A 68,639-nucleotide genomic window follows, 5' to 3' on the forward strand; every position below is an offset into this window, starting at 1 on the left:
ACTATTGTAACAGTTTCCGTCAATTTCTTCAAAATGGGATAATGTTCATTTTGTTATACCGATGGTCATATTATATGGTCCTTCATTTATCAAAGAAATAAATAGTTTCACATTATAATGTTTGCTTTTGAACACTCTTATAAGATTTATATTTTATGATGTTCTTATAACATAGATCGGATTGATTGCCATTTTTACTATCTAGTAAAATTGTAATTATTGGTAATGTCAGGTCAAAAACTAGGTTATTAGGTAAAATTAAGGAGATATATTGTGAACTAGATTGAATGTCTAATTTTCAAGAGATCATCGAGCCAAAAAACACTGTCTTTATAAAATGAATGCAATTGTCTAATATGAAGGTCTCCAGATGACTAAAAACAAGGCTAAATGTTTCAGGGAAACGAGATGTAAGGCCTGTTTGTATTATGGGTAAAACGAAAATGCGTTATTATTGAATTAGTTCGACTAACTGTTATATTGATAGCTTAGGATATCCTCTGACTAAGCTTCATTTTTCTGACTGAATTTAGTGCCGAACTTGACCTACCGAAATATTTATGGTGCTCAATTATCCAGATTTACTTAAAATCTACGTACCTAGGATACATTGTGAAGCTTTTTGTGAACACAAAAGAACTAAAATATTGATCGTCTACTTAAAATAGAGCCAAAATAAAATATGACCCATGCCGGGTTGAAAAATGAGAGCTTTTGCTCAAATCATAGCAAACTTTTGTAAACTTAAAGAAGAAGGCTTAATTTCATCATAGAAGACATTATTTCATCAATAGACATATTTGAAATAGTATTGCTTTTATAAAATCAACATCAAGTTCGGGCATGGGTCATATTCGGTCAAAATAGGTCAAAGCAAAGACATAACATGTTCAAAATAATAACCTTCATGTAATCTAGGTCAATATCAAATATTATTAATATTGGGAAAGACTAGGTCAACTAGACAATATATAGAATATTCTTTTGAACTTTTCTAGTCTTCCACATCTCATCTAGTCTTGAACATTTTTCTCTACTTTACCAATAAGGCAGACCTGTATAATAATGCAGATGACAATACTCTGTTTATGTATGATACAGTTTCAGAAGTAAGACCATTATTAAAAATAAAATAAGTTAAGCAACTGAATATCCTTCAAAAATAATGCAAATGTCTGACAATCAATATTAAGCTTAATATCTCTAAAAAACATCAGATCGAATTTCAACTACTCTCCTTTTGTTTGGCATTTCCGTCTCAAAACTAACATAGAACAATTAGAAAAAGATTCAATACAGAGCTTTAAAATGCTTATAAATGATAGCAGAGTGAGATGTATTGTAATTGAAATTGACAAATGACTTTCAGATATCTTACCAGAATATTTTTCAATTCTTGTAGCTTTAAAGACATGTAATTTTAATCTCAGATATTAAAACTGTGTAGGTGTTTAATTAATTAGAACAACGTAATATGGGAATAACTATTTCCATTCGAGGCCAATCAGGTGCAGAAAAGCCTCTCATAGAAATAAGTTGCTCTTAAAATTTCTTAGAATTTAGAAGGCTTATCTGCACCTGGACAGGTATCTCTTATTAATGCTCTATATGCAAAAAAATATATAATTATAAGGTGTCTCACTGAATTGATTTTATCCTTTGTCTGAAAGAACACGTGTTGTTTTCAGAGGGATCGTTTGCACCCACTGGACAAGATGTGACATTAAAAACATATAAGATTTCAGCGGGCATTTTGTATATTAATTATCAAACTCAAATGTCAAGGCTAATGATGGTTTGTGTTTATTTCATTTTTTATATCATAAACATCTACCAAACACATCCACCTACTTGTATTTTTGTTTCTTTTCCAAGTGTAATGATTTGGTGTATTCAATTAACATGTTTACCCAGTGGTAGGTGATAATATTGTCAGAACAGTGGCCAGGAAGAGACTTGGATGGTTGCTTGAAACGGGAAAATGATCCTCTCTTGTACATAACCGTATCAGATTTCAGCATAATGTATTGAAACTGTATTACATGATAAATGGAGTACCTCCTCTAAGCAATAATTTCTAAATATGTTTTCTAAGAAGCTATAGAAAAATAATGATTGCTTTTTTACAAACTACACATTCAAAAAGCATGCTGTTGTTTCTCATGTAAATTAGGCTACAAACAACCTTGCTGTTTAAAAGGAAATACAATTATTTTCCTTAACTTATCTTTTTACAACAACATATGCAACTTTCTTATTATTCTTATGAAATTTTATATACATTCAACCAAGTATAATAAAAGAACACTATCCTTTGATGCATACTTGACGTATTTGAGATTAAGGATTAAAATAGAAGAACAAATTGCGTTGAACAATGACAAACTTGAAACCCACAACAAAAAATGGGAAGTACTTAAACATACAATATAATTTAACAATAAAAAGACACAATTAGCCATACAAAGAACTCTTAGACTTAAAAATAAAAACATTAATGGAATATAATACAGGGGACACCGATCGTATACACATCATACGATCGGGTGTGTATGAAATGTCTATGTTTGCGTGCGTGTGTGCGCGTGTGGGAGCGAGTGTTTGTGCGTGTGCATGTGTGAGAGCATTATTGTTTCTGAATATATGTATTTCCTATCAACATACATAGATATGTTGTATATGTTGAGAATTTAAAACTGTACTGATATATGTATCTATGTGAAAAATAAATGAGAAAAAAAAAAACTTATCTTTTTAAGAACAAACCATTTTACAGTGGTACATGTATATCAACTAGGAGTACCATGCGTGTGTTGACTGACCGTACAGCCAGGGAAACAAGTTGATGTTACCATTTGATACAGTCCTCTATTCTATCTTACTTTTTGTAATTGCCTGCATGAATGTGTAAACTTTTTAAACTACTTGATACTAGTCGCTTTTACAACCAAGGTCGCCAATGCATTATTGTGTATTGTTTTGTTATGTACCTTGTTATTCATGTCGGGCAATAGCTCATTAAGCTAATGTTAGTATTATCATATACCGGACTTTAAATAATGATTTTTGTATCTTGTAAAAGAAATGTAATATCAAAATGATTGTCTTTATCAAACAAAGGTTAAGTTTTAAAACAATCGTGTAAAAAGGCAGTAAACCAGTTCAAACCATAAAAATAAATTAACGTAATAGAAAATGTATGGCCTTAGAAGCATATACTAGATGTGCGTTCTAAGACCCCTTGGTTAGATATGGGACAATTTAAGAATGTAAATGAATGTCATTTCATCTTACTATTGAAGCACATACAAAACGTATAGCCTAGGTAAAATATGCGTTCCTTTCACGTGCCTCCGTATTCAAACTCGTAAAACTATCAAGTCAATGTATTTTAATATTCTGCAAATTAAAGCAAAATGCCTTACTTTACTAACGAACTCTTTAGAAAGTATCTAAAACGTCGAAATACTTACAAAAATGACCATTCTTACATGATAATATATCTTGTGATTTTATGCTTATAATTGTTAGTACATTTTGCAGATTTCATCACAGATGTCTGGTTCTTGCTCAACGCTGGAAGTGTTTGAGCCAATGTCAAATACCTGCGTTATCAAAGGTGGTCAATTAATATTATGAATGTTTCAGCATATGTAACAATAAGTTGTCAATATTGAACTTATTAGAAGTTGTCATTTTTCAAATAAATATTTACTAAAACGATCAATCTAATTGAAACAAAATTAGTTATATTAAATAATGAATTGATTAAAGAACAAGTGATTTATAAAACGTTACATTTTATCTTGCAAGTTCAAGTTTTGTTAATGCAAGTACAGTGTATAATGTCTGTTTGTCTGTTTTATGTTTTTAGAGTGCTTTGCTCCCGATAGAGTCTACGATGCTTATATCTATGGAAACATGATGAGCATTGGTGATACCCTATTGATCTCGTGTGTCGATGGATTGCATATTGATGGTTATGACGTCACATCCGTTCAGTCCAATTGTAAGGCAGACGGTACTTTTGCCCTTGCAGACGCGGTATGTGTTTTGCCCACAACGACAACTACAACGACTACTACTTCTACTACAACAACAACTACAACAACAAGTATAGTTTCCGTTTAAAAAAAAAATAAAGCAAATAAAATGATTTTTTTTTTAAATCATGAACGATAAAATCATCCAAATCCAACCTTACGTTTCATAAAACCGTTATTCCTTAATGTATGCACAATATATAACTTGTACGCTTTGATATAAAATAATGCAATTGGGTTGTTATATATTGTTTTATTGCATTTGATGTATGTTTAATACATCTGATCATATCAACTCGTGTCAATTTGATTTCAGCTACTACAACTACATCCCCTATTTGCGACTTCAGCGGGGTTTACCCTCGGACATATTTTCAGAGTTTCGGTTTAGCGTAAGTCCTTGTCACATCGTCATAATACGTCATAGCACGAGGATGTTTACGTCATCAATCTCATGTGTAAATATGGAAAATTGACTGCACAGTATTAAATTACACAACAAATGTTAACAACGTAAATCCAAAAATCAGTTATGTAAATCATCTTTTACATATATAAGTACCAAAGACAATTTTCGTGAACCTGGACAAAGAACATCTAGGTATATTTGATATTTCATAATATCAAATACAATACAATTTACCCTTTAATGTTGAATGTTCAAAAACTGCAACAATCGGAATTGTCTTGAATGAATACTAGAATTGTTATGAGTTTGAACATAAAGAAAAACGCTTTACAACAACAGCACTGCTGAATTGAGTGAACTGGCATTTGAGGTGTATAATACTTTTTAAGCCAATGAAACAACTGCCTCAACGATGTTATTGGAATATTTTGTATACAGAATAATATCCGAAAGAGTGAATCAAGCCTCAGCCAAGCAATACTGCAGCTTGCTATGCAACGGAAGACTGCTTCAAGTAACCGACAATCAAAAACTACTGGACGTGAACACTGCATTGAATGGCTGTAAGATATAGTCCAGTGTGTGTATAGCACGTGATAAATTACGTCATTAATGGTTCGTCGGAAGGCAATATTTTGCTTCAAATGAAGACTTTAAACAAAGATAACTTTACTATTTTTCATCATTTTAAATGAACCATGGTGCAGTCTACGTCGCTTACATAGTCCTGCCTTCGGTCTTTTACAAGAGTTTGATCGAGAGTTTAATTTCTTAAAACCCTTTAACAAAACCGCCGCCTGATGTAGCACTGTCTAAACATTATTTTGGAAAGAGTTGTCTGTTTTAGGAAAGTAATCACCATATCAAACTCCGGTAATACAACAAATGCGGGGCTATTAATGGGACATAGACTGCCCTTTGTTTCATTTAAAATGGTGAAGTAAAAGAAAAGATATTGTTTTAAGTTTTCATTCGAAGCAAAATGTTGCCTTTTGACGTAGCATTTGTGACGTAATTTATAACGTGCTATACACAAACGGTAGTCTGACCTTCTCATTTATACATGCGAATAACATCAGGTAGGCATATAACAAACTATTATTTAACATATTAACAGTGCTTATCGCGCTTTCAAATTCTGTCCAAATTATGAAAAGTTTAATTCCTTTTACTCATCTGTTCGATTTCGGAGGAATACATACATATCTATACTTATCTCCTATAAGACGTTCTAAACTACTGGATATAGTAGTTTAGACCTGTATAAATGCGCAACGATCAATGCTAAACAACGTCTTGTAGCGGATAAGTTAAACGACAAAAAACATATGCTGTTGTATTGCATAAGTTATTCAAATTATATGTAAAAACACAAGAATTAGAAACGTATTACCTTGTGAACGGATATGACCGTTTCTTAAGTTATTTATGTTATGTTTGTAATAGTTAAAACTGGAAAAACGTTCTTGAATGTTTAAAAGTACATATGTTATATATGATGAGTTCATTAATAAGTATGCTATTTCAGAGAGTCCACAGAATCACACAACATCTTGGTATATCAAACGAATGCTACTCAGTCCTAGCAGTCTCTGACATCATTAAAATAGTTCTCTGTTTGAAGGCAATACCAAGCCCTTAATTGGTTATGCAACAGTTTTGAAATGTATACTTCACATGTTTAAATGTCATTATTATATTTGTTTCTGTTACTTTGAATGTTTGTAATCAGAACGTCTCAAAACAATATCGATCATGCCTCATTAGAACCCAATCATGCAATAAAATATTTTACAGATACAGGTGACTTATGGCTGGACGGGAAACTGGTCAACGGGAACTGGGAAACCTCATCTGGCATGGACATCCCGGTTACCTCTACACTCTGGTCATCCTACATCCCTGGACTCCCAACCAGCTCGGATAAGTGCACCCGCCTCATGAGCGACAATGGAAAATATAAAATGAATGCAAAAGGCTGTTCCTCTCTATATGAGTTTGTATGTGAACATAACTGATTTACTACAATAACCTGTGTACGAGTTGGCTGTAATTATGTGATGTGTAAAGCCAATATAATATTCTGACTTGTTGTGGATTTGAAGTGCTACATAATTATTATGAATATTCGATGAGTAAATTTCCCGTTTAAGGCGATATTCATGGCGTGCAGGTGGGTGTGTTATATCATAAATAAAGGCGCAAAATATAACTGTATCTTGCATTTTGTCATGTTCGTGGCGCCTGAGTGACAATTTGAAGGGTTATGTTGAAATAACAACATACTCGTTTAAAAAGGTCGAATTGTCGCCCTTATTTTGACGCTCTTTCTTTCAGCTGCAAGATCATTTGACATCTCAGTTACAATTCAATCCGGTATATCCAAGCACATGTCAAAAATGTTTCTACAAGCCCGTCCTCGGGACACATTTCTCAAAATGCACATCTTTTTTAATTGTACCATCACTGCCAACCGCTACCATTGAGAGTGACTATGATAAAGCGCTGTTTAACCCGTCTTTGATGAAAACATGAACACCGTTCACTTTTTAAAATGGCGAAGTTTTCATTCGTTTTCAGATATATATATCATTCATAAAGTGTACATTTATGTGTAGTGCATTGTTATCATTTTGTCTAGTAATAACACTGTTGTTTATTAATAAGTGGAATTAAATTTTTAACGAAATTTGATTGTTTTGACCCACAGAAAACATGAAGGTATAAATCGTATAAAAAGACACTTTTGTTGGTCGCTTTATTTGTGGGGTTATTTTTGTTTTTTCGTTGATTACTTTAAGTAAATTAAATCGATAACATACTCGAAGTACGGATTCAATCGATATTGATTTTCCACAAGATCTCAAGTGATACAACCCTACTGGCCCTATTTTCTCGAAACTTCTTAAGTCCCTTTTAACAGGATTAAGCTAATCCAACTATTTGTGTTGTTCTATAAAATCATTAAAATGTGTTATATTTACTTCTTCAAGAATTTTTAGAAATTGTGTAGGAACAATCTGTATGATTATCAGAATAAACCATTTTCAGTATGTAGTTTGGCAAATTGAAATAAGCGACTTAAGCCTCTTAAGCTTAAGAAGTTTCGAGAAATTGGGACCTGGTCTTTAGACTTATTCATTACATTTCATTCACTTCTCATATTCGAAACGCCATCGCCATGTCAGCCATTTTATAAACAAAGGTAGAAGCAAAATCAAGTGTGTTTTGCCTAGGTTTCAGAAACAGGGTAAAGGCAATGTATAGTGGTAACAATTATCAAAACATTAGCAAGATATTGTTGCTTCTGATTGGAAACATGCCGTTTCTAGCGTTTCACTTCTAAGACAACCATACATTTCCTTAAACGTCGGCCATTACCCAAATTAATTAAACAATAAAAATGTATTCTTCGGTGTTCTTATGTAATAGCACTCACTTTAAAGTTTAGCACCGTTAATTTTTGAAGGAATCCGTGTGCATAAGGCCGAAAGACAGCCAACTTCTGGTCCATCAAAAAGTACTTAATCTCTGAGGTATTTGTGGTTTCTTTATCTCTGATCTCTTGATCTTATATAGAGAGAGGACATCATGGACCACTTTCTGTACTTAACATTTAGTTATAACGTATTTTAAGTATTAACAAGGCTGGTTTGCCACTCTAACACTCCCCCATCCCCTGCGTCTATAGTGTACGACCATATGAAATAGAAATATTACAAGCAAAGGTTTGGAAAAAGCTGATTTCCCGGCTGTCCGATTTGATAAAGTTATTGCTTGTTCTTTCCTTTCAATAAAACATAGCGCAGTCTACGCCGCATACGGAGCCCCACCTTCGGTCTTTCACCAAAATTTGATTGAGAGTTTAGTTTCTTAAAACACTTCGACAAACCTTTTTACAATACGGCCGTCTGACGGAGCACTGTCAAAACATTATTTTAGAGACAGGTTTGTCGAAGTGTATGATGAAACTAATGACCTCATCAAATTTTGGTAATAAAACAAATGCGGGGCTCTTTCAGCTACATAGACTGCCCTTTGTTTCGTTTAAAATGGTGTTGTAAATAAAAAGTTATCTTTAATTAAAGTCTTCAATTTAAACGATTTTTTGCCTTCTGGCGTAGCATATATGACGTAATTTATCACGTGGTATACACACACTGAAGCAAGACAGATAAGTAGTTCCCGATTAATCGTGTAAAGTTGGTATTGGTTCAATGTACATATATCTAAAACATGCTACATCAGCATTTAAGCATGCATGTGTGTATGTTTTTATATTTTTACTCAAAATAATATTAACATTGTTCACATAACAATTTTATGAAAGTAGTTGTTCGACATGTATAGGTACTATGCCGTTTTTAGTAGAGATATAACAAAGTGTTTTCTTTGTTTCTAAATATATATGGAGAGATGAAAAGTAGCAAATGCTAAGTAATGAAGAATAGACACCAGACAAGATAACCCATTGGTATGTGTATAACTCGTCATCTTGCTTGACAGAGACACGGAAACCAATTTGTATATGTAGATCTTGTCAGCTTTCTTAACAGAAACAGGATAACATATTGGTGTGTGTGTATAACACGTGAGCTTGCTTTACAGAGACACGGAAACCCATTGGTGTGTGTATAACCCGTCAGCTTGCTTTACAGAGACACGGTAACCCATTGGTATATGTGTATAACTAATCAGTTTGCTTTACAGAGACACGGTAACCGATTGGTGTGTGTTAAACTCGTCAGGTTGCTTGACAGAGACACAGTTACCCATTGGTATGTGTATAACTCGTCAGCTTGCTTTACAGAGACACGGTAACCCATTGGTATATGTGTATAACTAATCAGCTTGCTTTACAGAGACACGGTAACCCGTTGGTATATGTGTATAACTAGTCAGCTTGATTTACAGAGACACGGTAACCCATTGGTGTATGTATAACTCGTCAGGTTGCTTGACAGAGACACGGTTACCCATTGGTATGTGTACAACTCGTCAGGTTGCTTGACAGAGACACGGTTACCCATTGGTATGTGTATAACTCGTCAGCTTGCTTTACAGAGACACGGTAACCCATTGGTATATGTGTATAACTAATCAGCTTGCTTTACAGAGACACGGTAACCCGTTGGTATATGTGTATAACTAGTCAGCTTGCTTTACAGAGACACGGTAACCCATTGGTATGTGTACAACTCGTCAGGTTGCTTGACATAGACACGGTAACCCATTGGTATGTGTACAACTCGTCAGCTTGCTTTACAGAGACACGGTAACCCATTGGTGTGTGTGTATAGCTCGTCAGCTTGCTTTACAGAGACACGGTAACCCATTTGTGTGTGTATAACTCGTCAGGTTGCTTGACAGAGACACGGTTACCCATTGGTGTGTGTATAACTCGTCAGCTTGCTTGAAAGAGACACGGTAACCCATTGGTGTGTGTATAACACGTCAGCTTGCTTTACAGAGACACGGAAACCCATTGGTGTGTGAATAACTCGTCAGCTTGCTTGACAGAGACACGGTAACCCATTGGTATATGTGTATAACTAATCAGCTTGCTTTACAGAGACACGGTAACCCATTGGTATATGTGTATAACTAGTCAGCTTGCTTTACAGAGACACGGTAACCCATTGGTATGTGTACAACTCGTCAGATTGCTTGACAGGGACACGGTTAACCATTGGTGTGTGTATAACTAATCAGCTTGCTTTACAGAGACACGGTAACCCATTGGTATGTGTACAACTCGTCAGGTTGCTTGACAGAGACACGGTGACCCATTGGTGTGTATATCACTAGTCAGCCTGCTTTACATTGACACGGTAACCCATTGGTATGTGTACAATTCGTCAGGATGCTTGACAGAGACACGGTAACCCATTGGTATATTTGTATAACTAATCAGCTTGCTTTACAGAGACACGGTAACCCATTGGTATATTTGTATAACTAATCAGCTTGCTTTACAGAAACACGGTAACCCATTGGTATATGTGTATAACTAATCAGCTTGCTTTACAGAAACACGGTAACCCATTGGTATATGTGTATAACTAATCAGCTTGCTTTAAAGAGACACGGTAACCCATTAGTATGTGTATAACTCGTCAGCTTGCTTTACAGAGACACGGTACCCCTTGGTTTATGTGTATTACTAATCAGCTTGCTTTACAGAGACACGGTAAACAATTGGTGTGTTTACAACTCGTCAGGTTGCTTGACAAAGACACAGGAGCCCATTGGTGTGTGTATAACTAATCATCTTGCTTTACAGAGACACGGTAACCCATTGGTATATGTGTATAACTAGTCAGCATGCTTTACAGAAACACGGTAACCCATTGATGTGTGTACAACTCGTCAGGTTGCTTGACAGAGACACGGTAACCCATTTGTATGTGTATAACTCGTCAGCTTGCTTTACAGAGACACGGTAACCCGTTGGTATATGTGTATAACTAATCAGCTTGCTTTACAGAGACACGGTAACCCATTGGTATATGTGTATAACTAATCAGCTTGCTTTACAGAGACACGGTAACCCGTTGGTATATGTGTATAACTAATCAGCTTGCTATACTGAGACACGGTAACCCATTGGTATATGTGTATAACTCGTCAGCTTGCTTTACAGAGACAGGATAACCCATTGGTGTGTGTGTGTGTATAGCTCGTCAGCTTGCTTGACATAGACACGGTAACCAATATGTATCCGTATATATGCGTGATTGGCAGGGAGTTAGTAACCCAATGTATGTAAGAAAACGTTTCAGCTTGCTTGTCCTATCACTTGATGTTGATTTTAATTGAATATATTGCATTGTTTGTCAGTTGAACCATATCATAATGTATGTTTTAAACTTTTTATATAAGATAATTGTAGTATGTTATAAATTCTAATGCAACATCACAATGGGTATGTACTCCTTTCTGGCTGCTTGTTTTGGCGGTTCCATTTAGTGGAATTGTTCAAGTTATAAAACTAAATTTAGTAGCATCTTCATAGGTAACAAATTGGCCTGAGATATGTAATGCTACCAGTATAGTGCATACTTTAGACAGACAACTCGATCATAAGCTAGCCCACTTTTGTTCTCAAGCTCCTCGCTACGGTTAATTCCCTTCACGATACAACGTTCTCTGTCAATCATGTAAGATTGGAATGTTCATCTCTAGCATTATAAAATATTAGACGTTGAAGAAATACAATATACCAATAAACTTGAAAGTGGCCCAGGTTATCTTTACATCAACTGTGTTTTAATTGGGAATTTGAAAACCTTTCAACTCCAGACTTTAAAGCTTCACTCTCACAGATCACATGGTTATTTTTTGTTTTGGAACGAGCCTATTTTTGCGAAAATACATAGAAACCAGTTATATAAGACTGCTGACAAAAATAGATCGCAGATCTTTATTTTAAGTTCAAAAATTGATGTTTTATGCTTTTTTCTTAAACGGTTCAAGCCATAAAACATTAATTTTCGAACGAAAATATGAAAATCCACGATCTAATTTTTGTCAGCAATCTTAAATCATTGGTTTGCAGAAATTTATGCAAAAATTTGCCCTTTCCAAGACAAAAAATAAAAAAAGTTGTTAAAATGGTAAATCTGTGAGAGTGCAGCTATAAGCGATGATTATCTCTGTAGTTGACACTAGCCTTATCAGGATTGTTCATAATTGACCTTTTCTATCTTTGCCATTTAGCGTTAATAGTTACCTGCGTCAGAGATGAAATTTATGTGCTATTCATGCAAAGAGTGCTGGAAATAAATCTTGTGTCAATGCAGCTCTAGTTAATATTATCTTATACTCTGTAAATATTAAAATAACATGTTTATAACACATTGTACGACGGAAGATGGCCGCCGTATCTGTAATGTATGAATCGTGAACGGATGAATTATAAAATGTTCAAATCTGTCTGCCGGCCTCCTTTAGCCGAGCTGTCACCTTAAATTCGTGTGTTAGATTTCATTAATCTCTTTTACACAACCGTCGTTTTTAAATAGTTCTATTCATGCGTCTTCCACTGGTGAGACGAAATTCCTTCTTTCGCGCATGCGGATGTGATGTGGCCACGCAATATTGAGCTGGTAGGCGCTGGTAGACCTCAGAACCTTCTGGGGACAGAAACAGTTTAAGAGTATCCACGATGTCGAGAATGCAGTATATCATTATAATCGAGAAGTAATTTAAAATTACTCATGGGGAACATCGAACTTAAGTATTATTTTATTGAGTTGAAATATATAAACGTCATTGCACATCTCATATCAGCTAAATTTATACAGTTGATTGACATTTATATTCCCACACAGAACATCACTTTAAATGAAATGTAAGTTAACTGGTATGCCTTATCTACTAATAATTTCCTTCAGGTATCGTGAAAGATGTTTGACATGATAGCAGGTTAAGAAAAGAAAGACGAAAGTGTCACTTGATATCTTCATAAGGTTCAACAGTGTGCATGTTAAGTAGGGTGTTTACCACAGTTTACCTAACACGGAGTGTTTTAAAGCGATACTTCCAATTAAGTATCGCAATAAAACAACGTTGTATAACTAATAAAACATTCATGAATGACACTTTCTTAACAAGGGGAGCATCGACACAAGAAGTGATAAAACGTTCATGGTAAGCTTATGAAATAATATTTGCCTAATTTGTACAGAGGATTAAGCCTTTTGCCTTTTATAGATTTAAAAAGATAATTTTGGATTGGTTTGTATGTTTGTGCATAGTGCGTCATATTTTAAAACCTCGCTGTACTAATCATAACGAAATAAGATGCTCAGTTAAAAGTATGCATTTTAGATGAACTTTAAAAAGTAGAAGCTAGTCTTTTGTCATTAGAGGAGTAAAACGTGGCATGACAAAATACGACACTGGAAGTGTGATTCATGTTGTGGTACTCACAATAATATACTCGAGTGTGTAGTTTAATAAAGCAATTGAACGACGATTTTAAACATCATAATGTCATTTTAGGACGTAAATAGTTAGTGGAATTATCCTGAACAATACATAGAAGGTGACAAAAACGGAAGTGCGTTATGTCTGCCAAGAAGACGCTGGACATCACGCCGGTGTTCAACCACCGGAAATCGGTGGCCCTGGTGGACACGGCAGAGGAGTTGGTGGACAGTCTGGATAACCTGTCCGTCTGTCTGCGCCACATCGAGGAGAAATACCCAGCGGTAGGCATGTTTGTTTGCGTATTATGCTCCTGTTCCATCAGAATGTAATATGACAGAATGTTAATGTATAATTATCATGCAATTTAAAATCATCCTAACTGATATCTTTATTATAACATACGTCTTGTAGTTATAATTGTCGTCTCAAACCTTGTCGTTTTGTTTTTACCATCGTCAATTGTCTTTATAACATTATTTACGTGATCAACCATTTGTAAAACTTCTTCAGTATTATCGTTTTCATCACCATCGTCATTATGATGTTTATACTTTTTTCATCATATATATCAAAATATAATAATAATAATAATAATAATAATAATAATAATAATAATAATAATAATAATAATAATAATAATTAATTATTATTGAAATGATAATAATAATAATAATAATAATAATAATAATAATAATAATAATAATAATAATAATAATAATGATAATATTAATAATAATAATAAAAGATAATAATAATAACAATAAAATAAATGATAATAATAATAAAAATAATAATAATAATAAGAAGAAGAAGATCAACAACAACAGGACGAAGAAGAAGAAGAAAAAGAAGCTGAAGCGTACTGCGTTTATAAGTATGAAGTGTAACGGATGAAACTACCATGGTTGCCGACAATGATGGCCAACTTGCTATTGTTCTATTCTGCGCTTTCCTGCTCAAAGAAGAGTCAGTGCCAGTGTACACTAGTTAAAAATGTTTCCTCATACGATTAATCTGAGGATTCATTGAAGAAGAGCAAACAAAGATTGCAGTTATCAAGTAAAGTACTTAATTTGGCAGGTGCATTATACTTTAGCAGTAAATCGTTTTATATAAAAGCAAAAGAGCACTGGTTTACATCGTGTCATTCATTATATTTTGACAGCAAATTAAAAGTCATGAGGAGAAAGAAAAATTAATAAATAGGTTACCGTTGTCACTAATTTTACAACGAAACCAATGTTTATTATCGTTGTATGCATCATTGTCGTACTAAACATCAACTGTGAGCATCTGATTGTGCAAATAATGCAGTTAAGGAGCAACATTAAACATATAGAAAGAAATTTTATGGTCTGTGTTAGACTTTTTAATTATAAAAAACCTCAGTCATTCTATTTTTTGAAACACCAGAGACGGCTCCAAATAATCTTTACCAAGAACAAAACACTCATGTAATGAATTGCAATGCAGTGTGACACAATTTCTAGAACATTCTTAAGCGTAACAACATAATTATAGGAGATTATTTCACTAAGCCAACATTCTTACTTTATTTTATTAAATATATTTTTATTGTAATAATCATGAAGATAGTTTATGTAAATATGACACAAAATATGACAAAGCATAAACAGCTAATACTCTTAACATTTATCCTGTCATAAAGGACTTAAAATGTTTCGAATAAATTGAAAGTACCTGATTACATTTGACTGATTAACTTACTTAAACTTAATTTTGCAAAGTTACCCTGGGCTTGTTCCAGTTATAAGTAACTTAAGACGTTTCCAGAAAGTGTCCTAGAATTATAAGTTGTTGTTTTTTTTATTGTTTATACATGAATGAAAATAGGCTGTAAAGCACTTTCGGAAATTCGCTTTAAAATCTTAGTAGAATTTGGAGCATTCTTTTTTCATATATTTAAGATATACAAGATTAAAATTAAACTAAATTAATTAAGGTTCAAGGTTTTTAATAGGTAATCAGGTATAGTCAGCAGTTTGAATTAACAACAGAGAACGAAGTACAAAAGAGAGTACCAACCTTAACTCCATCAATACAATGCAGCGATATTTAAGATGTTTTAACAATGAAATCTTTCGGAAACACATCATTTGGACGAAACCAAAGGCGTGTCGATGCAAAATCTTGCCCGGGGGGGGGGGGGGGGAGAACACCCCAGGGAAATGCCCATGCACCCATATATGACATGACACATCTAAGACAATCACAAACACAAACCTGTTTGTTCTTGTGTCAGCTTGTAATGTTCTTTACAATGTTTAAATACTTGTATTGAAGGTAGATGTTTGCTAAACCACGCTATATGAATGAGCATGTCAACCCGTCCTTAATGGTTCTACGATAATGGTGGACTTTTATGTAATTTATTTGTTGTAAGCACCTTATGGTAATAAGCATCACTTTACTGACTTTACAGTCTAAAACAACAAACCCAGCATCAAAAGGTGACGTAGTTCCGGATCAGAACGGAAGTATTTATGAAAAACTGATGGAAAATCTTGAAGTGGCACGCGACCTGACCGACATCTTAAAACGCGAAAAATGGCGCCTCAGCAGACGGGAAATGAGCGTGGAACTCCGTATGGGAGAATTAGAAGATTACAAATCACATTTAAAGAGCGACATGGTAAGAAATACGTCCAGTAGTTTTGTTTTGCCTAACGGTCATTTCTTTATCATGTTCATCACTTTGCAACATTTTTCAGTATATACGGTTGGATAATGTGGTTTATAAAGTCATATGAATACATTACATTATTATCTTGTTATACTAGTTTCTTAAATAAGACATTAATGCCTCATGCTTTAAATTTTCTTATGTTCCACTTTATAGCCAGCCCTCGTGCAACTTTGGTTAATTAATGCTTATTGTACTTCGTACCTTCATGCAATGCACTCGCTTTCAATTTACCAAATTTAGGTCATGTTTACACATTAGTTTGTTGTGACACAGTTAAATAGTCATCTTGAATTAATTGTACCAGGTCATATGACAATACATTTATTTATAAGTATTTATTTCACGCATTAACTTATATATCCAGAACGACATGAACCAGACGGTTGAAGCTCTAAGCATACGTATTGTGCAGCTGGAGAACAGCCTTTGTGAGGCACAGGAACTGCAGGAGGAGACCGAGGCCGCCAAACAGGAGGCACAGGACCACCTCGACACCGCCAATAAGACTATTAAAGGTAAAAATTATTAAGCAATATCATTTGTTTCATATTCCTAAGTTAATTCTAATCATCTTTATGTGCGGCATATAAAATTGATTGTTAGATATGTGTTAACAATGATCCTAATATAAGCTTGGTTTTATTAGCCTGTCATATTTTGAAAAATTGGGACTTTCTATAATGTACTGCTTTCCCTGCAGAATTCAATAACCGCTATTTTAAAAGTTGAACGATTTTCACGTAGATTTATGTAAACATTTTAAATTTTAGGACACAAAAAGTCTAACCGGGAAAATGTTTTCGACACCAGTTAAGAGTTTCTTGTTATTCTACAAACGGACAGAGATGCATAATCATTTGCCGCATAAAACCACGCTGTGCGTATAATGTCATATGCACTCGTAAACAGAAGCTTTTTGTCGGACATTTTTCAGTCGGACAATATCGCAATTGCCTCCTCCCCCCCCCCCCCCCCCAAAAAAAAAAAACAGATGTGCAAGATAGCTGCATAGATGTACTTTCGTACACCATAAGTCAAACTCATCCAGTATATCACTTACGCAATAATTATCATTAAACAAGTCAGACATTTTATAGATATGTATTGTATAGTCCAGTATTTGTGAACGTGTGAGAAATAATTAACTTTTCTTTTTGTCCATTTATCTCGCTTAAGCTTCTGACAATTGCTAAATGAGCTTTCGCGTACCGAATACATACCTAATCTTAGTGTGGTCATTATGTGCTTGGGTTTGTAGAATAGTGATCAGAGAAATACACGCATGTCCAGTAGCAGAAAATTCCGAAAACGTAGATTCTATTTCCAATTGGCGTGGAGTTGCATGGTATGCACACTGTCAAGACGCGCTCAGGACTTAGTATACACATGGCTATTTGGGTAGTCAAAACTGTTGTCCCGATGTGGAGTGGATGTCATCTGATAGGCCAAGGGCAACAGTTCCGAATGTCATCCCCGACACCAAATGTCAACCGTTTTGGATTTTACCTGATCAAAAGTATATTAGAAAACAGTTTAAGAAACATTGACAAACGTTAATGATATGCCGTTTGAATATTAAATTTGGAAATCTCAATGACGCGAAAGGGAAGCAGTTCATATCGGTGACCGGGGATTAGTTCAATCAGAGAAAAATTGATTGCTTTCATGTAAAACACCAGAAACTAACAGTTTGTATTTATTTAACGAATAAGGAAATAAATCATACTATTCATCATTCTACACTACGTATGTTTGAAACTGTTTTTTAGTATGCTTCTTTAAAGCTGCACTCTCACAGATCGAACGTTTTTTATTTTTATTTTTGTCTCGAAACGATTAAATTTTTGCGAAAATGCATGAAAACCAGTGATACAAGACTAATGACGAATATTCAGATCGCTGGTTTTCCTATTTATGTTGAAATATTGATGTTTTATGCATTTTCTTCAAGCGTTAGTAACGCTTTTAGCAATAATTCATTAATTTTCGAACGTATATAAGAAAACTGCGATCTAATCTTCCGTCAGCAGTCTTATATCACTTGTTTTTAGATAGTAACGCAAAAACTGTCTCATTTCAAAGATATAAAAAAAAATGGTCAAAACGGCAAATCTGTGAGGGTGCAGCTTTAACGATGTACGCATTTTATTTTCGTTTGTTAGAATAATTTAAAAATATGCGAACAAAGACAGCAAATATCCGCCTAACATTATTATATATTAGTAAATATAACTTCTTTAAATTCTCTACGGTGATATATGTTTTGGTGGCTCATGAAACGAGAAAACATGAGAAACTTGTCTTACAAATGTCGTCCATTAGATGCATTAATGAAGGTGTCAGGTTGAAAGTACTCTATCCCAAGTGGTTGAATGTTTTTTACTCTAAGTGCTTGAATAACCTGTACTTTAAAATCCAAAATTTAGAAAGACTTAGTTTGTTTGATGAATTTAAATGATCTTTTAAAATACCACAGTCACAGGGCTAGACTATAATATTATCCAATTAATTATGAGATCATGCCACATGCAGAGTCGAACTAGAAAGAGAGTGTTCTTATGTATATATGCATACAAATACGTATTTAAGAATAAAGTGCAATTCCGACATGATTGAAGATAACAAGTTATTAAAATGTATAGGTTTATGCAGTTAAAACAATCCATCATACTGATGAAATCGAGTTAATTCCAAGAATATATTCACGAGAAGAATTGATCAACTGTTTCCGCATTACAAATAGGCATACTGAAACAAATTAACGTAATTGACATATTTGGCTTGTACATTGAGAGGCAAACGTCAATACGGTATATTATATCTTGCCTGATACGAATTAGTCATTTTTGGAAATAGAACACAGTTCATAGGAGGTGCTCATATGAGTTTACATAAAATTGCAATCAGTATTATGTGAATTATACCGAGACCATTATTTTTATACTCTGTATCTTGCGCGTCCGAATGATACTTTCTTTTATAGCGCATTTGCCATAGTTTTTTTTAGTTTTGATAAAGATCTATAACTGATGAAAAGTTTTGCTGTTTTTATTCAATTTCAGAGTTGCAAAAGAACAAGACTGACCTCGCGAAAGAAATCACCATGCTAACGTCCCAAAGAAAAGACAGTTCCATGCGAAATCAATTTCAGGAGATGAGCGACAAGGTGGAGATACTTGTCCTGGAAAACCATCAACTGAAGGACATCATCCGTGAGAAAGACGATACCATAGAAAACATGGAGAAACGGTTGAGAGACATAGAAGTTAAAGAAAGAGGGAATGAGGAACATATGAATGAAATGGAGAAACGGTTGGGAGAACTTGACATTGGCAATGGTGAAGTTAGCAAGGCAAAGAGAGACAGCAGCGAAATGTCGAGACAAGATAGTGGATACTGTGGCAGTATTGTTGACAAGCAACCTGGAAGCACAAACCTGGATGGCATCATGGAGACCACAGAAGTGGTCTATGTGTAGAAACCACGAAGTTTAGTTATTAAAATGAAAAATGTTATAAATCGATTTGTGATCGATATAACTACTCTGCATTGCTTCACGTTGTCACCTTAATTTACTGACAAAGTCATATTGACGCGCACATACATGGTAACAATATGGTTTCTACATTTATTCGTTGGTCCCAAGAGATTGAATTCAAACATTATTTGTTCTCAAACTTTCATGACATTATTGAAGACAGTGAACATGAATTATCTGTCAACAATGACCTTTTTGACGGCCACACAAAATGAATCTGTTGATTTATGCGATAAAGATGCAGCGATAAAGTTGTGTCCCTTACCAGAAAGGACGTGGCAAAACAGTTTCCGATACGGCGATTACTGCTTTGATTATCGCTGAACATTACAGAAAATTAATCATATGCGCTTTATTTCTTGTCTAAGCTGGGAAGTATGTTGCCTTTATGTTGCTACTATATTGTTCTTATAATAAACACCTTCTACACATACGACCAATGCTGTATAATATTAGAAATCAGTAATCGTTGTGGGTTTTTGATTTCAGGGTAGTCTCGATTTTCTCGACTAATTATTTCGAGTGAAGAGGGTTTTATTATTGAGATAATATGATTATGCGCATTTGTCAAATCTACCATACAGTGATGCGTTACTACCTGTACCAGTATGTATTAAAGCACCGGTCATGCTATTAGTAGTTTGCGTTAAATTGAAAACCATGACAGATGCATGTATGTAAGAAAGGGCACTTGTTCATTTCAGCTATTCCTGCAAATTAGTTATTTAAATATGATAAAACTGATTATAAAACGGGGATGAACCCTTCTGGTGTTCTTGTTTAAGAATGATTAATTTGTATTAGATGTAAAAAGAAATCATTTTACTGAAATATCTATATGTGGTTATTGTTTTACTGAATTTATATGGTCTGTATTTGTTTCACTGAAATTTGTTTCTCTTAAATCTTTATGTTCGATCATTATTTTACTGTCAGTGCTGTTACTGTTCCTTCTCCTCATTATTTGTTTGTGTTTTCAAGTTAAAAATATAGATCATTGATTTGCAATATATATTCATGTATTCGTATCACGCTTTCGAAAAAAACACCACTGTTATAAATGGTACTTATTTTGATAATTTTCCCCTTACTCATAAACATATCATCTTTCATTTTTAACTCGTGATAACATGCATACAAATGTACATAATTGTGATCTGTAAATCACTAAAATGCATTGCAATGACTTTGTTGGTAGTTCATCTTGTGCAAATAAAATTTGTTTTTATGTACCTTTTGTTTTAGTTCTTGCTAAAAATAAGATATAAACCTTATTTTCATTTTTTTTAAAAAGCCGTATAGTTCTTCAATTTTAACTAAGTTTATCGGTTCCATACGATATGTTTGACAAATACATTGATTGAAGGAAATCAAGCTAATGATATACTCATAACACACTCAAACACAGGTCAAGATATCAATGTGAAACTTGGTACACATGTTGCCAGAAAATATATTCCCATGTCTAACATGTAGGTATAATTCTAGCGTTGAATTTCCGATAATGACATTTTCTTCTTCGAAATGTGTAACGTGACAAAGTCTTTGATGTATTGACTTTTAATTTCTTAGACATACATATCTAAATGCGAGAGAAGTGCAGGCGGTGACTTCTCTTGTTAAACATGAAGTAATGGCATATTTGTTTCACTCCTCATAGAGGGAAGTTAAAACTATGGAAAGAATTGAGGACAAAAAAAACATGCTGCAGCTACTTTAAGGTAATTAACATACCTATTGCAATTATTTGAAGCTGAAAATAATGAAAGGTCTCGTATTTAGCATCATTAACTTTAGAACCATAAAGCATATATACATATGTAAACATAATAAAAACACAAATAATCAAACAAATACAATTTCCATGTAAATATACAAACCACTTGACGGCCTAGATATGTGAAATTAAACTCATAACATTTTAAGTCGCCTGTGTGCACATTTCAAATTTTACTAAATGCCCGGACAAGGTATAATTGGGTCCTGGAATAACATTTATTTACTAGAGTACGTACAAGTATACCATATCTGATTGATGCTACCGAAAGGTGCATTTGAATCACCTGGTCAAAGATGTGAAAGTTCTTAAATTAATGAATTGCTCTTTCCTCATGAAATTATTTCAGCTGCAATAATTTGGGTCTTTTTCATTACAATGTCAATCACTTGCTAGGTCGTTCATCCTAGCGAGTTGTATAGCTTTCATGAACACAACAGATAGTGTTTGAGTGCAAACAGAAGAAGACAAAATGAATAAAAACAGCTATATTTAGATATGTGTAAAATTTAATTTAATAACATGAGAATTGAGTCTGCAAACATATATTCGCAACTACGCCTGATCAATGTTGATTACTTAAACAATCAAGAAAGTCGCGAAAATGTGTGACAAACCGATTATTTGCTTCAAAACCGGCTGTTTTGCTTAATAAATACGAAATACTTTTTCCTTATGACTAAATTAATATATTCTAAAAGACATCGAATCTGTTCTGTACCTTTGTTCGCATTCCACCGCTTAAAATTCAACTCGCACAAATAACGCACTATTATCGACTATCCCCTCTTGACGTCATCAAAGGACAGATAATTCAAATACGGTATAATATTGAAAGGGGATCTCAGGGTAAATTGTAAGAAAAATAGAACGGAAGAAAATAATTGTAGCTTGGTATTTAAAAAAATGTAAAATTGGAAGAATCCTGACCAAAGAAAATCATTTAAAATAATATAACAGGCTATTCCAAAGTACAAAATGCATGTCCCGAATTGAGTATTAGGCCAAAAAAAATACCTGTGTTCCGGTAACCCGACCGACCCTATTTTTTCCTCGCCGACCCTAATCTTTTTTTAGACATAAAAGTAAAAAAAAAATTCTTTCTTAAAAAAAAATATTTCTTTAAATATATTGTTATTATGTTCGTTGTTTGTCTTTCAATGTCCCCGGAGAATATACTTTCATTCCTGATTATGTATTACCGAGACGGAAACAAAATGGCGGAGGGCGGCGAACCCTGTCCGATATCTTCAAATTGGCAAACGCATGTTTACGGTCCAAACACGTGGTTGATCACCGGAGGCATAATTTGCTGTATTTTTAATGAAAGTATGTTGAATTCTAGTTCGCGGTGTTACTTATCCATATCCATGTTCAACATAAAACTTACTTTTTTTACGATTAGGCTCTGCGTATATCATTCAGGCTTCTTACGATTAGGCTTTGTGAATTCATGCAGGCTAACTGCCAGGTTCCAATACACATTTCATTAATCGTTATATTCATTTATCCGCAATTTTCAACGGTTATTTATTTCGCCTTATTTAAGTGCCATCAGCTAAAATCCAAACAAAAAAACTGCGAGGGTTAACAACACATTTATAGGAATGTGTCGGCTGCAGATCATACGGTACAATTTGTGACGTCAGAGCACTAGCGGTGATATGATCAAAGGCGCGTGGCTTTGGTTTGTATCTAATTCGGTCAGTCGGATACCGAATGATCCCATTTGATTGCCAGGATTTCGCCTAGGCTGGTACGAAAATACCATACGATCGAAAAAATAATAATCAATAATCGTCATCTGGGAATCTTAAAACAATGACCGAAATGTTTAAATTCACTATAAATATGAATGAAACTCTGATTGTAGTAATGTACGAAAAATAAGATACGTAAAATAAATCCATATCCGCGTTTACTTACTCTTTTATTAATCCACCTCCGCTTGAAGGCCTAGTTTAAAGAGCTCACAGTTGATAAGAAAATCGGCGATTTTCCTCAAGCAAATTAAAAATTTAGTTGATAATTGACTGTTTGGCTAGAACATTATCACAGATTTGTTGAAACTGAAGTGCTGGATTTTTCCTTCAAACCGATCAAGACTTATAAACGAGTATTGTATACAAAAAACACCAGATTTCATGGGCAAAATTGACGGGAAAATACGGTAGTCGAAGGTAAGGAAATGATTTCAGGCATTAAACAATGCTGTTTTATCAGACTTTTTGTAAATTAGGAACCGCGTAGATATAACATTATTGATCTTATGCAGCAGAAAATTGCATGATATGGAAAGTGTAAAAAAAAAAATCCCAACCGACCGACCCTATTTTTTTCGCCATGTTACCGGAAACACAGGTTGTTGTGTTTTTTTTTTGGCCTTAGTGAAAAATCATAAACACTCATCTTGCTTTCATTGTGCTTTAGAGAAACAGCTGAAAAAAAATATGAACAACAGCATTTACTGTCTTTTAGGATGAGTAAAATAAAAAAGCAAACACGAAATCATCTAATCTGAAATAAAGTAGCACTTCCATATAGGTATTTTCTAAACGATGGAGTTACCCGGCCGAATAGTGCTTTTATTTTTTAAAAGTGGTGTGATATAGTTGCAGGAAAACTTTATACATAGGAAACTGCGATGCATTGCATTAGCATCCTAAGAACATTTAAAAAATAGTTTAACTTCAGTGTATGCAATTGTAACAGTTCTTTAAAGAACAAACGCTTCAAAACGATACTGTCGTGTTTTTTTTTAAATTTGAGTTCCTGTTTTGAATGCTGTATCAATTAAACCCATCACGTCTACTTCTGGAATAACTAATTTGAGAAAACGTATCAATCTTTACTTCTGTTTTATTGCCTTTGTTTGCATAAGTACTCAAATAAGTTATACTCGTAAATTACAGTAAACTGGTGTAGGTGATGACCCTGTTTCAGATGAAACCATAATATGCACATGTAAAAGTATGGGAATATTATATCTGGTATGTTTTAAAGCGTAAGCTCTTGAAGTTTGTCAATCAGCAACTGGTTGCATTTTCAAAGTTCTCATATAAATAAATAGTTTTCATTTTGAGTGATAATGTTTAATCCTCGGTGTCTCGTATTTGCCCCATGAATATCTGGCAATATAACCTGGCCATTAGTCTTATAAACTGTCCTAACATATCGTGTGAATTGGGCACGCGTACGAACAAGCATGATGCATGATGCATGTGGCTTTTAGCTGGTGATTCATTGTCATACGTCATGATAAAAAATACACATTTCTTTAGTTAATGCTTTATTCCTTAGAAAGGTGCAACTCGTATGGTATAAGAAAAGTTTGACCTTGGGTGGTGTTTATCACAAAATTAATTTAACTTAAATTTTAGAGTAGAATCGGAGTGTTTTGATTTGACTGCAAAATTATTCGAAATTACGCTGAATGGAATCATTTGTGTAAGGTTATGGATATAACATATATATTTAATACGACGGACCCTGATATTGTCCCTTTGCATTAATGAAGTACATTTATATTACAACAGAACAGAACATAATTTGTCTGGTATAACAACAATGATGATCAGCCCTGTTTTTCTGAAAATTAAAAAAGGCGCAAATAAAATGGCTTAACTTGTTATGACTTCAATAATTAGAATAACAGTTTATGTTACAAAATGCATTGATAATACAGATACATGTGATATAGAGTATATTTGCTGATTGTATTTTATTTCACGAGTGATCATATAAGCATCTGTGTCAGCCTCTCATTGTGTTCAACAAATGATTGTAAAATGTTATTCGTCTCAAGCCAGCATGAAAAGGATCAATCGTTATGATCTCACTGAAGCAAGTGAAATGATCAAGTAAGCATTCACCAATAATCCTCACTCTTCCACTCATATGCTAAAATACAATCATGTACGATAACCCCCAAAAAATGTGGGTAATAAATGTTATCTCTTCGTTTGACACGATGATCGATTGCACAAAATTGAAATGAAACGCTTGACAGATATGATCTGTTTGACAAATATACTCGAGGCAAGGTAATAGAAGGGATAAGTATGACTTAAACATGCTAATCTTCATTTTCCCCACTCAAGTATATCGTGTTTTATCTTTTTCTACGATCTCTGTCAATGAACAGACTAAATCTAACCAAGTCAGGTTTTGTTATACTTTCTGTGTACATCTATCAAATTGTCAATGAACAGTCTCAATAAAACAGTGACCTGGTGCTTCGGATGTACATAGCATTATTGTCAATAAACAGGATCAATCAAACAGAGACTGATGTGTTTATACCATTCGAGTATACGCTTAGCATCTTTGTCAATGAACAAGATCTCAATTACACTGAGACTGTTTATTTTTATATTCCGGATGTACACCTGGCATTTCAGGTGATGAAAAGTCTCAATCAAACAGAGACTTATGCGTTTATATTTCGGGTGTACATCTAGGATTCCTGTCAATGAACAGTCTCAATTAAACAGAGACTGGTGTTTTCATACTCCGGATGTACACCTGGCATTTCATGTGATGAAAAGACTCAATCAAACAGAGACTGATGCGTTCATATTTCGGTTGTACATCTAGGATTCCTGTCAATGAACAGTCTCAATTAAACAGAGACTGGTGTTTTCATACTCCGGATGTACACCTGGCATTTCAGGTGATGAAAAGTCTCAATCAAACAGAGACTTATGCGTTCATATTTCGGGTTTACATCTAGGATTCCTGTCAATGAACAGTCTCAATTAAACAGAGACTGGTGTTTTCATACTCCGGATGTACACCTGGCATTTCAGGTGATGAAAAGTCTCAATCAAACAGAGACTTATGCGTTCATATTTCGGGTGTACATCTAGAATTTCTGTCAATGAACAGTCTCAATTAAACTGAGACTGGTGTTTTCATACTCCGGGTTGTACACCTAGGATTTCTGTCAATGAACGGGCTTAATCAAACAGAGACTGGTGTTTTCATACTCCCGGTTGTACACCTAGGATTTCTGTCATCGAACGGGCTTAATCAAACAGAGACTGGTGTTTTCATACTCCCGGTTGTACACCTAGGATTTCTGTCATCGAACGGGCTTAATCAAACAGAGACTGGTGTTTTCATACTCCGGGTCGTACACCTAGGATTTCTGTCAATGAACGGGCTTAATCAAACAGAGACTGGTGTTTTCATACTCCCGGTTGTACACCTAGGATTTCTGTCATCGAACGGGCTTAATCAAACAGAGACTGGTGTTTTCATACTCCCGGTTGTACACCTAGGATTTCTGTCAATGAACGGGCTAAATCAAACAGAGACTGGTGTTTTCATACTCCCGGTTGTACACCTAGGATTTCTGTCAATGAACGGGCTTAATCAAACAGAGACTGGTGTGTTCATACTCCCGGTTGTACACCTAGGATTTCTGTCATCGAACGGGCTTAATCAAACAGAGACTGGTGTTTTCATACTCCCGGTTGTACACATAGGATTTCTGTCAATGAACGGGCTAAAGCAAACAGAGACTGGTGTTTTCATACTCCCGGTTGTACACCTAGGATTTCTGTCATCGAACGGGCTTAATCAAACAGAGACTGGTGTTTTCATACTCCCGGTTGTACACCTAGGATTTCTGTCATCGAACGGGCTTAATCAAACAGAGACTGGTGTTTTCATACTCCCGGTTGTACACCTAGGATTTCTGTCATCGAACGGGCTTAATCAAACAGAGACTGGTGTTTTCATACTCCCGGTTGTACACCTAGGATTTCTGTCATCGAACGGGCTTAATCAAACAGAGACTGGGGTTTTCATACTCCGGGTCGTACACCTAGGTTTTCATACTCCGGGTCGTACACCTAGGTTTTCATACTCCGGGTCGTACACCTAGGTTTTCATACTCCGGGTCGTACACCTAGGTTTTCATACTCCGGGTCGTACACTTAAGTTTTCATACTCCGGGTCGTACACCTAGGTTTTCATACTCCGGGTCGTACACTTAAGTTTTCATACTCCGGGTCGTACACCTAGGTTTTCATACTCCGGGTCGTACACTTAAGTTTTCATACTCCGGGTCGTACACCTAGGTTTTCATACTCCGGGTCGTACACTTAAGTTTTCATACTCCGGGTCGTACACCTAGGTTTTCATACTCCGGGTCGTACACTTAAGTTTTCATACTCCGGGTCGTACACCTAGGTTTGTCTTAGAGTGGATTCATTTTATCAGATTCATAAAAACAAACGATACTATACGAAGTGGAAACTACTGTCAATATGGTCAAAATAATAAAAACTGCATATTTGATTCGCCAGTTCAACAGAAACTAAATTTCAATCTTTGTTTTTACTTTCATGTCTAGAAATAGGAATTTAGGTCACAAAAGGATAAAGGACATGTGAGTCGATCAGGTAAGCAGACAGACCTTACACGCATTCGAACAGGACTTAGGCCTTAGCAAGGCTTGCACGATCTTGCACGATCATGGCGTAATCTAGGTTTAATGAGAGAAACATGTACTAACAGGGTGCAAGCATCGTAAGACAAAAACAAAACACACAGTAGATACATATTACTGTGGATACATACAAGGCTATACTAGGTAATAAAAAGGTATCGATCCGCTGTTTTGGCAATAGGAATGTTCTACTGCTAAATGGTTCTATTTTTGTTATTTTGTTCTCCCTAGGCCCAGACTGGGGTTTAGATAAGTATGTATCTAGCGATATTATTCACTTATTTTATGGTTATTTTACTGTTTTATACAGAAATTGCAGAAAAAGTGTTTTCGTTGTATTAAGGAGCGAACCCAAACCGTAATAGTCAAGATACAATAAGAACACTGACGCCTGTGCTACTCGACCACAAGAGCTTATACAAAAGCTGACGGATATTATAACTTTTAATACATTGGTAACATCACGTGATAATGTCAATCAAACCATCACGCTACAAGCTTTTCTGAATCGCGTTACTAACGTTTTTCTAAATTGTGGTCTTCAAAGACAATATTTTGAGCAAATATCAACATTTGTTGAAGGGTTCTAGCTGTCAGTATCTTAGTTTTAACACTCCTAAGGATTCGTCACACTTTATTACGTTACAAAACAATCATAAAAAGTGCATTTTATAAACCATGAGCGAGTCCCTTTAAACGGACCAGACAATGTTGGTATTGTACATGTCTGTAAAACAGAATTTGATTTATTGTTATATGTTGTATCTTTGATTTCATGTCTTATTTAAGGAATGAATTGCGTGGTTGATTTAATAATCGGGGTATACACGCAGTTGGGCTGCTTAAAGTTTGTGGAGTCCGAAGGTTTTTAAACATGAAACTCTAGTGACAACAATATTATAACAAATCATAAATTAACACTTTTCAATATGTTGATTTAAGTTGTTCGTGGCCAGCTAACCCAATTTAAACAATAACAAGATAAATACTTTTCAATGTACATGCATATTTATACGCGATCCGAGCATATCCAAAGAAGTTCATATTGACTTATGACTCTAATATAGGATGTGTTTTATAAACGCATGTCTTTATTGAACAGTATGAAAAGAGTATCCATATTGCAAGAACGATATTGCCATATTTGTAACCAGACAGTGAATTAAAATCTCTTTTTTTCACTGTCTCTTTAATTTGAAATTTATCATTATGCATCATTATGTGGTCACAAGTCATTGTTAATTAAATGTAGATCACATCAAAAACGTTTTAAAGGATACATTTTAAGCTTGTAAAAGGTCGTGCGTCAAGGAATGAGATTTTTTTTAATATAAATACCTTTGACATTCCCCACCACCCACTTTTTATTGTCAAATGTCCTTAATATATTTTGAAAAGGACGGAAATAGCAGATATACTTTGCGTCAAATCGGTCATTTCAGAAAGTGATATTATTTGTTATTTTTAAAATCTAAAGTGGTTTCAGTGTTCGTGAAAAGCGTACTTAGCCTGACACTTTCACGTTGAAAGGAGCATCCATTAAATGACAGTCAAATGCAAACGAGAGTGAGATATTGCAAATACAAATCATTGATTATTTTAAAAGGGTTAAGTGTGTTCTTTATTCGGCATCCGTTTGAATCAATTAAGGCTATTTGTTTAAACATATATACATATACCAAATATCAGATTGCGCGTTGTATGTGATCCAGCTGTATGCATGATATATTGAAATAAATTCGAACAAAAGCAGGGCTAATAATGTTTCTCTCCGAATAGCTTTACCTACACTAATAAGCGGTAGAAAGCACAGTTAAAAAGATTAGATGTGTATGCAATAGTATTCATGTGTTTACAACATTTAATTCTGAAAATTTTCAAATACAAGGTATCATATTTAGACTTGGACGTTGATTGAGCAAGGTGTGAAAGGAGACAGAAGCTTATCAAAGGAGATTATAAGTATCTTCCATGGCCGAGAGTGTAAGATAGGTTCATTCCGACCCGAGCGTAGGGTGTTTTGCGGAAACGAGGTTTACCGAGTTTCCGCAAAGCACCCTGCGCGAGGGTCGGGATGAACCTATCTTACACGAGCGGCTACGGTAGATGCTTTTTCTCCCACCTCAGTTAAACAAAATTAAGTAAAAATGTTTTTTTTTGCTGGAACTCTTTTGTGCTTAGTGAAAATAATTGCGTATGGATATGCGATAGCACGTGATTGTCATGGATATCCGCGCAGTGATCCAGTTAATGTTAATATTCAAATCGGTATTTTTAAATAGTTCTAAAGAGAATGGAGAATTTTTTCTTGAATGGTGCGTGAAAACTGTTTTATGGTGACATTTGAAGCGAGCAATAATTAATGAACATTCTAAATGTTACCATAAGACAAGATTTCCTTGATGCTACTGACAACAGTCTTCAACAAGGGAGGTAATTACAATGTGGTGACCATTAAAAAGGAGTTCCATACGGGCATTTTATCTTCGCCCGTGGGCAAGATAAGAATATCTAGCATGGTTAAATGATTGGATCTACTTATCTGAGGTGGGAGAAAAACAAGACACAAAGGAGGGAACGAAGAAAGTTGGGTAAACAACAAGGAGAGCAGGTTACAATTAAGATAATCAAGGGCGTTCCGGCTTAAGGAGGACATTTTGAATAATTGTAAATATATGCAGTTGTTCTCGTGGCCGAGGGCGATGTTTCCATCGATAAGGATTTCAACGTGAACTCTGTAATTTCTTCAACGTTCGTGAATGAGCGTTTCTCTGATGTTCGAGTATAAATGACGTTACATAAAACATATAAATGTTACTTTCGACTTTCCCACAGGTACGCCATTTACACAAGCTAGTGTAATATAAATGTTACTTTCGACTTTCCCACAGGTACGCCATTTACACAAGCTAGTGTAATACCAGTGCTACCAGGTTTAATTAGATATGGCAACTACACTGTTAATAGTTGTACTTGTTTTCTGTTATGCAAACTGTCACAACATATTCACATTCAGTAGATCTAGAAGTTTTGATCTTCAAAATGTTTCTGTGGTAACCACTCTAGTTCAGATTTCGATAAACACATGTTCGACGGAGTGCAAATCTAGACGTAGGTGTAAGTTTATAGTCTACAGCCGAAGAAACAAAGTATGCCAGCTCCTCAGCCTCAAAGAAAGTGATTTCAAAGTGGAGATCATACAAGACAACAGCTGCCTTTATGGAACCAAGACCACATGGGATATGGTAACTATTAGTCTTAATAGGTTTTCAATAGTCCTATTTCGGACGCTGTTCAATAGTTCATGCTCCAACCCTCGCCAATGGGATCGGCATACAGATTCACATTTAATTTAGAAGAGCTAATAAAAAATAAATTAAAAAGATAAAATATAAGCATATTGTAACCACCAACCTTCCATTCAGTAACGGAAATAATCTCCAAATTTCTGTGAAGTCATTAAAATATTGTATTATGCGAGCTATTTAAAAGTATGCGCACTGGCTATTATAAAGTCATTTGCTAAGCATTTGCCGTATAACACCTAGAAAGAAACCATTTTTTTGTTCGTCTTTTAAACGTGAAGTAGTCAGCGTCGGGCTGTGCCTAGCTGTGCCTGGCCTGGCAACTGAATTGCTTAGAAGTTTTGTAATAAACAAATTGTTAGAAGTCGGAGGTGCTCACGCCTCTGTTTTACTCTCAGTGCACAGACGTTTACCAGATCTTGGATTAACGAAGAAAATATTATAAATGGTTTCATTCAAGTGATGTTGACGGCTTTTCTGAAGAACACATATAGGTTAAAATAAGGCCTTAACAAGAGAGTGACAGCGCAAAAGAGCCTTTAGTTAGAACTGCAGGAAAATTGCCTAACAGAAGAAGCAAATAAATGCAATAATTTGTCTATTAAAAGTGTACATTTTCTTTCAATACATTATTATGTTTAATCACTAGACTTAAAGGATAAAACAAAAATAAAACATATGATTTGTCTACAATTCAAATACTTTTGTCTATTTTTGAGCATTTATACATTCTTTTTTCTATTCTAGCTACGTGACCACAAATTCTCCAGTTAAAAATCACCCATTTATCGCTAATATAGGTTTATCAGAACACAAATCTAATGCATTTTTTATCATTAAAATCAAATGAGTAAAACATAATAATGCCTTAAAATTCAACAAATATAAAATTGCAATTTACTGTGCCTCTTTAACATTGAAGCCACGTCATTTAGGTAGTTCAAAACACTATGGACTTGCCAAGCCATAACAGACTTGCATGATCATTTACACAACTAATAATATCATGTGTGTTATATCGGCTCTGCTCAAACCCCATACAATAAAGTAGAATGTGCACTTTTTTCTACAGTCTGCCTATTCAAGTTGTAGCGAGTGTTCGTCTTCTGCTGTATGTGAGCAAACCGGAGGTAGCAACCCCATATGCGATACTAAAGGTAAAGACATCTGGTCTCATTTGCGAACAATTGGTCTCAGTAAACAATTTATTTCAATCATAGTGTCATCTTTTTATGAATAAGCATCGATTTCTCGTTTCAAAACTTCTTTGCGAGATTACAGTAAAAAACAACAACATTGCTAAGAAAAAGCAAAGGATTTAATAATCATCAATATTTATTCATAATTTGGTGAATTTATTAATATATTGTTTGATTACCTTTCGTTTGTTTGTTTTTTGGTTTGTTTGTTTGTTTGTTTGCCTTATTACTTGGCTGCTTGCTGGCTTTCTTGCTTGCATACTTGCTGGTTGGCTTGTTTGTTTGCTTGATTGTTTTCTTCCTTGCCTGCTGGTTGATTTGCTTGCTTGCTGGTTGGTTTGCTTGCAGGCTGGCTTGTTGTTTTGCTGACTTGCTTATTTGCTTGCTGGCTTTCTTGCTTTCTTGTTTGCTGGTTGGCTTTTTTTACTTGTTTGCTTGCTTGCTCGCTTGCTTTCATGCTTGCCGGCTGGCTGGCTGGCTTGCTTGCTTGCTTGTTTTCTTGCTTTCTTCTTTGCTTGTTTGCTTGCTGGTTGGCTTGCTTGATTGCTGGATGTATGGCTTAATGACTTGCTGTTTTGCTGTCTTGCTTGTTTGCTGGCTGGCTTTCTTGCTTGCTTGCTTGCTGGCAGGCTTTCTTACTTGTTTGCTTGCTTGCTTTCTTGCTTGTTGGCTGGCTGATCGGCTGGTTGGCTTGCTTGCTTGCTGGCTGGCTGGCTTTTTACTTGTTTGCTGTCTTGCTTGCTTGCTTGCTGGTTGGCTGGCTTGTTAGCTTGTTTTCTTGCTTGCTTGCTGGCTTGTTTACTTGATTGCTTGCTGGGTGGCTGGTCGGCTGGCTGGCTTGCTTGCTTGCATTTTTGCTTGCTTCTCTGCAGATACTAACAAGAGACAGAAAAATGGTACTTCACTATTAAAGAACACAATTATTACTAAACACAAATCATTGACCCTATATCCTTTAAGAATGCGTCATTCCACCTGCTCAAGCTGACGTCATAATGCAAGGAAATCTGCTAACCACGGGGTCAACTATCGTGCAGACATGTGAGAGTACAACTATCCACAACACCGTCCAATCAGAATGCCTTCCGGAAGGCACATGGTCAAACCTCGCCTTAACCTGCGATGGTAAGTTTTTGGACTGTACAATAAAGCCATGTAAAGTTTTATTGCGCAAAACAAGCAAAATATATTTGTGGCGAATGAAACAAAGAGTTGACGAACGTGTATTGCTCTTTTAGTGTGTAGTAGGCCTTGAACCCTGCACCTCCAAAAAGGGATGGCGTCATTCTATCGGAAATTGGGCTTGTCGCTGTAGTTTCGATTGTACTGAATAATCAAATCAAGAATGATTATGATGAAGGATCAACCATTACTTTATATTTCGCTGACGCTCCGTTATCGGATGGGCAAAACAATTGTGGAAAATGCATTTATTTTAAACTCTATTCCGCTTGTTTGTTTTTTAATAAATATCCCCCGCCAAGAAAGGAAATGGTCTTAGTAAAAGTATTTACTTTTTTCGTGTGCATATTCTTTTCACTTACAGTTCCGTGCCCTTATGATGCGATGTATACGTATGGAATGGTCGGGACGCAAACTTTCAGCTACCTGTAAGTACATTTCTAGATGTTTTTTTCTACCTCCTTATCCGACTTTTAAGCAATTTGAATTCAAAAATTGCATTTAAAGGAAAACTACGACTTACCCGCTAACGTAAGGAAAGTCGAATTGATGACAAAACATGTATCTCAATTACGAATGTGATATTTTCAATGCTCTAAGGCTCCCGGAAATGACGTCATTTTATTTTCACCAAGCAATATGTGCGTACATATAGGTGTTTTTTTAATTTTCATAAGGATTTAAAAAAAATCCGTAGTTAGGATTCCATGCTTTAACATTATCTTTTTCAGAGTTATTGAAGATGTGATGCTTCCAGACGTTGCCGAAAATACATGTCGGACAATTTACTGCGGGGAATTGATGGAGATTTTGACACCAGAAAAACATGAATATATGAAACTTATCGTTGAAAGCTACGGTGAATACAATTCTTTTTTCTGTTTGTTTGTGAGTTATCACGAGTTATAAATACACATTTTTTTCCTCGAATTTGTCCAATAAACTGACAAGAGTCGAAAATAAACTTTTAATACAAAGAACTATTGTGTTTTACGACAGATGCTGACTTATTCATTAACGGACAATATGATGAGGGTACGGGCCAATGGAGGACCACCAGAGGTAATGTGGTTCCTACAAGCTACGCCACCATGTGGGACAAATTGATTTTCTCCGCCGATAAGCCCCGCCTGATCATGAGACATAAAAAACAATACGATCTAGAGGGTCATAATTATGACCATGGACATATTTTTATCTGCGAGCGAATTTAAACATTTGAAATAGAAATAATCACTGACATTTACATCTAGTTAAGTATGAGGCGTGTCCGTAAAATACGTTGGCAATGTTTATTTAAACACCCTAAAATGTATCACACAATAAGCATAACTATAACCATGCTGTTCTGTTCATTTTTCTTTCACGTCTATATGCCAATAATAGTGTTTGCAACGGTGTCGAATTCATTGAATTTTGGTTCAATTTTGTGATTAAATTATGTTGTGGGGTAGTTTACTTTATGTGCGGCAGGTGCGTCACATTTGTCAGTTCTATAAAAACGTTTGCGACAAATGGAAATGTACTAAAACATTTGCGACATGGGAAATTTAATTTTAAAAAACCTGTTTTTGGATTATTATGTGGCGCCAAATTCTTTTTTTTTTATATAAACAGTCGACGAGACATTTTGGTCAGAGTTCCTAAAATGGGTAATTAAACACATTGATTTGTATTCTAACTTTTATATTACCTGATTCAAATTTACATATTTCTTCTTAAAAATGTGCAACAAAGAAGTTATAAACTTAATAATCGTTGAATTAGTTGGAATTTTAGAAGAAAATAAACTAAGAAACTCAATATAAAATATTTTCCAATATAGAAATCAAAATAGTAATTTGCCACGAACGGAGGGTGCTACCTTCATGGCAGGTATCGACAGTATTAACGATTTTCACTTAAACTAGCATGCGCATTTATTTCATGAAAAAAACAACAACTTTAATTTAAAGGCAAATAAAAAGGAAAACGTTAAATAAAATTTATTGTTTAAGTTCATGCATTTGTTGTGTATTTTCACTCAGTTGTTATTAATGAATAAAGTTTTCAACATAATGGTCGAGCTCTCTACCTATTGTTGTGACATCTAGTGTTCACCATAATGGTTGAGCCCTCTACCTATCGCTGTGACATCTAGTGTTCACCATAATGGTTGAGCCCTCTACCTATCGCTGTGACATCTAGTGTTCACCATAATGTTGAGCCCTCTACCTATCTTTGTGACATCAAGTGTTCACCATAATGGTTGAGCCCTATACCTATTGTTGGTGACATCAAGTGTTCACCATAATGGTCGAGCCCTCTACCCATTACTGTGACATCGAGTGTTCACCATAATGGTTGAGCCCTTTACCCATTACTGTGACATCAAGTGTTCACCATAATGGTTGAGCCCTCTACATATCGCTGTGACATTAAGTGTTCACCATAATGATCGAGCCCTCTACCTATTGTTGGTGACATCTAGTGTTCACCATAATGGTTGAGCCCTCTACCCATTACTGTGACATCAAGTGTTCACCATAATAGTTGAGCCCTCTACCTACTGTTGTGACATCAAGTGTTCACCATAATGATCGAGCCCTCTACTTATTGTTGGTGACATCAAGTGTTCACCATAATGGTCGAGTCCTCTACCCATTACTGTGACATCAAGTGTTCACCATAATGGTTGAGCCCTCTACCTATCTCTGTGACATCAAGTGTTCACCATAATGGTTAAGCCCTCTACCTATTGTTGTGACATCAAGTGTTCACCATGATGGTCGAGCCCTCTACCCATTACTGTGACATCAAGTGTTCACCATAATGGTTGAGCCCTTTACCTATCGCTGTGACATCAAGTGTTTACCATAATGGTTGAGCCCTCTACCTATCGCTGTAACATCAAGTGTTCACCATAATGGTTAAGCCCTCTACCTATTGTTGTGACATCAAGTGTTCACCATAATGGTTGAGCCCTCTACCTATTGTTGGTGACATCAAGTGTTCACCATAATGGTTAAGCCCTCTACCTATTGTTGTGACATCAAGTGTTCACCATAATGGTTGAGCCCTCTACCTATTGTTGTGACATCAAGTGTTCACCATGATGGTCGCGCCCTTTACCTATCGCTGTGACATCAAGTGTTTACCATAATGGTTGAGCCCTCTACCTATCGCTGTAACATCAAGTGTTCACCATAATGGTTGAGTCCTCTACCTATCGCTGTGACATCAAGTGTTCACCATAATGGTAGAGCCCTCTACCTATCGCTGTGACATCAAGTGTTCACCATAATGGTCTAGCCCTCTACCTATTTTTTGTGACATCAAGTGTTCACCATAATGGTCGAGCCCTCTACTTATTGTTGGTGACATCAAGTGTTCAACATAATGGTCGCGCCCTCTAGCTATTGTTGTGACATCAAGTGTTCACCATAATGGTCGATCCCTCTACCTATTGTTGGTGACATCAAGTTTTGTAACCATAATTTTCGAGCCCACTACCTATTGTTGTGACATCATCTGTGATCAAAGGATTACTATGGTTATTTGGTGTGTTGAGTCCCTTAAAAAGATTGTGTGTGTTTTTTAGTTTTGAAATTTTAGATACTGTTTTTCCGTCTTCAATGTTTTGATTCCACTGAGAGATAATATTTGATGCGAACGAATGTTCATAACATTGACGGATGCCATGCGTATATACTTTTCGTAATGGTGTTCATAGTATCTAAAACTAAAACATTACTTGTTTCTATCAAACAAATATTAACGAATAATTATTTATAAGTGTTTCTTACGTTCACGGATATCTGACGCCGATGGTGTCCAAAGGGGATCTTGTCCGTCTATGCTTTCTTGGTAAGAGAGAGTCATTTTGTCACTCTAAGCTAACAAGAAACATGGTGTTGATGTTTTCTGCGGGGGTTGGGGGGGGGGGGGGGGGTCTGCACGATCTTACCACAATATTAAATGATATTCCAACTTAGAACGTTTGTGTTGTCCTGAGAAATCGTGTGTCTCTCGTCGTTGATATCATTAAACGGGTTTAAAACACGTTCGGTGTTGATTGTTTTTTCCCCTGCCGTCTGCTCGGTTTCATTTCCCCTGCCGTCTGCTCGGTTTCATTTAAAAACGCCTGAAATATCGCTTAATGCAAGATTGATTTCAGTTTAAAATCGATTTAGTTCTGCCAATAAGAGCGGAATGAAAATTCTAAACAAGGGTTGGCCTTGTTAACGGATAAAAGGGCACGGGGATGTTTTGTTATACGTCAACCAACGGGAGTAATTGACCTAACCACGATAAAAGCTTACCCTAAACAAAACAATCGGGTTGAACTTTGCCGGAACTGTCAATTAATGTTCCGATAACTTACGTCACCGGCCAGTATGACAGAAACGTGCATGACCTTATAGCATTGTTTACCTTATAGATAGTTGGTCAATGTCCATTGATCTGCAGGGTTTCCCTTCCTCTGTGACCAAATGTGTCATCATATCTGTAATTTGTAACAACTATAAGGTAGATGTTTTTGCGTTGTTCTATTTATTCGTTTAATTGAGCTATTGAAAGGGCTAATCTGTTTTATTTAAACAAGTTCAAGTTCAAATTCAAAGTTTATTTAAACTAAGCAAGCCCCTTTCAGAACGGTTAACCTTAATTAACGCCATAAGGTTAAAATGGTTTTCACAACGTCTGGGGTTCAAACGATAAACGAGCAATGATGTGCAAACACATTGGTACGATTAGACTAGTGTGGAACGATAACGATAACAATCGAAATGGTGTCGCCATTTTGTATTCTGTCTAATTCATGTAACCGGCCAACGCAAACAAACCAAACGATTTTTTTAGGAATGAAGTAAGCGCACAGTTTTGAACATTGTAGTTTAACATTAAAGCATTGCTATATTTAATAGGGTTTTGCTATAAAGAGGCCAGTCCAAGATGTTCAAGTTCGCGTGCGATCAATAGGAAAAAGTTACACAACAAAGGCACCGTAAACGAGTGACAGCGACCAAAATCCATAACTAAAACAAACATTTAATTAGCAGAAGTAATAGAACTTGCAAGAAGTAATTATGTTCATTACCATAGTAAATTGTGTAAACATGTATACCAAGTTTCATGTATCGTAAGCAGTTTGAAACAGCCTTACATACATGTATTTACTAAGTTCAATGTGATTATTTTGAATGGGTCTCGAGTTATCTCTACAACGCAGACGATGGAAATGTTACCAAGGCTATGAAAAATAACAATCTGACAAGAACTGCACTTTTTGCTTTAAACCAAACGACTAAATCGAGTCTTAACTCATGTTGTACTTGACAAGAATATCAATGTGAGCAACAACATATGATCAACCTTGAGGTTGCGCACTCTCCATGTCATGTATATGTTAGTCACTATTTTTCACGTGACCATGCCTTAGTTACCTTGCAGAAACAATATGATAACAAATTATTTATAAGTATTACAATCATTTAGAAATTCCGTACATATATATACGTCGGTGAGAACGATTTAAATGAGCACTTTCATCAGTACTTGATATTATACAATAAGAATTTGCGGCTGCTTGAAATATTTATAACATATGTGTATGGTATTCATCCCCCACGTTTAAATCCACCCCGACCCTCAGTCTCCAATCTAAGATAATAAATGCATTCCACCCGCACCTTCTCATGTCCATTGTCTAATGATCACCACTCATTTCCTCCAGCCAAGTTTCACTATCAGAGACAAGGAAGGCGATCACGGACGCCACTTCCTATGGCTGCCCCGGCCGACCCAACGCGTGCGTCTCTTTCGAAGTGCTCAAGGAAATGAAGATGCAAGAAATGCAAAATTATCATAAAAAGTTTATTCTTTAGCAATGATTATAAGTATCTTCCATGGCCGAGAGTGTAGGATAGGTTCATCCCAACCCGAGCGTAGGGTGTTTTGCGGAACCGAGGTTTGCCGAGTGAACTTAAGACACTACTTTTTGAATATATTTGTCATTGGCAAAAACATTACAAAAAAGCTAGACGATATTGTCACTTTAACAGGCTGACATATTCTGGCAAACAACATAATTATTAACATTGTCAAAGACTTTTTGCTTGAATTCAAACTAAGTTTAAACAAAATTAATACGATATTCCCCAGTAAAAATGTCCTCAACTCCTTAACACACCAACACATGTTACAACAAATTGTAACAAAACTGAACCAGAGCGCCAATGAGCGAACGCTTATGCTCATCTGTTCTTTCTAGTCAATGGCGGAATATCATCATGAAGTTTTTCCAGGGCTTGAAACTATCAAAGGGCATAACTTGACAATTACTAAATTCAGAGTTATCGGCCTTGGCAAGGTTGAGCTTTTTCACAACGGCGCCGACGCCAACGACACGAAACCTATGACATTAACTCGTTTACAGAATTCTTATCTAAGCAAATTAACACGTCATATTAATTCCGTATCAGTAGAAGGGGGGTTGGCAGGGAATTCTGGTGTTTCTAGTATTCGTTAGAAGGTATGTTGTATTCGGTAAAGGCCGATGAAGCAGATTGCAGATAATCGAAAATATAGTTGTACTTTTTTATCCTGTCACTTGCATATAAATCGGTCAATGAAGTAGATTGCAGATAATCGAAAATTTAGATGTACATTTTTTATCCTGTCACTTGCATATAAATCGGTCAATGAAGTAGATTGCAGAAAATCGAAAATATAGATGTACTTTTTTATCCTTTCACTTGCATACAAATCGGTCAAATAACAAGGTGCCGTGTTAATTTTAGTTTATTAAGATAGTAGAAAACGTGATGTTTATGTACAGTCAGCTGGTCATAGGTGCGCGACAACGGACCTTTTTCTATTCTGAAATGTCATAGAAAAGGCACAAATAATGCTTCAGTATCTTATCAATAGTCCGCCAACAACCGACCTCACCAGTCATTCGCCCATAAAGTCTCATCACTCCATAATGACGATGCTGGCTGTGTTTATCGGCTCACCCGATAAATTCCTCCGCATTGCCAGATAAACTTCCTCTACCATGGCACTTACCTACTATTCTCTATATAAAGTTTCTTGTACTTTTGTATCTAGCTTAATTCATTGCTATAATCTGCTTACTTGCTATAAATTGTTCTTACGTATTCACAAAGGAGCAAAATAAGAGGAAGTCCATGACAGATCTCAGACGCATTCGATGCACACATATCAGAGTGGAACTATTCACAACATTTTAGCCGTTGAATCCACACATCTGACAAGAACAAATGGGACTTTTCTGGAAAACAAAAACGTATCTTGATTACACATCATTAATAATATTCCTTTGGGCAGAAAAAATCACAATGTTGTCTTCGCGCAGACATCGTTAGTTTCCCTAGATTGTTGTTCCCGACATGTTATATATCACGACTGAAAATACGAAAAAAGTCAATCACATATAAAATTTGAGGAGAATGGCTAATTTGTAAGGTCAGGGCACCGTTTCAATAAGATATCTTCGTCGTAAAACATTCGCTGCTGAAGAGTGCTCGAGTTTAACCGTAAAGTTACGGGCAGAATCTATGCGATAAACGTCCTTACGATATCTTTATCGCAACGAAGTTTACACCAAACACGTGTCTTAAGTCTTACGGTCTTTATGGAACCGGGCCCAGATGCACAATTCAAAGTCTATGGTTTTCCAAATACTGTTTAAAATTGTAAATGAAAAATGTGGTTTTCGAGATAACCTTTTGCAATGCCTTTTTATAGATGTTGTTGAACAAGGTTTTTTGTTTCGAAGCAAGTCGGCTGTACTTCGAGCAGCATTAACATGACTTTTTAAGTAACTTACAGCGATTGTCTTTTAACACGAGGAAGTGTTTCGTGTTATATAACTCTTTGAGTATGCTTATACATAATGGTGTGATTTTGACATTTAAACGACCATCTAACCATATATTAAAGGCAACGGTATCAGAAAATAGAATTTCGTCACCGGGAGTAAAACAACACCTATCATATTCTAATCCTTTGTATTCATCACCTTATTGTATGCTTCCTCGTCCAGTCCTCCTCTCTTCTGCAGCTCAGTAATGGTAACGACGGGGAAAAGGAAAAACGTGTGAATGTGTTAGTATGTAACAATTTAAACGTCACCGAAATTGATATGATACTTTGAATGTTGCATATCGCACTTGTTTTTGCCACCGTTGTCTGATTGACCCTAGTAAAGCCGTATTTAGTAACACTGATAAACACAGTGGTGTATAAAAGTAATCTCTGTTTGATTGAGATTGTCCATTTACTAAAATGGTCAATGCCTCTAGAATCACCATATAATGTTAGATTTAAGCAAATGACCCTGGAATAAAGAACTACAGTGTGAACGTAGTCACATAAGATGTCATTAAACGGTCATTGAAAAATGAACAACAGTGTCTACACAGCAGGAATAGTAAGATTAAATGGCACCTAAAGATTACTGGGGACGTAAAAATACTTACTTCACACAATTCACTCTCACGTGTTTTGGGGCGATGTTTGAAAAAAAATGAAAAACAAGTTACGATTATACCATAAAAACTATATGGACAATCTCTATAGCATAGCCGAGGATTTAACGACGATCCACACGCTTCTTGTAAGCTGTTACCGGAGTGTTGATAATCATACTGACCTAACGCTACGCTTCTTGCAAGCTGTTACTGGAGTATTGATAATCATACTCACCTAATGCCACACATCTTGTAAACTGTTTGCTGGAGTATTGATAATCATACTGACCTAACGCCACACATCTTGTAAACTGTTTACTGGAGTACTGATAACCATACTGACCCACAGCTACGCATCTTGTAAGCTGTTTACTGGAGTATTGATAATCATACTGACCAAACGCCACACATCTTGTAAGCTGTTAACTGGGGTATTGATAATCATACTGACCAAACGCTTCGCTTCTTGTAAGCTGTTACCGGAGTGTTGATAATCATACTCACCTAACGCTTCGCTTCTTGCAAGCTGTTACTGGAGTATTGATAATCATACTGACCTAACGCTACGCATCTTGTAAGCTATTTACTGGAGTATTGATAATCATACTCACCTAACGCCACACATCTTGTAAACTGTTTACTGGAGTATTGAAAATCATTCTGACCTAACGCCACACATCTTGTAAATTGTTTATTGGAGTATAGATAATCATACTGACCTAAGGCTACACAGCTTGTAAACTGTTTACCGGACTATTGATAATCATACTCACCTAACGCTATACATCTTGTAAGCTGTTTACTGGAGTATTGATAATCATACTGAGCTAACGCTACGCATCTTGTAAACTGTTTACTGGATTATTGATAATCATACTGACCTAACGCTACGCATCTTGTAAGCTGTTTACTGGAGTATTGATAATCATACTGACTAAACGCTACGCATCTTATAAGCTGTTTACTGGAGTATTGATAATCATACTGACCTAGCGCTACGCATCTTATAAGCTGTTTACTGGAGTATTGATAATCATACTGACCTAACGCCACACATCTTGTAAACTGTTTACTGGAGTACTGATAATCATACTAACCAAACGCTGTGCATCTTGTAAGCTGTTTACTGGAGTATTGATAATCATACTGACCTAACGCCACACATCTTGTAAGCTGTTTACTTGAGTATTGATAATCATACTCACCTAACGCTTCGCTTCTTGTAAGCTGTTACTGGAGTATTGATAATCATACTGACCAAACGCTACGCATCTTGTAAGCTGTTTACTGGAGTATTGATAATCATACTGACCAAACGCTACGCATCTTGTAAGCTGTTTACTGGAGTATTGATAATCGTACTGACCAAACGGCACACATCTTGTAAGCTGTTACTTGAGTATTGATACTGACCAAGCGCTACACATCTTGTAACTTTGAAATGCAGTATGCAAGTACATTTTGAAACTGAAATAAACAGTGCAATATTTTCAGCTGGCGGAACTTTTTGGCATACAACATTACAAGTATTTGTCATCGAAAAAATATATTAGTCGAAAGCCAAAAAACATCAACTAAACATCATTTTGGAATTTTGGTCATGAAACCTGCTCAATAAGACACCAAAAAGTCAAACATAATACCAGATTCTGGCTCTGTTTGTTAAACAACTAGCTCATACAATGTAAACTATATTTTTATTTGTTTTTTTTTATTCCATCAGAAACTGTAGCCATGGCTTTTGTAATATTGCAAAAAACTAACATGTTATATCAAATAGGCATGTTGATTCTCTATGTTTTATTCTCAATTTTAATACAGTTGCATTCCAGCGTAGTCTTTTCCATGCACTTACGCAGTTACCATTAACTGTGAGGTTTATCTTTCTTGACTTATCCTACCAAAATACGACAGTCTGACTGTTAACAATCCAGATATTCATAAGAAGACATAACCTTATTCAAATTGATTTGATATTATGATTATTATTATTTCACAGCTCACATATTACCGATTCAAATGTCTTCTCCGGCAATGTCAACAAACATAAGTTATTTAAATCAGGGAAATACGAATTCCGGTAGAATTATTTCACGCCTGTTTGATATACTTTCTTGCAATATTTCGAAAATCTGATCAGAAATCTGAGAAAAACGAATATTATTAATACAAATGTCAAGTGTCAGCGTATTTACGAGGAACGGCTATTAACGGTCACATCAAAACTCATTACATTGTCATTTACTTCAACAGGATTCTATAACAACTAATGAAGAAAATCATCAGTCGACGTCAACAACAGCGACTTCCTACTAATTCTGTAATAGCCGCGAGTAATTCCGGACAAAATACTTCGTAATATCTCAATACGTTCACAGCAGATCATCAAGAAAATTTGAAACCACTTCATGCCAAATTGAGACCCCTCTAGGCCCAAATAACAGCCCAATACAATCTCCGAGATATTTTCAATATGTATGATTTCAAAACAATTATCCTCGCTGTAATTTATTGCGAAAAGGAAATAACATAGTTGGACAACAAATAGAAACGTCCAATCTGGACGCCATTCACGTGCCGGTTAACGCCCGCCAGACTTATTTGTCTTATTTGCTTCCGTTTAAATCTTGTGGTATTGTCGCAAGCCGAGCATAATGCCATATGTTTTAGTTCTATATTTTGTCTAGAGAAATATCAAATGTCACGACAAGCTTGCGTGCATATCTTCAATTATTGCATTATTTTACAATAACATATAAAGTGTACCAATCATAGAAATGTTTTTAAAAGATAGTAATTGCTTATTATTCTATACGAGCACGTATCCAGATAGAGTCTTTCTGGCATTATTATACAAATAAGGATACCGAAGCATTGTATAAGGAGATTATTGAAGTAGTAGCTTCAAACTGAAATTAACACACAAGGAAAGTTTTGCGTGAATTACTAAGACATGTGAGGGGGCCGTGGAATATATATTATATTATATTATTGGAAGTTGCGACCCAGCAGCTATGGCTAATCGTAGCGTTCGTAGGGTTGTATTTTCAATACTTCCCAACTGCATTTTCCCATCGCAATTGAACTGCTGATGAAATATTTTTTTCTGAAAGCATCTATAGAACTGAAAGAAGAATATAATTTCTGCTTACTGACACAATCATTAATGCATACAATTCCGAACAAAATCACGGTGCAAATGAAGTATGTTCATCAAATGAATTAAGTTCCTCTCCGTCGGTCGCTGTCAACTTGATGTGTCTAAACAGTGTCATACATAAAAAGGAGCGCTGCAAAACGATCGGCCATATAAACAAGAGCGCCGCAGTAAGAATTTCAATGATTTGTTGTTGTTTGTCTTTAGATAATACTAATAAAAATTCGATTTGTGTTGATGTTCCATTTGTTGTAATCAATAAAATGATAATTTAACCTACGAATACACTGACATTACATATTTACACAAAAAGAGGAGTCATTCTACCTGCTGATAGGTTGCAAACATATTTGAGTTGCCAAAAAACTAACAAATACAAACCTAAAATCAAAAGTTAGTACCATTAAAATATAATACACAACGTCCTCACCAGTACATCTAGATCTCCAAAATGTTTCACTGTCTCGTTAAGAACTCGCTTCGTGTCTTCTTCGTTCACGAGGTCACGATGACAAATGGCTAAAAATATGGCTGAATAGTTAAAGTCGTCTACAACATTTGGAATGTGCAGTTTTAAAGCTGCTCTCTCACAGTTTTGCCGTTTTGACAACTTAATCAAGTATCTCGTGAAAACTTAACTACCGAAGGCTAGAACAATTACCAATGTTAATCTCTAAAATATTGTTATGTTTGTGTTTGGAACTATTCTGCAGGTTAATTTACCACCTGACAATGCTGGCTGTACCACACCAGGTCAAATCACAGGGTAATATAGTCAACGTTTCCAGCGCCAACGGGATGTGTTCGGTAAGCAAAACATTCAGTTTAAGTCTAAACTAATTTCTTTTGACGCAAGCTGACAGCTTAAAAAGTCAGGCTCGAGTCCATTTCTTTTGAAGAAACCAGTACTGGACTCTGATGTCCATTTTGATGGGTCGTGAGAAGTTATATATGTTCTTCATTTCCTCTTGAAGAGATACATACATAATTATAATAAAGAGAACAAAAATACATGCACATACATAGCAAAGCAATTGATATAAGAAAGACAAAACATGATTAACTAATGATTAAATGCAAACATATGATATAAGAAAAAAACATATAATAAGTTAATACAATTTAACAGATGCAATCATATGATGTATAAGGTAATATAATGAAATGTTCAAACATAAAAAATGTGATAGTTGCATGACACTTACAGTTGTTAGGTAAGAAGCCTACGAGGAACTATAGCTGTTGGGTCGCATCATACAATACTAATAGGGCTACGGGACCCTCCCGCGTCCTTGTATTGTAGTTCACACACAGCTCTCCCTGTGTTTTATTTTCAGTTTAAAGCTATTATTTTAATAATGAGTGCTCCTTTTACAATGCTTCGTTATCTTGATTTATATAGCAATGCAATTCCAGAGATAATCTATCTTGATACGTGATACATTATATAGAATAATAAGCAATTAATATCTATTAAAATGCTTCTATGATTGATAAACATTTGACGTTATTGAAAAATAATGCAATAATTAAAGATATGCACGCAAGTTTGTCGTGACATTTGATATTTCTCCAGACAAAATACACAGCTAAAACATATAGCTTTATGCTCAGCTAGCAAAATTATCCCAAGATTTAAAAGGAAGTAAATAAGACAAATTAGTCTGGCGGGCGTTTACCGGAACGTAAATGGCGTCCAGATGGACGTTCCTATTTGTTTTCCAACTATGCTATTTCCGTTTCGCAATTAATTACAGCGTGGAAAATTGTTCGGAAATCATGCGTATTGAAAATATCTCGGAGACTTTATGGGGCTGTTATTTGGGCAGAGAGGGGTCTTAATTTGGCATGAAGTGGTTTCAAATTTTCTTGATGATCCGCTGTGAACGTATTGAGATATTACGAAGTATTCTGTCCGGAATTACTCGCGGCTGTCGCAGAATTAGTAGGAAGACGATGTTGTTGACCCCGACTGATGATTCTCTTTCTTAGTTGTTATAGAATCCTGTTGAAGTTAATGATGGCGTAATGAGCTTTGATGTGAATGTTAACAGCCGTTCCTTGTTAATACGAAGACACTTGTATTTGTCTTCGTTTTTCTCAGATTTTTTATCAGAGTTTTTAAAAATAGCGAGGAAGCACATCAAGCAGATTTGGAATAATGCTACCGAAATTTGTATTTCTCTGGTGTAAAATATCTCTAAGGTATATTAATTCAGCTATATGAATTGATCCAGCTATGTGAATTGAGCGACATATTTTATGAATACTCCTCCCAGGGTGGGTCTGGTAAATACTCCAGTACACAGTTAACAAGATGTAAAGCGTTAGTTCAGTACGTTTATCAATACTCCAGTAAACAGTTTACAAGATGTGTAGCGTTAGGTCAGTACGTTTAGTAATACTCCAGTACACTACAAGATATGTAGCGTTAGGTCAGTATGATTATCAATACTCCAGTAAACAGTTTACAAGATGTGTAGCGTTAGGTCAGTACGTTTAGCAATACTCCAGTACACAGATTACAAGATGTGTAGCGTTAGGTCAGTATGATTATCAATACTGCAGTAAACAGTTTACAAGATGTGTGGCGTTAGGTCAGTATGATTATCAATACACCAGTAAACAGTTTACAAGATGTGAACTGTTAGGTCAGTATGATTATTAATACTCCAGTAAACAGTTTACAAATGTGTAGCGTTAGGTGAATATGATTATCAATACTCCAGTAATCAGTTTTCAAGATGTGTACCGTTAGGTGAATATGATTATCAATACTCCAGTTAACAGTTTACAAGATGTGTATTGTTAGGTCAGTATGATTATCAATACTCCAGTAAACAGTTTACAAATGTGTAGCGTTAGGTGAATATGATTATCAATACTCCAGTAATCAGTTTTCAAGATGTGTACCGTTAGGTGAGTATGATTATCATTACTCCAGTAAACAGTTTACAAGACATGTATTGATAAGTCAGTATGATTATCAATACTTCTGTAAACAGTTTACAAGATGTGCATTGTTAGGTCAGTATGATTATCAATACTCCAGTAAACAGTTTACAAGATGTGTAGCGTTAGGTGAATATGATTATCAATACTCCAGTAAACAGTTTACAAGATGTGTACCGTTAGGTGAATATGATTATCAATACCCCAGTACAAGTTTACAAGATGTGTAGCTTTAGGTCAGTATGGTTAATAATACTCCAGTTAACAGTTTACAAGATGTATAGCGTTTTGTCAGTATGATTATCAATTCTTTGGTAAACAGTTTACAAGATGTATGGTGTTAGGAAGTAATGAAACGATTATCGAGTACAATCGATAAATCGTCGCTGACAATGCTATGTCGGCGACAATCGATAGTGGTTGTTCAAAATAGATGTCGCTAATGTTACTCCCGGTATCTACGATTTTTTTTGTTTTGCGGTAAAAGTCGAAATGTAAATTTTCTTTCAGGTAAATTTTCGTTGAGTTCATTTAAACAAGGGATGTCACTCTCTTACACAAATGCGGTGAATGTAAACACTTTTGCTTAAAAACTTACAACCTCTCCCCAAATTAATCTTAATTGTGTATATATTTCATTAAACATTTTTCAATAACCTATCTCGATGATGTAGTGGGTCCGGTCTTTCGTGGGAATAACGGGGATCCCGGCTCGATGCATTTTGCTTGTAATTAACTAAATTATTTTGTTTTTGAAAGTTTTATGAAATTAAGATGTTCTAATGAAATGTTAAATTTAACAAGTTCACTAAAATTTAATATGCATTTACATGGATAAAATATTAATATAACTTACATGTTCCAGTGTGCATCATTTTGCAGTTAATGTGCAATTATTAAGTATGTGTTGTGTTGTAATGTTTTTCTTCGTTTAGTTGTTAAAAGACAGAATAGGGTTATGGAAATTTACTTTCTGTTGCAAAAAGCATGTCTATAGCGTCACAAGTACTGAATCCAGGTTTAACCACTTAAATGCTCGTGATACTATGTATAAATAATGTATTCCCTACTGATATTATGAACTTTCGATTTTTGTCCGATACTAAATCGAAATGCTTGGTCCGATTCGATTCGATTATCGATAGCAAATGGAGTCCGATTTTCGAACACTAGTGTAAGGTGAGTATGATTATCAATACTCCGGTAAACAATTAACAAGATGTATGGCGTTAGGTGAGTATGATTATCAATACCACGGTAAATAGGTTATAAGATTTGTAGCGTTAGGTGTGTATAGATATCAATAACCCTGTAATCAGTTTACAAGATGTGTAGTGATCAATACTCCGGTAAACAGCTTACAAGATGTGAAGCGTTAGGTCAGTATGGTTAATAATACTCCAGTAAACAGTTTACAAGATGTGTAGCGTTAGGTCAGTATGATTATCAATACTTCAGTAAACAGTTTACACAATGTGTGGCGTTAGGTCAGTATGATTATCAATGCTCCAGTAAACAGTTTACAAGATGTGTAGCGTTAGGTCAGTATGATTATCAATACTCCAGTAAACAGCTTACAAGATGTGTGGCGTTAGGTGAATATGATTATCAATACTCCAGTCAGTTTACAAGATGTGTAGCGTTACAAGATGTGTGGCGTTAGGTGAATATGATTATCAATACTCCAGTACACAGTTCAAAAGATGTGTAACGTTAGGTCAGTATGATCATCAATAGTCCAGTACACAGTTCAAAAGATGTGTAACGTTAGGTCAGTATGATTATCAATACTCCAGTAAACAGCTTACAAGATGTGTGGCGTTAGGTGAATATGATTATCAATACTCCTGTAAACAGTTTACACGATGTGTGCCGTTGGGTAAGTTTGATTATCAATACTCCAGTAAACAGTTTACAAGATGTGTAGCGTTAGGTCAGTATGATTATCAATACTCCAGTAAACAGCTTACAAGATGTGCAGAAATTGGGTCAGTACGTTTATCAATACTCCTGTAATCAGTTAACAAGATGTGTGGCGTTAGGTAGGTTTGATTATCAATACTCCTGTAAACAGTTTACAAGATGTGTGCCGTAATGTGATTTGATTATCAATACTCCTGTAAACAGTTTACAAGATGTTTGCCGTAAGGTGAGTTTGATTATCAAAACTCCAGTAAACAGTTTACAAGATGTGTGCCGTTGGGTGAGTTGATTAGCAATACTCCAGTAAACAGTTTACAAGATGTGTAACATAAGGTCAGAATGGTTATCAATACTCCAGTACACAGTTTACAAGATGTGTGCCGTAAGGTCAGTATGATTATCAATACTCCAGTAAACAGCTTACAAGATGTGTAGAAATTGGGTCAGTGCGTTTATCAATACTCCTGTAATCAGTTTACAAGATGTGTGGCGTTAGGTGAGTTTGATTATCAATACTCCTGTAAACAGTTTACAAGATGTGTGCCGTAAGGTGATTAGATTATCAATACTCCTGTAAACAGTTTACAAGATGTGTAACGTAAGGTGAGTTTGATTATCAATACTCCAGTAAACAGTTTACAAGATGTGTGCCGTTGGGTGAGTTGTTTATCAATACTCCTGTAAACAGTTGACAAGATGTGTGCCGTTGGGTAAGTTTGATTATCAATACTCCAGTTAACAGTTTACAAGATGTGTAACATAAAGACAGTATGGTTATCAATACTCCAGTAAACAGTTTACAAGATGTGTGCCGTAAGGTCAGTATGATTATCAATACTCTAGTAAACTAATTACAAGATGTGTAGCGTTAGGACTGTATGATTATTACTACATCAGATTACAGCTTTTTATTCATTTTGGTCTTTTTCGATAGTAGATACTATCAAAGACTATTTAAGACATGCTGTTTTATTGTTGTTTATTTTATTTTGTGAGTTTTAAGTGTTCTTATAATTGTAAATATTCATTTTATTTAAGTGTGATATTCAAGTGCAACTTTTTCGTTCACAGCAGGTACATTCAAATATAAACCTGCTATTCAGGCTTGTTCAGGCTATTACCCTGACATTTATTTACACACATGGTTTAATGTAAACCATATGAAACTTGTGTTTGTTGATTTGTGGGGTAGTGTGTTGCTCGTTCAATAACTATAAGATTTAAACTTGTGCCTCTTACAAATTCGTCGTTAGGCTAGGTTATTGAGATTGTCCCTGTAGTTAGGTATTATAGTAACTTGCTTTTTTTTCATAGCTCGCCCCTAAACAAGTAAGAGTGAACTGTGCAAAGTAAGTATTATGACGTCTTTAGTAGTCTTTTGGAGTCATTTAATTTAACTACGCCCACTGTTGTGTTCTTTTTCCAATGGCCATTTAATGTCATCTAATGTGACTACGTCCACATTGTATTCTTTATTTAATGGCCATTTGGTATCAATTAAAGTGACTACGTCCCCATTTAAGATATTTATAGCATGGTCATATGGTGTCATTTAATGAGACTTCGTCCACATTGTAGTTCTTTATATCATGATCATGTGATGTCATCTAAGGTGACATGTGACTACGTCCACATTGTAGTTGAATATGTCATGGTCATATGGTGTCATTTAATAAAACTTCGTCCACATTGCAGTTTTATATAATGCTAATTTGGTGCCATTTAATGTGACTACGTTCACATTGCAGTTTATTTATAGCATGGTCATTTGGTGTTATTTAATGTGATAACGTCCACATTGTAGTTATTTGTATCATGGTCATTTGATGTCATTTAATGTGACTTCATTTATATTGCAGGTTTTTATATCATTGTCATTCTGCGTCATTCAACATGTCTACGTTAACGTTGCAATTCTTTGTATCATGATGATTTGGTGCCATTAAAAGTGACTACGTCCACATTGCAGTTTTTTGTATATCATGTTCATTTGCTGTTATTAAATGTGACTACGTCCACATTGTAGTTCTGTATATCATGGTCATTTGGTGTAATCTTACATTGTTTAGTGATTTTAAGGGCGTTGGCAATGCTACATCTTTTATTTCAGTGAATGAACAGCCCAATCCAACAGAGATTACTTTTGTTATTCAATGTATCTATCCTTGTCACTTAATATGGCTATAAAAGAGTCAATTAATCGATGGTGGCAAAAACAAGTGGGATATGCAACATACAGAGTATCATATCAATTGCAACGACTTTTAAAGTGGTACATAATAACTAATTCACACGTTTTCCCACAGCCCCCCCCCCCCGGCGTAATACTCACTGAGCTGCAGAAGAGAGGGGGCCTAGATGAGGAAGCATCCAAGAAGGTAATAAATTCAAAAAAATAAGCATATGATTGTTTTAGGAGTTCAAAATAACCAGTGTAATTTTTACTCCCGGTGACGATGTTTTATTTTCTGATACGGTTCATCTTTCATATATTGTAAGATGGTTATTTAAATGTCCAAATTACGTCATTATGCCATAGCCGACTCACAGAAGTACATAGCAAGAACACTTTCTCGTGTTGAAAGTTACTCAAAAAGTCCTATCATTGCTATTTGAAGTACAGCATGTCGTGAACAACAATCTAGGGAAACTAACGATGTCTGCGCATAGACAACATTGTGATTTCTTCTGCCCAAAGGAATATTATTAATGATGTTTAATCAAGAAACGTTTTTGTTTACCAGAACAATCCGATTTGTTCTAATCCGATGTTTGGAAACAGCGGCTTAAATGTTGTAAATAGTTCCACTCTCATATTTGGTTATCATATGCTTCTGATATATGTCATGGACAGCCCTTAATGTTTCATTTTGACCACTTGAACAAACTTCTAGCAAAGAAGCAGACTGTAGTAGTGCATGAATCTAAATACTAGAGTTCAAGAGACTTTATAAAGGTACATCTGTGTGCTTTCAAACTATGTTTGCGATTTTGTATTATATGCCTTATGGGCCATAACAGAGTACAACATACCTTCTTACCAATGAAAGAAATACAAGATACCGACCCCCCTCCCCCTACAATATTGACTAGAAAGAACATATGAGCGTTGATGTTCGCTCTTTAGCGATCTTGTTAAGTTTTTGGTACAATCTGTTGGAACATGTGTTGGTGTGTTAACAGGTTGAACATATTTTACGAAGGATATCTGTTCAAATTTGTTGAAACGTACTTTGAATGTCGTCTGGCTTCTTGGTGATTTGTTTGCAAATGAAACAGATATTCAAGAAGTAGTGACTAAAGTCCACTTCCTGGCTTCTAGTAACTTTCTTAGAAGCAATCACCAAGAGCCACAATACATTGTTGTTGTTGCAAAAGTGTAGAATATTTCGAATATTTCGAATATTTAATATTTGTAGGATATTAAACTAGTCATATTTTTGTAGAGCTACTGCGTTTGAATGCAATTTCTGAGCTGAAATCTATAAAATTCGACTTTCGTAAAAAAAAATTAAAAACCTACAAAGTATGAAAGGAGATATTATTATCATTGTACCGGACCGCACTATGATGTGATGATCGTTGGGGCCAGCGAGTAGAACCAATGACAATACCATCAGTAAACAACAAAGAACAAAGTCAACTGCCCAATGGTCTGTCGATTTATTTGTGGTAAATAACTGAAAATACAAAAAATGAAATCTACTAACAAAACACATTCTCAACATTATTTCTGGCTTTTACACATATTGAATTTAAATAGTTTTACATAAAAAAAACAAAAAACCCAAAATACAAGAAAGGACCAAAAATTAAAGGCCTACGGACGAAATTGACCAAGGTACGAACATGTTTAAGTACGAATTAACACAAAAATTAAAATAACAAAATATGGGCTAGAAGAGCCTTTGCTTTCAAAATAAAGTGGCCAAACTATCAAAGAACATGAATAATTATTATATACTGCAAAAACTTACACCATGCATCCCATGGAGCCGAATATAAAGGAACGAAAGATTTATCATTCAGCCACCATTTTCAGTATACGTCACCAATGAAAAGGCGGGAGACAGAGCAGCGGAAAGTTAAACAATTACCCAAACGTTTGAGCGCAAAGATCAATGAAAATACTATCAAGAATTACCTCCCACTAGCGGACACAACACTCCCCACCTGATATCGAAGATATCACTTAAGCAACTAAAACAATAATTTTCCTCAAAAATGTACTATAAAGTTAACCTGGACTTGAAAAAACAGAAAACCAAAAAATAAAAATACAATCTTTATATAACAACTGGTCTTTACAAGGAAGTGGTCTTCAAAATTAATATAGGTAAAGTTACACTATACTTGCTTGTATAGATACAAAACAATTTTCAACAAAATCAATTTAACTGAACAAACGATAACATTAAAAAACAATCCTGTGGAACCATAAACTGAAAGTTTTAACAATATTATCGAACATACAATATTATCATACATATTAATACTGGTATAACTCTAAATTCAATATTTATCCTCACATGTGCTTTTGACAAAATTTGAACCCCTGTCAGACCGAAAAATCTTGACCTTTCCGCGAATCGCAATGAAACGACGGAGTGCATTTACAAATGCAGAAGAAGACATTTCATCCACTACCTCAATATGTACAGCGCGTATAGACAGACACGTGAAAAGCACTGCCCAACGTTTTGATGTGGCCTGTGAACTACGTGTTCTACGAGAAACAACCTGCCAAGTGCCAAAGACGTCAACCCCTACATTAGAAAAAGCGGAGCTCGGCTCTGTTCTCTCTGCTGGCAAATCTGACATTTTTTGGGTTTCAAACCTACCCCTGAGTTTCTTGCATGTCACACAGTTAAAAATGAGTGAAGAGATAGCCCGTTTACCACCTATAATCCAATAACCGGCCTGTCTAACTGCACCCTCAGTAAACAAACGTCCTTGGTGATATACCGACTCATGAAAATGCCTAATGACTAATTTTGTAACATGACCAGTAGCAGACAAAATAACGGGATGTTTTTTCTGCTAAGGGTAAACTACTCTGACCTAGACGACCACCTACCCGGAGTAACCCCATATCGTCAAGAAACGGATCCAACTGTAGCAACTTACTGTTAGCACTAATTGAGCTTTCTGACCTCAAGCAATCTATTTCTGACTTGAAACTTACAAGCTGTACTTCTCTAAGTATAACTATGGTAGCTCTAGAATTGATCTCTAAAGAACGAATGCCTGAACAACTATGCCAACCTCTACACTGAACAAGTTTTTTAAACGACAACACAATGTGTACAAGAAAACCTATCGCCAACACTAACTTGGTCCATGAAGAAAAATGCTCAAATCTACATGCCCCTAAACAACTTTCTTCCATAACTTTGGTTGTCATGGCAACTATACTAGTACCTCTAACTTCAGAGTCTGACTGGGGGTTGACAAGTGGATAAAACTCTGGTAAAGGTTCGCCTTGTACATTTAGAAATTTTGGACCTAAAAGCCAAATGCTATCATTAAGCTGAGCAGGACTTGCATCACGACATCCAATGTCTGCTGGGTTTTTGTCCGAAGGAATGTGATTCCACTGTTGAGGGGAGCTAACCTGTCGAATCTATTGCTAACGTAAGTATAAAATCTACGAGATTGATTGTTAATGTACCCCAACACAACTTTGCTATCGGTGTAAAACCGTACTTTATCAAACTTAACCCCTAGGTTTTCTGTAACTAACATTCAAATCTCTGTCGCTAAGACAGCAGCACAGAGCTCTAGGCGAGGAATTGTGTGACTCTTTGAGGGCGCTACTTTAGCTTTTCCAAGAACAAAACTTGACATTTTAGAATGGTCGTCAATATAACCAACGACATACGCTACTGCAGAAATTGCTTTTTCTGAAGCGTCTGAGAATATTTGCAACTCAAGTTCTCGCATATCAGACAAAGACACTGTGAAAAGTGACCTAGGTACTCTAACACACTCCAGATCATTCATACTGTTGAGCCAACGATACCATTTGGTTTCAACTTCAGGGGTTAATGGTTCATCCCAACCTACATCACTGGATACTACGTCCCTCAGTATCAATCTACCTTCTAGAATAAAAGGAGCCAAGAAACCAATAGGGTCAAAAATGCTATTAATAGTTGACAAAATACCCCTTTTTGACAACGGTTTATCTTGTACCTGACTTGGGAATAAAAAGCAATCATGGTTCAAATCCCATACTAACCCTAAACTGCGCTGAGTAGGGAGACTATCTAGGTCAAAATCAACCTGGTTCAAATCCGAAGCCAAGTCCTCCTTTGAGAAGTTTTTCATGACGTCAGGTGCATTAGACGCAATCTTATGAAGACGAATGCCAGATTTAGCTAAGCTTGACTGAGTGCGTTGAAGCAAACCAGTTGCCTCTGAGACAGTACTACATGACCTCAACCCATCATCTACATAGAAATCTCTCTCTACAAACTGAACTACATCGCTATCAGATTTCTCTACGGCCTTTCTTAACCCATAGGTAGCTATAGCCGGGGACGGACTGTTGCCGAATACATGCTTTCTCATACGATACTCTATAAGAGGCTTTGAAGTGTCGTTATCCTCATGCCAAAAGAATCTCAAGTAATTTCTATCATTCTCATGAACACCGAAACAGTAAAACATTTGTTCTACGTCTACCGAGACTGCAACTAACTCACACCTAAATCTAAGGAGAACACCGAGAAGACTATTGGTCAAATCAGGGCCTTGCAGAATTACTGAATTCAATGAAACCCCCTCATATTGTACTGCCGAGTCAAAGACCACCCTTATCTTATCAGGCTTTTTCGGGTGATAGACCCCGAAGATGGGTAAATACCAGCATTCTGTAGCATTGTCTAACTCAGGTGCTTTTCCAGCATGACCATTTGCAAGCAAATTGCCCATGAAATCAACAAAATGTTGTCTTTTAAGGGGGTGTTTACTCAAGTTAGTCTGAAGACTTTTAACCCTAAGAAGAGCTTGGGATCTGTTGTTAGGGAGTCTAGGCCTAGGTGTTTTGAAGGGAAGGGGGGCTGACCACCTATCATTTAAATCAAGGACAAACTCTTTGTCCATAATGGACAGGAAATTACGGTCATCTACTGACATAGACGCTTTGTCATCATGACGGACATCAAGAGTGAACACGAAATCGTAATCATATGCTGGCACGTGATTACGATCAACATTCAATGTACATGGTCTAAACAGAGTATATCTACCATTGTCTATTACATACGTGGAGCTGCACTCAGACACAAACTCGTCCTTAGATTCGGACACATGTATTTTGCTATTACATGGCGGAAGAAGCGAGGCTCGCCCGTCACCCACAACATATGTTTTCTTAACATTGACATCTGGGACTATGTGAGCATTTCCTAAGCAGACTTCGCCTATTACAACCCAACCAAGGGGCAGACGCTGTGCAAAAGGGGAGCCTTTCGGTCCTAAGCGTTGATCTAAGACGTGATGTATGTCTGTGATGTCTCGGCCAAGCAATAACAGCATGTTTGCATTGCTATCTATTTCTGGGATTAAATGAGCTATATCTGACAAATGTGGGTGATTGGCTGCCACACTCGGGATAGGAATTTCATTCCTATCACTAGGTATGTCCTGACATTCTATAACAGTGGGAAGATCAAACTGTACACTTCTGTCAATAGATTCAACAACCAAATTGTCTAATTCTCGACCAGATTTGACAGAAATACCATTACATGAAGACATTGTATATTCAACAGATTTTCCAGTTATATTAAGTAACTGAAACAATTCTGGTTTTGCTAGACACCTATTACTTTGCTCATCAACAGTAGCATAACATTGAACATAATTATCTGGATTATCTTTAGTGTAAACATGTACAAGCATTATCTTAGCACAAGATTTTCCAACAATATCATCACCACAAATTTCAGTACATTTACTAGCAACTTTCTGCTTTTGATCTGTGGATTGTCTGTCATTTCTCCCGGCAGATGAATACTGTCTCTCCCCACCATGCTGCTTCTGTGAATCTTTACAATTACGGGCCTGATGATCTCCAGAATAACACTGATAACACAATTTATTTTCAAACAGAAACTTTTGCTTTTCTTCTTCAGACATACACTTGATTTTTTTGCAATCTGCAAGAGAATGCGGAGCACCATTATGCATTAAACACTTATTACGCGACACACTAGATTCACTATCATCCTGAATTCCTGTTTCAGCGGCTGCTACGCGACCATTGGTTGTTGCTCTCTGATACAGGGTATCACGAGTCCTATGTTGACTTGGTTCCTTCGCCTTCTGGGTTTCGTAGATGAAACTCGGGTCATTGTATATTACACTGAACTTTTTCACAAAGCTCACGAAAAAGTGAAATGGCGGGAATGGTACAGAATGGTTTTCTTTATATGTTGATGCGTGAGTGATCCATTTTTGCTGTAGGCTGTGAGGAAGTTTGTTCACCACAGGGTTGACTCCAATTGAAGAATCAAAGTAAGACAGGGTCTTGTCGTACTTTGGGTTTGACATAAGTCCTTCGATCTCTTGTAAGAGGTCTGATAAGTCATACAACTTGGCTCTTTCTTTATTTGTTAAACTTGGAAAAGAGTGCAGTCTATTTGTCAGGGAATTAAGCAAACTTTCAGGAGCTCCGAATCTTTCGTCTAATCGTAGCCAGATTTGACTTAATGCCTCATCTGAGTCGTGCAGGTACGCTGTTCTAAGGCTTATTGCATGTTTCTTGGAAACAGAACCTAAGTATTTTATTAACAAATCAACCTCCTCCCTGCTATTAACAGCCATCTCATTGCTGACTGACTGAAAACTTGCTTTCCAGGCTTGGTAGTTCTCACAGGAGTCGTTGAAAGTGGTCAACCTCGACAAGATCAGATCCTTCCTTAAGAGAAACTGTGCTGTGGCGTTAGATTCAGTGTTCGGTGTTTCTTTCTTGGACGTATGGAGAATGTTATCACCCATTTGACTGTTGAGATAGTTACGAACTTTAGAAGTAGGATCTTCTTCATTGATTTGAAAATCCGTAACTGAACCCTGCTGAGAACCAAACATCAGATTGGTTAGTTCACTTGCCTCCGTGGCGAGTGCCGCTGCTTCTCGTTTCAGTTTTAAAAGTTCCAAATCGGCATCAATGTTTGCTTGTTTTTTCTTTAATTCTATCTCTTTTTCAGCAAATTCAACATGCACCTTAGCTGCCTCTTGGGCAGTTTTCTGAGCCACTAAACTATGAGTTGAAGAATCACTGGGACACTGTGACATAGTGTCAATCTTTTCTGATTTGATTTTCTTTATTGTTCCCAAATACTCATGGACCCTCTGTTCGACATCAACAAATGAATTGTCCAATCTTGTAATTTCTCTTTCACTCTCTTCTATCTTTACTCCTTCTAAATATTTCATGTAGACGGCGTATGCAGTTTGTACACCTTGATGTAACCCTTTACATTGTTCTTTACACTTATTTAGTACAGAAATTGTACTGTTAATGGACAGGCCACTATTTCCTGAGATATATTCTTTTAAAGCTCTTACAGATCTGTTATATTTGCCAAACAGTTCTTTACTACGTTGTTCATACAATTCCATGGCTTTAGGTGTTTGTCTTCTGACACTTCTTGTTTCCATGCGGGAATAACATTTCCATATAAACGTGATGATACACAGTTACTTGTGATGATACACAGTTACTTGTGATGATACACAGTTACTAGTGTGATGATACACAGTTACTTGTGATGATACACAGTTACTCGGCTTGCATGTAACCTGAGCATGGTTATTTACTGTACCAGACCGCACTATGATGTGATGATCGTTGGGGCCAGCGAGTAGAACCAATGACAATACCATCAGTAAACAACAAAGAACAAAGTCAACTGCCCAATGGTCTGTCGATTTATTTGTGGTAAATAACTGAAAATACAAAAAATGAAATCTACTAAAAAACACATTCTCAACAATATTTCTGGCTTTTACACATATTGAATTAAAATAGTTTTACATGAAAAAAACCAAAAAACCCAAAATACAAGAAAGGACCAAAAATTAAAGGCCTACGGACATGTTTAAGTACGAAATAACACAAAAATTAAAATAACAAAATATGGGCTAGAAGAGCCTTTGCTTTCAAAATAAAGTGGCCAAACTATCAAAGAACATGAATAATTATTATATACTGCAAAAACTTACACCATGCATCCCATGGAGCCGAATATAAAGGAACGAAAGATTCATCATTCAGCCACCATTTTCAGTACGTCAGCAATGAAAAGGCGGGAGACAGAGCAGCGGAAAGTTAAACAATTACCCAAAAGTTTGAGCGCAAAGATCAATGAAAATACTATCAAGAATTACCTCCCACTAGCGGACACAACAATCATTGCTAAAGATTTAACCTTAAAAAGATTGATGTTTTAAAATAATCAGTTCCGGTAATTTTAAACCCATTGTTTCATTGTGACTTTTCCTTAATGCGTGGTGCTGGGAGATGGGGAGAAGTTGCTACATTTAAATTTATACTTCGCAGAAAAGAGTACGTCCAATTTCCTCCTTTATTGTTTTCTCAAATTTAAAAACCTGGTCTTGATAAATTCATGATAATTTTGTTCTTGCATTTCAGTTCCTTGAACGTTCGAAAGAGACGCACGCGCTGGGTCGGCCGGGACAGCCGGAGGAAGTGGCGTCCGTGATCGCCTTCCTCCCCTCTGATGCCGCGTCCTTCATCACCGGGGAAACCGTCTCTGTGGACGGCGGTCGACAAGTCATGTGTCCCAAAGAGTAGATTTTGGGCGGAGGAAATTGATGTTGACCCTCACACAGATTGCATCAGAAGAGGTGGCGTGCATTTACAGTCGAACCTCGCTATGTCGACGTCGGATAAGTCGACTTTCCGGTTATGTCGACTTTTTTCTGGTCCCGAATGTTTGTTGTTTTCACGACATTAGTGTTTACGGATGTAAACATCGTACAATCCAACTCAAACGTGTTGGGATTGGTGATATTTTTTGTAATTCGGATGAGTCGACTTTTCGTTATCTCGACTTTTTTCACTAGGTCCCGAAAAAGTCGACATAACGAGGTTCGACTGTATTATACTAAATTTGAGACTGATGGTCGTGGGAGAAATTTGTTATGGGGATACATTTGTCACATTTATGTTTTATGTATTTCAAGATGCCGAAAATCTTTCTTGCATAATATAAAGTATTGATGAAAATGTTTCTTTAAATCGTTAACACTGGTGTAATATACAGTACTCTACATGTTTGTACTTTGGATTGGAACTGTACGGAATTTCTAAATGATTTTATTACTTATAAATAATTTCTTACATAGTGACTAACATATACATGACACAGAGACTGGCCCCTTTATAGCAAATCCCGAATGTATCAATGATTAAAGGTTAAACAACATTATTTGAAACAGTGCCCTTACTTCGTTCATAAAAAAAAACGTTTGGTTTGTTCGAGTAGGCCGGTTACATGCAAAACACAAGTGAATAAGACAGAATACAAAATGGCGACTCCATTTCGATTGTTAACGTTATAGCTCCACACTAGCCTATTATTCTAAACCGTGTTAACTGGCGTGAGACCACAGTTATTTTTACTATATGTTTCATATAGACACTAACCTGGCTTTTGACTTTATACACATCCCAATTGAAAAACAAGGACATGGCATCTCTAGAACAATTCAAGACACAAAATATAATCACAAGAAAACACCATGTTGACCATTGACCCGACTGTCAAAATTGAGTTCAAATACATAACCCTTCCGCCAAGGAGTCAATCGGCTACAAACAACTAATTTTCCACAAGCTATAATTTTTCCAATATTTACACTGAAAACTATCAATTTCTGCAATAGAGTGTCAAATTCAGTCAAGTTCTCTGCAAAAAGAACATTTTTTGCTACTTTTTCATTCAATTTTAATAAAATATTGATACTTGAACGCAAGCACTCTTTTTTCTGTATTAACATCCGGATCTCAACGGGGGCAGATAACTGTGGTCTTGAGCCAACTTTAGACGCAAGAGCAAGCTGGATGCGCTCAAATTGGCGTGAGACCACAGTTATTTTTACTATATGTTTCATATAGACACTAACCTGGCTTTTCACTTTAAAACAGTCCCAATTGAAAAACAAGTAACTGGCTGCTGTAGAACAATCCAAGACACAAAATTTAATCACAAGAAAACATAGGGTTGATCATTGCGTTTTCTCACAAAATTGAGTAGTAATACATGACCCTGAGGTCAAGACGGAATAAGGCTACAAACAACCAATTTACACAGTTCCACAGGCAATGATATTTCCAATTTTTACACTGAAAAATATCAGTTTTTGCAATACAGTGTCAAATTATGTTAAGCTCTGTGCAAAAAAGCCACCTGTTTCTTCCCTTTCATTCAACTTTAATAAAATATTGATTCAACTTTAATAAAATATTGATACTTGAACACAAGCACTCTTTTTTCTGTATTCACATCCGGATCTTGGTCAACGGGGGGCAGATAACTGTGGTCTTGAGCCAATTGCCTACATCACTTCGTTGGCGGGTATTCAGAATGTAACGCGGCATACTCTGGCGTCCACCGGTGTAGGGAATGAAACTCATACCAATGTGGTTGCAAACCATTGATCGTTAATTAAGTCTTACCGTTCTGAAAGAGGCTTGTTAAGCTTAAATAAAACAGATTAGCCCTTTCAATAGCTAACCTTAACGAATAAATAGAACCACGAAATACATGTACCTTATAGTTATTACAAATTACGGATATGGTGACACTTTTGGTCACAGAGAAAGAGAAAATATGCACATACATGAACATTGACCAACTTTCTACAAGCAAACAATATTGTCATGCCCGGATCTGTCAAGCTGGCCGTTGACGGCAGTCAAACCCATGTGTGTTGTTAAGGGTATCCTATTATCGTGGCTACGTCGATTGCTCCCGTTGAATGAAGTATAACAAAACAACGTAGCAGACTACAGGGGAAAACAAATAACACTGACTGTGTTTAAAATCAGTTTAAAATGATATCAACGACGAGAGACACACGATTTCTCAGGACAACACAAACGTTCTTCATTAAAATATTATTTAAAATTGGGGTAACAGACTTGTAAAGATCCGTGATCAGGAGTTTAATTGAAATGGAAGCGTTTTGAAGGATCATACACGTAACGTTAGGTACTATGAAAAAAGAAACGTCCATTTTAGATTAGCATTCAAATTTCCTCAAAGTTGAACATTAGTATTCATTTAAGGATTAGAATTTGTAGATCAGCCACACTATTTTAGATTCTTAAGAAACCGCACAGTTGTGTACATTCATGCACGATGCTTCATTTCCCCTTAGAAATCTGCAACATCGGTTGCAGGCGTGATGTGGGGGATGAATGGCCTCGAGTGAAACAAGAAATTATCCCTGGAAACCCTTACATCAAGTTTGCATTGACGGAGGAAACCTCCCTGCACTTTTCTACAACACTCGTTCATACGGTGATACAATCCCTCCTGAAAACATCAACACTCTTTTTGCTTAGAGAGACAAAATCACCCATGGACTCCCTCCTACCCTCAGTAAGCATAGACAGACATGAACATTCCAAAACATGTAAGAATATGGGGTTAAACCCCCCAAACACCACACATTGACAATGCATAGACAGCCAAAATCACCCATGTATACCCCTTCACTTAGTTTAAATAGACTGACAAATCCCCCTTAAACAATCAAAACCAAGATTGCAAAGAGGGATTCAAGCCTGCCTTGGATTTCCCAAGCCCAGTTTTCATAAACGGACAAAATACCTCGCTGGGCACCCTCATACAAAGTTTGCAGAGAGGGACAAACTCCCATTATATTAAAATCCCCCCACGAACCACACCATGTTTGCATCGACGGAACATTTCCACATCATATTTGCATAGGCTAGACGTTGTTACATGCAATAAAATGAAACACTGTAAATTAAACAAGTGCCTGAAGTTAACTCGATGGTCGAAACTCAATATCGAACCAAAGGAAGCGATCGTATAGATATTCGTCAGGTTGAGTGATATTGTCCATTTGATAATGCAAATATCGAGCTAGCTATGAATATCGAGCAGTGAGGTCAATGGGCGTGTGAGGGCTTATTACCCAAGACTAATTTCGAATCACAACTCGGTATTCGAGCTCTATATTCGAAAATATTCAGAAACAAGACACACACCCATGAACTTGTGAGGGCTCAGTAATTTCCTTATAACAAATAAAAAAAATGATCAGCTTTTTTCTTTTCCATGGTCCCAAATTTACTCAGGGAAATGAAAACAACAAATTAAATTATTAATACAGTTTTTCGATTTGTGTTTAAAGTGCAAAAAGAAAAAAGAAACATGAGTGGCGCAGCAATTTACTGTTTTCATCACACCGTCTACATTAGCGATCAATTTGTTTTTCAGCGGGAATAAGTTGCATGTTATTTCCCGATACGTGTTATTTGCCTAGTTTTATTTATTATATCGAGGGGCAGAGACAGGTTTCACTCGAAAGTCAACTTTTATAATGTTTATTTCTATTTTCTCCTCTTGAAACAAATCTGGATGCTTATTTAACGCAAATCGCTAAAACTGTCGATACCTGCAACGAAGGTAGTACACTCCGTTCGTGGCAAATAACTATTTTGATTTCTATATTGGAACTTATTTTATATTGAGTTTCTTAATTGATAATGTTCTTAAATTTTAACTAGCTGCATAGAAAATGGTTAAAGTCTCGCAAAGGGGGGATACAATTCTCATAGTTTTTTTTCCAAATGCGGTAAAATCAGACTAATACCAATTTATATACTCGTCTGGTGTCTTTTAAGTACACATAGTAGTATATTCCCAAACAATAAACAGTATAAATTATGTATGTTATTGGTAGCGCATTTGTTTTACATATCCCAAAACCCATTCATATATCATAGCACTGAGAGTACTGACTGCGGCCATGCCTTTATTATATTGACAGTCAAGTTTGTTGAATAAAAAACGTAATAAAACGTAGATCCTCGAAATTTAACATTAGCAATGAAGTTTCTAAACTAAATCATTGATTGCTATAAAAGAAGGGGTTTGTAAGGATGTCATAGTTGCTAAGGAAGTCTTTGGAATGCTAAGGAAGCTATGTGTTGCTAAGGTGATTGTTATGAATGAATGTAATTGCTAAGGTTGTTATTTGTAACTAGGGAATTCATAGGTTGCTTGGAGAGTCATGGTTGCTATGGATGTAAGTTGCCGCTTAGGAAGTCGTTGGTTACTCAGGAATGTATTGGTCTCTAAGTAAGTCAATGGTTGCCATGGAGGTCATTGGTTGCTAAAACTTAAGTCATTGGTTGCGATGGATGTAAGTAGTAGCTGAACAGGGGTTGCTTATATATTCATTGGTTGTTAAAGAACTAATAAGGGACTTTGTAAATGAATTGTTGCCAAGGAAGTCATTGCTTACAGGTAAGCGATTTCTAAGGAAGACATGTGTTGCTAAGAAGGTCATTGCTTGCTAAGGAAGAACATGGTTGCGAAGGAAGTCATTTATCCTTAAAGAAATCATTGGTTGCATAGTGAGTAAGTGGTTGATGATAAAGATATTGATTGCTATGGAAGCCATTGGTTGTTACGGAGATTGCTGGTTAATAAAGAAAGTTGTTGCTAAAGAAGTCAAACGTTGCAAAGGAAGTTACTGGTTTCTAGGTAGTTACAAGACTACAGGATGTACCATACCAAATACCAAGGGTCTGGGGCAGGGCCTTGTCGTTTCCCAGATTTTACTATGAAAGAAATAATATTATAAAAAATCAGGGAACCCCAGGAGTGGGGCCAGTTTCACTCAATGGACATAACTTGAACAATGTTGGAAAAGAACCAGTGCATGCGGTTACATATCAAACATCAAGGGTAGACACCTTGTGGTTTCAGTAAAGAATATTTTCTAAGACTTTACTATATTTGTGTAAAAAACAAGAACCCATAGGGACAGGATTTGAACAATCTTGAGGCCAAAATTAAGTAAGTTGTGGCCACAAGTTATCAAGTTGTGTGACATCAAGTATTTACCATCATGATCGAGCCCTCTACCTATTGTTGTGACATCAAGTATTCACCATCATGATCGAGCCCTCTACCTATTGGTGTGACATCAAGTATTCACCATCATGATCGAGCCCTCTACCTATTGGTGTGACATCAAGTATTCACCATCATGATCGAGCACTCTACCTATTGGTGTGACATCAAGTATTCACCATCATGATCGAGCCCTCTACCTATTGGTGTGACATCAAGTATTCACCATCATGATCGAGCCCTCTACCTATTGGTGTGACATCAAGTATTCACCATCATGATCGAGCACTCTACCTATTGGTGTGACATCAAGTATTCACCATCATGATCGAGCCCTCTACCTATTGGTGTGACATCAAGTATTCACCATCATGATCGAGCCCTCTACCTATTGGTGTGACATCAAGTATTCACCATCATGATCGAGCCCTCTACCTATTGGTGTGACATCAAGTATTCACCATCTTGATCGAGCCCTCTACCTATTGGTGTGACATCAAGTATTCACCATCATGATCGAGCCCTCTACCTATTGGTGTGACATCAAGTATTCACCATCATGATCGAGCCCTCTACCTATTGGTGTGACATCAAGTATTCACCATCATGGTCTAGCCCTCTACCTATTGGTGTGACATCATCTGTGATTAAACGATTAGTATGGTAAGTTTGGTGTGTTGAGGTGTTTTTTTAAAAGAGTGTAGATGTTTTGATATTTAAGATACTGTAATTACGTCTTGATCCGTCGCTGGCAATTGATGTTCCATCATTAATACATTTAAATACTAGTAGCAGTCGATCTTCATGCAGCCCATGTTTTGATTCCACGGAGATATAGCATTTGATGAGCACGAATATTCGTAACACTGACGGATGTCATGCGTATATAATGTTCATAATGGTGTTCATAGTATGGACATATTTCAACATGAACTAAAACATTACTTTTTTCCTATCAAGCAGATACAAACGAATAATAAAAGCTGAAGGTGAATAAGTACGCGCCAGTTTTACTTACTTCCTGGCGGCCTTAAAATCATGTCTTATTTATAATTGTTTCTTAATTTCACTGATATCTGACGCCGTTCATCAGATTTATTCAGATATATTTCGACATAAGTAGAAAGTACAAAACTTGCTGCATTAATTGTCGCTTAAATGTTGTCTGCGTGACTTTTTAGAGTACGTCACTTATGACTGTGACTCCCTTAGTATGCTTCATACAATACGTTGCTTTACAAGCAATAGCGGATATATTTAAAGTTTACGAGGTGGTAGAGAGCCATTTCTTTACGGCTTTCGAGCAACTTGTATCGCGATACGCCGTGCTTCTATATTCATACGTATCGACAATGGCACGTATCGATACAGCATCGATATTCTCTGTTTCGTCGCAATCCTTAAAACGCTAGCACTAGTTGGTACAAATATACATCAGAAAGCACATTCACAAACCATGAATGTCATTTTGTAAGTATATTTTGGAATATCATACTCGCAGCTCGACATTGGCAGCTTGATAGATATTACAAACCAGCCTTTGAAAGTATGTGTTGGTAGTGAACATCACTCCTTCAACATGACTGACGCAACACCATTTGTTCAGGACTGGTCACGCGTTCACCCCATGTTTCCATATTGGAGAACTTCATTCTAACGTATCAAAATGGCTTCTATTTTCCGATCCGCTGGATATATGTAAACAAGGCGGTCGACGTAAAATGAAATCCCCTTCATCACCCACAACTGGTGTTTTAAATTTCCAAGGGGAAAATGAAGCCTCGTGAACACAATTGTGCGGTTTCTTACGATTTTAAAATAGAGTTGCTGTTCTACGAATTTTTATCCATATATGGTTACCATATATTTGAGGAAATCGAAATTCAAACATTAATCTTACACGGACGTTTCTTTTTAATAGTACCTCATTTCCTGTGAACTCCTGGACGGATTTTTTTAGTCTTTTACCCTAATATTAAATGATATATTAAATTGTAGAACGTTTTTAATGTCTTGAGAAATCGTGTGTCGCTCGTTGTAAATATAAATGAACGGGTTTTAAACACGATCGGTGTTATTCGTTGTTTTTCCCTGTAGTTTGCTGCCTGTCATTTATAAACGCCTATATATCGCCTAATGCAAGATTGATTTCAGTTCAAACCCGATTTAATTCTACCACTTACGGAATGTAAATTCTGAAAAATATTGACCTAGTTTACGGAAAAAAGAGCACGGTGATGTTTTGTTTTGTTATACTTCAACAAATGGGTGCAATCGACCTAGCCTAGAGAATAGCAAAAACTAAATACACGGATTGGAACGGTCAATTAATGTCCCTTTCACTACCGTTAGTCTAAATAAACGCCGAAAGGTTAAAGCGGGGCTTCAACGATAAATGGTCTGCAAACACGCTGGTATGACTTCATTT

The 68,639-nt window shown here is 36.0% G+C and overlaps 2 protein-coding genes across 2 annotated transcripts; one reads left to right on the forward strand and one right to left on the reverse strand.

Annotated features, from left to right (window-relative positions):
* The first annotated feature begins 13,073 nt into the window (after positions 1-13,073).
* Positions 13,074-20,830, forward strand: LOC128239101 (epidermal growth factor receptor substrate 15-like 1). Its single transcript, XM_052955566.1, has 5 exons — positions 13,074-13,104; positions 13,459-13,667; positions 15,830-16,039; positions 16,458-16,608; positions 19,156-20,830. Exons 2-5 carry the CDS (start codon positions 13,524-13,526, stop codon positions 19,569-19,571), a joined length of 921 nt encoding a protein of 306 aa, XP_052811526.1. The 5' UTR covers positions 13,074-13,104; positions 13,459-13,523; the 3' UTR covers positions 19,572-20,830.
* Positions 20,831-32,595: 11,765 nt separating this feature from the next.
* Positions 32,596-59,504, reverse strand: LOC128238031 (uncharacterized). The gene is made up of 3 exons (XM_052953596.1): positions 56,346-59,504; positions 33,025-33,244; positions 32,596-32,915 (listed from the first exon to the last, which is right to left on the reverse strand). The coding sequence occupies exons 1-3, from the start codon at positions 59,502-59,504 to the stop codon at positions 32,596-32,598; spliced, it is 3,699 nt and encodes a 1,232-aa protein (XP_052809556.1).
* Between the last annotated feature and the right edge of the window lie 9,135 nt (positions 59,505-68,639).

The sequence above is a fragment of the Mya arenaria genome, chromosome 6 (genome assembly GCF_026914265.1).
Source record: "Mya arenaria isolate MELC-2E11 chromosome 6, ASM2691426v1".
Lineage (NCBI taxonomy): Eukaryota > Metazoa > Mollusca > Bivalvia > Myida > Myidae > Mya > Mya arenaria.

Coding starts and splice junctions, on each gene's coding strand:
- LOC128238031 (XM_052953596.1), bottom strand. CDS start 59,504: ATGAAATATTTAGAAGGAGTAAAGATAGAAGAGAGTGAAAGAGAAATT. Junction 33,245..56,345: donor TGGCTTCGGATTTGAACCAG/GTTGATTTTGAC, acceptor GTCTCTTGTTAG/TATCTGCAGAGAAGCAAGCA. Junction 32,916..33,024: donor GCCAGCCAACAAGCAAGAAA/GCAAGCAAGCAA, acceptor CCATACATCCAG/CAATCAAGCAAGCCAACCAG.
- LOC128239101 (XM_052955566.1), top strand. CDS start 13,524: ATGTCTGCCAAGAAGACGCTGGACATCACGCCGGTGTTCAACCACCGG. Junction 13,668..15,829: donor TCGAGGAGAAATACCCAGCG/GTAGGCATGTTT, acceptor CTGACTTTACAG/TCTAAAACAACAAACCCAGC. Junction 16,609..19,155: donor CGCCAATAAGACTATTAAAG/GTAAAAATTATT, acceptor ATTCAATTTCAG/AGTTGCAAAAGAACAAGACT.